At 42.9% G+C, this 70,058-nt stretch overlaps 1 protein-coding gene across 2 annotated transcripts; it reads left to right on the forward strand.

The window, feature by feature from the left end:
- Positions 1–43,804: 43,804 nt before the first annotated feature.
- On the forward strand, positions 43,805–60,046 carry LOC100701889 (up-regulator of cell proliferation-like). 2 transcript variants are annotated; one of them, XM_019355326.1, is made up of 4 exons: positions 43,805–43,921; positions 44,798–44,867; positions 51,107–51,219; positions 53,857–60,046. In XM_019355326.1, exon 4 carries the CDS (start codon positions 53,863–53,865, stop codon positions 58,534–58,536), a length of 4,674 nt encoding a protein of 1,557 aa, XP_019210871.1. In that variant the 5' UTR covers positions 43,805–43,921; positions 44,798–44,867; positions 51,107–51,219; positions 53,857–53,862; the 3' UTR covers positions 58,537–60,046. The 2 variants fall into 2 exon arrangements, with proteins under 2 accessions (XP_019210871.1, XP_019210872.1); XM_019355327.1 differs by lacking the exon at positions 44,798–44,867 and having other exon boundaries at positions 43,830–43,921.
- Positions 60,047–70,058: the final 10,012 nt, after the last annotated feature.

Genomic DNA, 70,058 nt, shown 5'->3' on the forward strand with positions numbered 1-70,058 from the left:
GACGGAGCACCCTACCCCCACACCAATCACAACAGCAAAGGTGGGACCAAACTATGACCCCCCACCCCAACTAGGTGATGGAGCTGATCAAAGGAGCCCAGAGCAATTGATCTGATGTGTTGGCAGAGGCTGTTGCAAGACTAATGTAATCTATTAGATAATTTCGATATTGGTTAGAATTAGGATTATTTTTAATCATCCAGTTCATGAGGGCTGTTTTCTTGGCAATGCATAGGGCAGTGAAAACCATATGGGCTATATTCGTTTCTATAGTGACATAATCTAAGCTGCCCAACAAGCACACTAAAGGGGAAGTTGGAATGTTACATTTCAGACACTTTGATAAGTCTTCTCATATCTCGCGCCAAAACTTGTGAACTGGTGGACAGCTCCAAAGAGCGTGGATATAATTGTCCGGTGTATTGGTTTGACAGTGTGAGCAGTTGTTGGAAGACAAGACAAAATAGATATAGGCATCTATTTTCCTGCTCTGACACACGAATGGAAATCAGCTGATCGTAGCGAGAGTGCAAGAACCGATAAGCGGGATCGATAGGCAACCGATATTGTAATACTCTATACGCCATCAGTATGGGTGTGAGGCTGCAACATACAGTAACCACCAGGCCAAAGCTGGAGGACTTGTTCTATGCTGAGCTGAGGTCTGTGAGAGAGAGAGACACAGATAAAGAAGACTTTTTTTGCTTTCTCACAATTATATGGATTGTTGAGGATAGCACTACTGACTTTCCAATCAACAGAGCATGTTATCTATTAATCAGAAGGTCAGTGCTCGATCCCTAAGCCATAGCATAACGTATGTATCAAAGTGTATGTGAGTTATTGAATGTGGTTGAATGCTTAGAAGAAACCCAAACTTACTAATGACACACATTCAACTAACACTTCAACCCTGATGTCTAAAATTCTTCACACACGTTTCCAATCTTCAAAAGATTGTTTTGTCAGAAACTGGAAAAAGTTGTTAAACATCCCACCCACCCTTTGCATTTAACCCAAAGGCAGAATATCTCTGGCATCCAGGAAATTCAGATAACAAGCCAACAATAGAGAAACCAGAGACACAAATTCTTTCCCTGAGCTTATTTTTGAGTTTGTACTTCCTTGATTATTTTTGACTCATTTCCTTGAGGGAGTCAAACTCACTTTACCAGTTTTTCTCACTCTACTGCACAACAATGGGGTGTTTACTGATTAAAGAACACCATTTTTGACAGCACAGTGGTGTATTGGTTCACAGTACCACTTCACATGTCCTGGGTTTAAATTCATTAGCCAGAGTTAGGACTTTGCATGTCTCAGCTATTCCTGCATGGGTTTGGATACTCCAGCTTCTTGTCCCAATCCAAACTGAATATGGACAATTTTACTACATTTACTACAGTAGCTGATAGGTTTCACCTCTCGTTCACTCTTTCCCTCCGTGCTCTGTTTGTGCGCAGGCTCACACAGCACTCAGCAGAGAATCCCCAGAGTATGACCCGGTGTCAGGTTTCTCTGTAGGCAGGGCAGAGCAAAATGAAACACCAAATCTCTGTTGTCAAAATCACAGCGACTCGTGAGAAAATTAACAACTAAAAAATACAACTATATTTGAACAGTCAGTAGGGATATAGACCATCGACAATGCTCAATCTTCACATCTTCTAGGGGATAACTTCTTTGGGGATCTGCCCAGCCCGGGAGCTGTTGCCGATCAGATGGTGGATGGTATGATTAACCTGATGTTTGTTCAGTGTGTGCCCAGCTTCACATTAACACGAAATATTAATGTGCTGGGCAACCTCTGCCTAATCTATTACTGTCTTTACTAGCACACAGACTAATAATAATAATAATGATAATAATACATACATACATACCTACAGTAACAATAAAAAAATCTGTTTTTAAATCTATAAATTACCCAGCGATACCAGGAACAAGACAATTCAGAACTATTTGCAAAACTTTCATAAAAAAGAAAGCACATGAGCTTATGCAAGGACAATGGAATTCATGAGCCCAATGTTATGACCTTGTCTCACATTTCTTAACTTGGAGATGATAGGATCCCTGTGCCATTTGTTCCTATCCACTCAAAGGGATTTGGTGAAATATGGTAGAAAACTACCAATACTTTTTCATTTTGCAAATATCAGATTACTAACTAATAATGCTGTGAGTTCAGATGGAATAAATGTAAGAGAGACAGATTATCTCTCTCATGCAATCATAGTTCGTTTTATATAACAACAATGTGTACAATTCCCTTCACAAATAAACTTATCACAGTTACCAAAAAGGCATTTCCCTTGAACAGCAATTAAAGACAGAACACAGCATGACCGCAATAACATTTCTGCTTGAACAATAATAGTCCCATGATCCTTTGCAATCAAGAAAACAGTCAGCAGTCCAAATAACCACTCCCCTTAGGCTGCAACAATGTAATCTGAATAGTTCTTCTTTCACTTTCTTTATTAGAAAGAAGATGACTGACATACTCTTATTTACCTATCTACATGTATCAGACGTTTTATAAAACAACGTGTACAACACCCTTTATAAATGAGCTCAGTTATCATCGTAGTTGTCAGCAATGAAAAGACATTGTACTTAGAAATGATCAAGGACAGTACAAAACATGACTATGATAACAATAACAGTCCAATGAGCCTTTATGATCTGCAAACTGTCCATAGTCCAAGTAACCACTCCCCTTAGGCGGCTACAATACATTGCATGTGGAAAGAATTCAAAGCAGTTAACATTTTGTCATATGACATTCTTATTCCAAAATAGATTTATTTAATTTCTCACATCAAAATTCTACAGACAATACCCCATAATGCTGAAGTGAAGAAAGTTGGCTTGAAAATAAAAAAAAAAAAAAAAAAAAAAAAAAATATAACTTGTATATATATATATATATAAAAAAGTATTTAAAGCCCTTGCTCAGTACTTTGTTGAAGCACCTTTGGCAGCAATTACAACCTCAAGGTTTTTGAGTATGACACGACAAGCTTGGGACAACTGTTTTTTGGAGGGTTTCTCTCAAACTTCTTTTTTTTTTTTCACCTGTCCTGTTTGGTTCTTTTGCCATCAGAATTATTGTCTAAAGGCCAAGAAAGATGCCCAACGGATTTACTTTACCAAATAGACCATCCCAGCCTTGCCGTATTGGTCCATTTGATTGACGTTTGTTTTTATTGTTTATTTTATTTTATTTTCACTTGCTACACACGGGAAAGACATGACTGGGGAAAAGAAAAGGGAGGAAGAAAGAGAGGTAGGGAAAGAAAAACAGCAGGGAAGAGGAATGGTGATAAAGGGCAAAAAACAAAAACAAACAAAACAAACAGACAAAAAATACATATATCAATCACCTGGATCACCTGTTTAGAAAGAAAAAAGAGAAAACAAGCGAAAGAAGAGAGCAATATAATAAACAACATCATTGCGATAATCTATGTGAATATAACAGTAAATACTAAATATTGAATATTATTGTGCAGCACATAAGATCGACAGCGCACAGTGTGCTTTGAGGTAGGAGCCAAAAAGGGTGTAGTTTGTGTCTGTGAGCACCCGTGTGTACACCTGTGAGCATGAGGGCGCTTGCATTCAAAAGGTTCCTTCATGTAATGATCTGCTAGAGGGTGTGGGGAGCCATAGCCCCGTCCTCCAGGGCATGAAGCAGGTATGGAGGAGATCCAGGCTCCAGACATCCAGAGACCATCAGAGCACAAGAGACCAGGGAAGACCAACGGAGAGGCGACCGTGCCACTCTCCCGGAAAGAGCTGAGGAGAGAGGATAGCCCCAGATGAGGGGTCACTCAGCAGCCGCAGAGCAGAAGCCGGGGGGGGGGGGGTTGCAGTGATGTGCCCGTGAGCTCCGCCGGCAGCCAGCTGTACCAGAGTGACCGCCCCAGGCTCCAGGCCCCGACAAGCAGCCACCAGGAGTGAGCCGGTGCGTACCTGAACGCCCATCCCCGGACACCAAGAACCACCAATGCACCGATGTCTGAGGGCGTCTGCCACTGGCAGGGGGAGTGGTGGGGGAGATAGGCCTCGATACCTTGGAAGGCCTGAGATGTCCCTAGAGAGGTGGCGTCTGATACCTGACCTGACATATAGACACAGACAAACAGGCACACACAGATAGGAACATCCATTCCCACCCTCATGCTCTCATATGCAAATACTCAGCACTCACCCAATGTGGAGACAGACATAAATAGACACTGTACACACAATCACACTCCCCAAGCGTACTGTATACCCCAGGTCTAGGTACCCTTGCCCCTAGAGGGGAAACTGCACCCAGACCCAGGTAGTGTTACCCTCTTCCCTGGGGTGGAGAGAAGCAGACCGCCCCGACTCCGCAGCAGCAGGGAGGCCCCACATTCCAGACCCCAATCGGACGGCCAACTCCTCCTCCCAGCCCTCCCGGCCCAACAGGCAACAGAGAACGGGGGTGTGTGAAGACTCCAAACCTCCCTCCGCCCGCTCATATGTAGTGTTGATGGATGTGTGTTCTAAGGTGCGTTTAAAGCCCAGGAGGGCATGGAGCTACCTGCCAGAGAGCAGCAGGTAAGCGCATAGCCCCTCTCAATAGCCCTCAATGTATATGTGTATTTAAAATTGAGAAGTGGGCAACAGCGCCATGGGTGAGGTTGTACACCCTGACGGTCTTCTGGATGCCGTGTAGCGTGCCCACCCTCAAGGTCCTATATGTATGAGTTATGCGAGTGTGAATAATGTGAATGTCTAAGTTGTGGGATAAAATTGAGGCACAGGTAGCCAGAAGGGGACAGAGGGGGGGATGCCTCCCCTGCACCCTGGTGACACACCTTCACCCCAAGGCCCTGCATGTGTGGGTGATTGTGTTGGAGCGGGAAGAGGAAGGCAGCTGGAGATGGGGAGGGAAGGAAAGGAGGGGCAAGGCCTATCCGGACCGGGGCCCAGTTCAGCAGCGTCGCCCAGCCCCACAGAGCCCGGGGCAGCCCACCCGACCCCACCACATTGACAACTGCACCCACCCCATCATCCACTCATCTCCCAGACTACACAAGACAATAGACACCCAGGTTGAGTTCTTCCTCCACTTCTCCTATATCTCTCCCCACCTGCAGAGTGAGTTCCTGGAGAGAGGAGATGCAAAGATGTAACAGTCTCCCCCACCAGTTGAAGAGCCCCTCTGGTGGCTCGATGCACCCCGCGGCACCCGGGCCAGGGGTAAGCCCCTATACACCTACCCGCCCACAACCCCGGTGACACACCAACCAGGACCCAAGCGCCCAAGGCCCAGCCAGGGCCCCAGCCCAGAGACGGAGCACCCTACCCCCACACCAATCACAACAGCAAAGGTGGGACCAAACTATGACCCCCACCCCAACTAGGTGATGGAGCTGATCAAAGGAGCCCAGAGCAATTGATCTGATGTGTTGGCAGAGGCTGTTGCAAGACTAATGTAATCTATTAGATAATTTCGATATTGGTTAGAATTAGGATTATTTTTAATCATCCAGTTCATGAGGGCTGTTTTCTTGGCAATGCATAGGGCAGTGAAAACCATATGGGCTATATTCGTTTCTATAGTGACATAATCTAAGCTGCCCAACAAGCACACTAAAGGGGAAGTTGGAATGTTACATTTCAGACACTTTGATAAGTCTTCTCATATCTCGCGCCAAAACTTGTGAACTGGTGGACAGCTCCAAAGAGCGTGGATATAATTGTCCGGTGTATTGGTTTGACAGTGTGAGCAGTTGTTGGAAGACAAGACAAAATAGATATAGGCATCTATTTTCCTGCTCTGACACACGAATGGAAATCAGCTGATCGTAGCGAGAGTGCAAGAACCGATAAGCGGGATCGATAGGCAACCGATATTGTAATACTCTATACGCCATCAGTATGGGTGTGAGGCTGCAACATACAGTAACCACCAGGCCAAAGCTGGAGGACTTGTTCTATGCTGAGCTGAGGTCTGTGAGAGAGAGAGACACAGATAAAGAAGACTTTTTTTGCTTTCTCACAATTATATGGATTGTTGAGGATAGCACTACTGACTTTCCAATCAACAGAGCATGTTATCTATTAATCAGAAGGTCAGTGCTCGATCCCTAAGCCATAGCATAACGTATGTATCAAAGTGTATGTGAGTTATTGAACGTGGTTGAATGCTTAGAAGAAACCCAAACTTACTAATGACACACATTCAACTAACACTTCAACCCTGATGTCTAAAATTCTTCACACACGTTTCCAATCTTCAAAAGATTGTTTTGTCAGAAACTGGAAAAAGTTGTTAAACATCCCACCCACCCTTTGCATTTAACCCAAAGGCAGAATATCTCTGGCATCCAGGAAATTCAGATAACAAGCCAACAATAGAGAAACCAGAGACACAAATTCTTTCCCTGAGCTTATTTTTGAGTTTGTACTTCCTTGATTATTTTTGACTCATTTCCTTGAGGGAGTCAAACTCACTTTACCAGTTTTTCTCACTCTACTGCACAACAATGGGGTGTTTACTGATTAAAGAACACCATTTTTGACAGCACAGTGGTGTATTGGTTCACAGTACCACTTCACATGTCCTGGGTTTAAATTCATTAGCCAGAGTTAGGACTTTGCATGTCTCAGCTATTCCTGCATGGGTTTGGATACTCCAGCTTCTTGTCCCAATCCAAACTGAATATGGACAATTTTACTACATTTACTACAGTAGCTGATAGGTTTCACCTCTCGTTCACTCTTTCCCTCCGTGCTCTGTTTGTGCGCAGGCTCACACAGCACTCAGCAGAGAATCCCCAGAGTATGACCCGGTGTCAGGTTTCTCTGTAGGCAGGGCAGAGCAAAATGAAGCACCAAATCTCTGTTGTCAAAATCACAGCGACTCGTGAGAAAATTAACAACTAAAAAATACAACTATATTTGAACAGTCAGTAGGGATATAGACCATCGACAATGCTCAATCTTCACATCTTCTAGGGATAACTTCTTTGGGGATCTGCCCAGCCCGGGAGCTGTTGCCGATCAGATGGTGGATGGTATGATTAACCTGATGTTTGTTCAGTGTGTGCCCAGCTTCACATTAACACGAAATATTAATGTGCTGGGCAACCTCTGCCTAATCTATTACTGTCTTTACTAGCACACAGACTAATAATAATAATAATGATAATAATACATACATACATACCTACAGTAACAATAAAAAAAATCTGTTTTTAAATCTATAAATTACCCAGCGATACCAGGAACAAGACAATTCAGAACTATTTGCAAAACTTTCATAAAAAAGAAAGCACATGAGCTTATGCAAGGACAATGGAATTCATGAGCCCAATGTTATGACCTTGTCTCACATTTCTTAACTTGGAGATGATAGGATCCCTGTGCCATTTGTTCCTATCCACTCAAAGGGATTTGGTGAAATATGGTAGAAAACTACCAATACTTTTTCATTTTGCAAATATCAGATTACTAACTAATAATGCTGTGAGTTCAGATGGAATAAATGTAAGAGAGACAGATTATCTCTCTCATGCAATCATAGTTCGTTTTATATAACAACAATGTGTACAATTCCCTTCACAAATAAACTTATCACAGTTACCAAAAAGGCATTTCCCTTGAACAGCAATTAAAGACAGAACACAGCATGACCGCAATAACATTTCTGCTTGAACAATAATAGTCCCATGATCCTTTGCAATCAAGAAAACAGTCAGCAGTCCAAATAACCACTCCCCTTAGGCTGCAACAATGTAATCTGAATAGTTCTTCTTTCACTTTCTTTATTAGAAAGAAGATGACTGACATACTCTTATTTACCTATCTACATGTATCAGACGTTTTATAAAACAACGTGTACAACACCCTTTATAAATGAGCTCAGTTATCATCGTAGTTGTCAGCAATAAAAAGACATTGTACTTAGAAATGATCAAGGACAGTACAAAACATGACTATGATAACAATAACAGTCCAATGAGCCTTTATGATCTGCAAACTGTCCATAGTCCAAGTAACCACTCCCCTTAGGCGGCTACAATACATTGCATGTGGAAAGAATTCAAAGCAGTTAACATTTTGTCATATGACATTCTTATTCCAAAATAGATTTATTTAATTTCTCACATCAAAATTCTACAGACAATACCCCATAATGCTGAAGTGAAGAAAGTTGGCTTGAAAATAAAAAAAACAAAAAAAAAACAAAAAAAAAAATATAACTTGTATATATATATATATATAAAGTATTTAAAGCCCTTGCTCAGTACTTTGTTGAAGCACCTTTGGCAGCAATTACAACCTCAAGGTTTTTGAGTATGACACGACAAGCTTGGGACAACTGTTTTTTGGAGGGTTTCTCTCAAACTTCTTTTTTTTTTTTCACCTGTCCTGTTTGGTTCTTTTGCCATCAGAATTATTGTCTAAAGGCCAAGAAAGATGCCCAACGGATTTACTTTACCAAATAGACCATCCCAGCCTTGCCGTATTGGTCCATTTGATTGACGTTTGTTTTTATTGTTTATTTTATTTTATTTTCACTTGCTACACACGGGAAAGACATGACTGGGGAAAAGAAAAGGGAGGAAGAAAGAGAGGTAGGGAAAGAAAAACAGCAGGGAAGAGGAATGGTGATAAAGGGCAAAAAACAAAAACAAACAAAACAAACAGACAAAAATACATATATCAATCACCTGGATCACCTGTTTAGAAAGAAAAAAGAGAAAACAAGCAAAAGAAGAGAGCAATATAATAAACAACATCATTGCGATAATCTATGTGAATATAACAGTAAATACTAAATATTGAATATTATTGTGCAGCACATAAGATCGACAGCGCACAGTGTGCTTTGAGGTAGGAGCCAAAAAGGGTGTAGTTTGTGTCTGTGAGCACCCGTGTGTACACCTGTGAGCATGAGGGCGCTTGCATTCAAAAGGTTCCTTCATGTAATGATCTGCTAGAGGGTGTGGGGAGCCATAGCCCCGTCCTCCAGGGCATGAAGCAGGTATGGAGGAGATCCAGGCTCCAGACATCCAGAGACCATCAGAGCACAAGAGACCAGGGAAGACCAACGGAGAGGCGACCGTGCCACTCTCCCGGAAAGAGCTGAGGAGAGCCCCAGATGAGGGGTCACTCAGCAGCCGCAGAGCAGAAGCCGGGGGGGGGGGTTGCAGTGATGTGCCCGTGAGCTCCGCCGGCAGCCAGCTGTACCAGAGTGACCGCCCCAGGCTCCAGGCCCCGACAAGCAGCCACCAGGAGTGAGCCGGTGCGTACCTGAACGCCCATCCCCGGACACCAAGAACCACCAATGCACCGATGTCTGAGGGCGTCTGCCACTGGCAGGGGGAGTGGTGGGGGAGATAGGCCTCGATACCTTGGAAGGCCTGAGATGTCCCTAGAGAGGTGGCGTCTGATACCTGACCTGACATATAGACACAGACAAACAGGCACACACAGATAGGAACATCCATTCCCACCCTCATGCTCTCATATGCAAATACTCAGCACTCACCCAATGTGGAGACAGACATAAATAGACACTGTACACACAATCACACTCCCCAAGCGTACTGTATACCCCAGGTCTAGGTACCCTTGCCCCTAGAGGGGGAAACTGCACCCAGACCCAGGTAGTGTTACCCTCTTCCCTGGGGTGGAGAGAAGCAGACCGCCCCGACTCCGCAGCAGCAGGGAGGCCCCACATTCCAGACCCCAATCGGACGGCCAACTCCTCCTCCCAGCCCTCCCGGCCCAACAGGCAACAGAGAACGGGGGTGTGTGAAGACTCCAAACCTCCCTCCGCCCGCTCATATGTAGTGTTGATGGATGTGTGTTCTAAGGTGCGTTTAAAGCCCAGGAGGGCATGGAGCTACCTGCCAGAGAGCAGCAGGTAAGCGCATAGCCCCTCTCAATAGCCCTCAATGTATACGTGTATTTAAAATTGAGAAGTGGGCAACAGCGCCATGGGTGAGGTTGTACACCCTGACGGTCTTCTGGATGCCGTGTAGCGTGCCCACCCTCAAGGTCCTATATGTATGAGTTATGAGAGTGTGAATAATGTGAATGTCTAAGTTGTGGGATAAAATTGAGGCACAGGTAGCCAGAAGGGACAGAGGGGGGGATGCCTCCCCTGCACCCTGGTGACACACCTTCACCCCAAGGCCCTGCATGTGTGGGTGATTGTGTTGGAGCGGGAAGAGGAAGGCAGCTGGAGATGGGGAGGGAAGGAAAGGAGGGGCAAGGCCTATCCGGACCGGGGCCCAGTTCAGCAGCGTCGCCCAGCCCCACAGAGCCCGGGGCAGCCCACCCGACCCCACCACATTGACAACTGCACCCACCCCATCATCCACTCATCTCCCAGACTACACAAGACAATAGACACCCAGGTTGAGTTCTTCCTCCACTTCTCCTATATCTCTCCCCACCTGCAGAGTGAGTTCCTGGAGAGAGGAGATGCAAAGATGTAACAGTCTCCCCCACCAGTTGAAGAGCCCCTCTGGTGGCTCGATGCACCCCGCGGCACCCCGGGCCAGGGGTAAGCCCCTATACACCTACCCGCCCACAACCCCGGTGACACACCAACCAGGACCCAAGCGCCCAAGGCCCAGCCAGGGCCCCAGCCCAGAGACGGAGCACCCTACCCCCACACCAATCAGAACAGCAAAGGTGGGACCAAACTATGACCCCCCACCCCAACTAGGTGATGGAGCTGATCAAAGGAGCCCAGAGCAATTGATCTGATGTGTTGGCAGAGGCTGTTGCAAGACTAATGTAATCTATTAGATAATTTGATATTGGTTAGAATTAGGATTATTTTTAATCATCCAGTTCATGAGGGCTGTTTTCTTGGCAATGCATAGGGCAGTGAAAACCATATGGGCTATATTCGTTTCTATAGTGACATAATCTAAGCTGCCCAACAAGCACACTAAAGGGGAAGTTGGAATGTTACATTTCAGACACTTTGATAAGTCTTCTCATATCTCGCGCCAAAACTTGTGAACTGGTGGACAGCTCCAAAGAGCGTGGATATAATTGTCCGGTGTATTGGTTGACAGTGTGAGCAGTTGTTGGAAGACAAGACAAAATAGATATAGGCATCTATTTTCCTGCTCTGACACACGAATGGAAATCAGCTGATCGTAGCGAGAGTGCAAGAACCGATAAGCGGGATCGATAGGCAACCGATATTGTAATACTCTATACGCCATCAGTATGGGTGTGAGGCTGCAACATACAGTAACCACCAGGCCAAAGCTGGAGGACTTGTTCTATGCTGAGCTGAGGTCTGTGAGAGAGAGAGACACAGATAAAGAAGACTATTTTTGCTTTCTCACAATTATATGGATTGTTGAGGATAGCACTACTGACTTTCCAATCAACAGAGCATGTTATCTATTAATCAGAAGGTCAGTGCTCGATCCCTAAGCCATAGCATAACGTATGTATCAAAGTGTATGTGAGTTATTGAACGTGGTTGAATGCTTAGAAGAAACCCAAACTTACTAATGACACACATTCAACTAACACTTCAACCCTGATGTCTAAAATTCTTCACACACGTTTCCAATCTTCAAAAGATTGTTTTGTCAGAAACTGGAAAAAGTTGTTAAACATCCCACCCACCCTTTGCATTTAACCCAAAGGCAGAATATCTCTGGCATCCAGGAAATTCAGATAACAAGCCAACAATAGAGAAACCAGAGACACAAATTCTTTCCCTGAGCTTATTTTTGAGTTTGTACTTCCTTGATTATTTTGACTCATTTCCTAGAGGGAGTCAAACTCACTTTACCAGTTTTTCTCACTCTACTGCACAACAATGGGGTGTTTACTGATTAAAGAACACCATTTTTGACAGCACAGTGGTGTATTGGTTCACAGTACCACTTCACATGTCCTGGGTTTAAATTCATTAGCCAGAGTTAGGACTTTGCATGTCTCAGCTATTCCTGCATGGGTTTGGATACTCCAGCTTCTTGTCCCAATCCAAACTGAATATGAACAATTTACTACATTTACTACAGTAGCTGATAGGTTTCACCTCTCGTTCACTCTTTCCCTCCGTGCTCTGTTTGTGCGCAGGCTCACACAGCACTCAGCAGAGAATCCCCAGAGTATGACCCGGTGTCAGGTTTCTCTGTAGGCAGGGCAGAGCAAAATGAAGCACCAAATCTCTGTTGTCAAAATCACAGCGACTCGTGAGAAAATTAACAACTAAAAAATACAACTATATTTGAACAGTCAGTAGGGATATAGACCATCGACAATGCTCAATCTTCACATCTTCTAGGGGATAACTTCTTTGGGGATCTGCCCAGCCCGGGAGCTGTTGCCGATCAGATGGTGGATGGTATGATTAACCTGATGTTTGTTCAGTGTGTGCCCAGCTTCACATTAACACGAAATATTAATGTGCTGGGCAACCTCTGCCTAATCTATTACTGTCTTTACTAGCACACAGACTAATAATAATAATAATGATAATAATACATACATACATACCTACAGTAACAATAAAAAAATCTGTTTTTAAATCTATAAATTACCCAGCGATACCAGGAACAAGACAATTCAGAACTATTTGCAAAACTTTCATAAAAAAGAAAGCACATGAGCTTATGCAAGGACAATGGAATTCATGAGCCCAATGTTATGACCTTGTCTCACATTTCTTAACTTGGAGATGATAGGATCCCTGTGCCATTTGTTCCTATCCACTCAAAGGGATTTGGTGAAATATGGTAGAAAACTACCAATACTTTTTCATTTTGCAAATATCAGATTACTAACTAATAATGCTGTGAGTTCAGATGGAATAAATGTAAGAGAGACAGATTATCTCTCTCATGCAATCATAGTTCGTTTTATATAACAACAATGTGTACAATTCCCTTCACAAATAAACTTATCACAGTTACCAAAAAGGCATTTCCCTTGAACAGCAATTAAAGACAGAACACAGCATGACCGCAATAACATTTCTGCTTGAACAATAATAGTCCCATGATCCTTTGCAATCAAGAAAACAGTCAGCAGTCCAAATAACCACTCCCCTTAGGCTGCAACAATGTAATCTGAATAGTTCTTCTTTCACTTTCTTTATTAGAAAGAAGATGACTGACATACTCTTATTTACCTATCTACATGTATCAGACGTTTTATAAAACAACGTGTACAACACCCTTTATAAATGAGCTCAGTTATCATCGTAGTTGTCAGCAATAAAAAGACATTGTACTTAGAAATGATCAAGGACAGTACAAAACATGACTATGATAACAATAACAGTCCAATGAGCCTTTATGATCTGCAAACTGTCCATAGTCCAAGTAACCACTCCCCTTAGGCGGCTACAATACATTGCATGTGGAAAGAATTCAAAGCAGTTAACATTTTGTCATATGACATTCTTATTCCAAAATAGATTTATTTAATTTCTCACATCAAAATTCTACAGACAATACCCCATAATGCTGAAGTGAAGAAAGTTGGCTTGAAAATAAAAAACAAAAAAAAAAACAAAAAAAAAATATACCTTGTATATATATATATATATACATATATATATATATAAAGTATTTAAAGCCCTTGCTCAGTACTTTGTTGAAGCACCTTTGGCAGCAATTACAACCTCAAGGTTTTTGAGTATGACACGACAAGCTTGGGACAACTGTTTTTTGGAGGGTTTCTCTCAAACTTCTTTTTTTTTTTTCACCTGTCCTGTTTGGTTCTTTTGCCATCAGAATTATTGTCTAAAGGCCAAGAAAGATGCCCAACGGATTTACTTTACCAAATAGACCATCCCAGCCTTGCCGTATTGGTCCATTTGATTGACGTTTGTTTTTATTGTTTATTTTATTTTATTTTCACTTGCTACACACGGGAAAGACATGACTGGGGAAAAGAAAAGGGAGGAAGAAAGAGAGGTAGGGAAAGAAAAACAGCAGGGAAGAGGAATGGTGATAAAGGGCAAAAAACAAAAACAAACAAAACAAACAGACAAAAAATACATATATCAATCACCTGGATCACCTGTTTAGAAAGAAAAAAGAGAAAACAAGCAAAAAAAGAGAGCAATATAATAAACAACATCATTGCGATAATCTATGTGAATATAACAGTAAATAGTAAATATTGAATATTATTGTGCAGCACATAAGATCGACAGCGCACAGTGTGCTTTGAGGTAGGAGCCAAAAAGGGTGTAGTTTGTGTCTGTGAGCACCCGTGTGTACACCTGTGAGCATGAGGGCGCTTGCATTCAAAAGGTTCCCTCATGTAATGATCTGCTAGAGGGTGTGGGGAGCCATAGCCCCGTCCTCCAGGGCATGAAGCAGGTATGGAGGAGATCCAGGCTCCAGACATCCAGAGACCATCAGAGCACAAGAGACCAGGGAAGACCAACGGAGAGGCGACCGTGCCACTCTCCCGGAAAGAGCTGAGGAGAGCCCCAGATGAGGGGTCACTCAGCAGCCGCAGAGCAGAAGCCGGGGGGGGGGGTTGCAGTGATGTGCCCGTGAGCTCCACCGGCAGCCAGCTGTACCAGAGTGACCGCCCCAGGCTCCAGGCCCCGACAAGCAGCCACCAGGAGTGAGCCGGTGCGTACCTGAACGCCCATCCCCGGACACCAAGAACCACCAATGCACCGATGTCTGAGGGCGTCTGCCACTGGCATGGGGAGTGGTGGTGGGAGATAGGCCTCGATACCTTGGAAGGCCTGAGATGTCCCTAGAGAGGTGGCGTCTGATACCTGACCTGACATATAGACACAGACAAACAGGCACACACAGATAGGAACATCCATTCCCACCCTCATGCTCTCATATGCAAATACTCAGCACTCACCCAATGTGGAGACAGACATAAATAGACACTGTACACACAATCACACTCCCCAAGCGTACTGTATACCCCAGGTCTAGGTACCCTTGCCCCTAGAGGGGGAAACTGCACCCAGACCCAGGTAGTGTTACCCTCTTCCCTGGGGTGGAGAGAAGCAGACCGCCCCGACTCCGCAGCAGCAGGGAGGCCCCACATTCCAGACCCCAATCGGACGGCCACTCCTCCTCCCAGCCCTCCCGGCCCAACAGGCAACAGAGAACGGGGGGTGTGAAGACTCCAAACCTCCCTCCGCCCGCTCATATGTAGTGTAGATGGATGTGTGTTCTAAGGTGCGTTTAAAGCCCAGGAGGGCATGGAGCTACCTGCCAGAGAGCAGCAGGTAAGCGCATAGCCCCTCTCAATAGCCCTCAATGTATACGTGTATTTAAAATTGAGAAGTGGGCAACAGCGCCAGGGGTGAGGTTGTACACCCTGACGGTCTTCTGGATGCCGTGTAGCGTGCCCACCCTCAAGGTCCTATATGTATGAGTTATGAGAGTGTGAGTAATGTGAATGTCTAAGTTGTGGGATAAAATTGAGGCACAGGTAGCCAGAAGGGGACAGAGGGGGGGATGCCTCCCCTGCACCCTGGTGACACACCTTCACCCCAAGGCCCTGCATGTGTGGGTGATTGTGGTGGAGCGGGAAGAGGAAGGCAGCTGGAGATGGGGAGGGAAGGAAAGGAGGGGCAAGGCCTATCCGGACCGGGGCCCAGTTCAGCAGCGTCGCCCAGCCCCACAGAGCCCGGGGCAGCCCACCCGACCCCACCACATTGACAACTGCACCCACCCCATCATCCACTCATCTCCCAGACTACACAAGACAATAGACACCCAGGTTGAGTTCTTCCTCCACTTCTCCTATATCTCTCCCCCACCTGCAGAGTGAGTTCCTGGAGAGAGGAGATGCAAAGATGTAACAGTCTCCCCCACCAGTTGAAGAGCCCCTCTGGTGGCTCGATGCACCCCGTGGCACCCCGGGCCAGGGTAAGCCCCTATACACCCACCCGCCCACAACCCCGGTGACACACCAACCAGGACCCAAGCGCCCAAGGCCCAGCCAGGGCCCCAGCCCAGAGACGGAGCACCCTACCCCCACACCAATCACAACAGCAAAGGTGGGACCAAACTATGACCCCCCACCCCAACTAGGTGTTGGAGCTGATCAAAGGAGCCCAGAGCAATTGATCTGATGTGTTGGCAGAGGCTGTTGCAAGACTAATGTAATCTATTAGATAATTTCTATATTGGTTAGAATTAGGATTATTTTTAATCATCCAGTTCATGAGGGCTGCTTTCTTGGCAATGCATAGGGCAGTGAAAACCATATGGGCTATATTCATTTCTATAGTGACATAATCTAAGCTGCCCAACAAGCACACTAAAGGGGAAGTTGGAATGTTACATTTCAGACACTTTGATAAGTCTTCTCATATCTCGCGCCAAAACTTGTGAACTGGTGGAAAGCACCAAAGAGCGTGGATATAATTGTCCGGTTTATTGGTTTGACAGTGTGAGCAGTTGTTGGAAGACAAGACAAAATAGATATAGGCATCTATTTTCCTGCTCTGACACACGAATGGAAATCAGCTGATCGTAGCGAGAGTGCAAGAACCGATAAGCGGGATCGATAGGCAACCGACATTGTAATACTCTATACGCCATCAGTATGGGTGTGAGGCTGCAACATACAGTAACCACCAGGCCAAAGCTGGAGGACTTGTTCTATGCTGAGCTGAGGTCTGTGAGAGAGAGAGACACAGATAAAGAAGACTTTTTTTGCTTTCTCACAATTATATGGATTGTTGAGGATAGCACTACTGACTTTCCAATCAACAGAGCATGTTATCTATTAATCAGAAGGTCAGTGCTCAATCCCTGCCTCCTCCGGTCCACATGCTGAAGTGTCCTTGGACAAGACACTCACACACTGCATTAGGACTAAGTTAGTCCTAATGCAGTGTGTGAGCCTTTACATGATTGTTAGAGAGAACTAAGCCATGGCATAACGTCTGTATCAAAGTGTATGTGAGTTATTGAATGTGGCTGAATGATTAGAAGAAACCCAAACTTACTAATGACACACATTCAACTAAGACTTCAACCCTGATGTCTAAAATTCTTCACCCACGTATCCAATCTTCCAATCTAATTAATATTGTGCCGAACAAAGTCCAAAAGATTCAGTAAACTACATCAGTGTCTACTGTTTACTATCATACCCAAGTGGCTAACAAACGTAAACAGAAGTTGTCACTATCCCTACTAATTAATGTTATCTTGTTGTATCTCTGTTGTGGTCAGTGCTGTCCTCTATGCTTTTGCATGCTGGGGCAGCAGGTTGAGGGTCACAGATGCCAACAGACTCAATAAACTGAGCCACAAGGCCAGTAATGTTGTGGGGATGGAACTGGACTCCATTAAGGTGGTGTCTAAGAGGCAGATGTTGTCCAAGATAAGGACAATCATGGATAATACCTCCCACCCACTCCATGACCTACTGGCTAGTCACAGGAGCATGTTCAGTGAGAGACTAAGATTACCAAAAAGCACCACTGATCAACACAGGAAATCATTCCTGCTCGTGGTATCTCCCTGTACAACTATTCCATCTAACACACTGTAAACACTGCAAAAGTTACACCCTTTTTACACACACTCTTTTCTACTCTGTAATATTCTTGTCAATTTTCTTGATATTTATTTATAAACACCTCTTTTAATCCTTGATATTTATAGTTGAGTGATCTGTATATATTAGTGCTATTTCTTAAATGTGTAAAATCTGTAACATAACGTATTGTTTGAGGCGATCGTGGGCTCAAGAGTTGGGAGTTCGCCTTGTAATCGGAAGGTTACCGGTTCGAGCCCTGGCTCGGACAGTCTCGGTCGTTGTGGCCTTGGGCAAGACACTTCACCCGTTGCCTACTGGTGGTGGTCAGAGGGCCCGTTGGCGCCAGTGTCCGGCAGCCTCGCCTCTGTCAGTGCTCCCCAGGGTGGCTGTGGCTACAACGTAGCTTGCCATCACCAGTGTGTGAATGGGTGAATGACTGGATATGTAAAGCGCTTTGGGGTCCTTAGGGACTAGAAAAGCGCTATATAAATACAGGCCATTTACCATTGTTTGGAGTTTAGTCTGTTACTGTCACTATTTTTACAATTTCTTCTTGGAGCAACTGTAACCCACATAATTCCCTTAGAGATTAATAAAGTATTCTGATTATGATTCTGATTGTTTCAGGATACATGACCTGCCATTATCCAATGACACATCTGCTTACCTGTATCTTTTGCACCTGACGGCTTTGAACTTTTCTTGTCCATCTTCCATTGGTTTTAATTTTGCAAACCAGTATGAACACCCATCCCCCAACCTGAGGATCACCACAATATAACCTAATAGACCTACACCTTATTTCACAGATTCGCTTTGTCTAGGGTTTATTTCTGGGATTTTGCACAACCCAGGATTCAAATCATGAATATATAATGGGCTTAGATTTACAACATTATAAATAAAATGTGCTCAATTTGGAAGCAGCCGGCCCCCTCCCCTTTCGTCAAGTTGTGTGTGAGACTTTAAATCATCAAACTGTAAACTATAAATTTTAAATTGTTATTGATCTCTTTATCCCTAGTCCTAAAGTGTATATTTATTTTCTTACTCTTCTTATATTTATTGTTTGGTTTCTTGCACTGCTGTAACTGGAGCCTCGTTGTCTCGTCTCTCTATATACTGTACTGTATATAGCGGAGATGACAATAAAGTTTACTTTGACTTCAGCACAGCAGCAAGCAGGGCAACAGAGGGCTCTCGCGCTCACTTTTCGCGTATAGAATTTTGAAAAAACAGCGGTGCAAATTATAAGTCTGTATCATAATGTCTGGTGTTTTCGTGTTTGTTGGTTTGTTTTATTTTGCGAGTTGGTTATTAGATGCCTCTCCAGCCAGCCAGAGAATCCCCCGCCGCCCTGCCCTCTCCTCCCTGTGCCGCAAGCAGCAGGTGCACCTCGCAACGGAGGGCGCCCTTACTCCCAGCAAATGGGCGATAGAAAACCGATCGGTGCCTATGCACTGGCATGATGTCGGGGCAGCATGAATACGAGCAACTTTTTTTTTGCCGATGCCCATGATGCTGCCCCCCACCATGATGCCGCCCTGGGCAACCGCCCATGTCGCCCATATCAAAAACCGCTACTGGGGCCGGCAGCTTTGTGGGGGTTAATCCTCTTGAGGGTCCTCTTCACTTCAGCTGTGGTCACACTGAGGGTTTCTTCATCTGGTGGTGGGGAGAGTCTGCTGGGCGGGGGCTTGTTACGGTCCTCAAAGCGGGCGTAGAACCGTAGAATCCCTAGGGCATTGTGTATCCCTGGTTTTGTAGTCAGTGATGCACTTGATACCCCTCCACATACTGCGTGGATGCTGGGAAGAAAAATGACCCTGAATCTTCCGTGGGTATGTGGCTTTGGCTCTCTTGATGCCTGCAGTCAGGTCTCTCCTAGCCCTCCTCAATTTCTGTGCATCACCAGACCTGAAGGCGGCGTCCCTGACTTTCAGCAGGGAACGGACTTCTGCATTCAGCCAGGGTTTCTGGTTTGGATAGCACATCACAGACTTGGTGGTGGTAACATCCTCCGCACACTTACTAATGTAGCTGAGGACAGCAGATGTATACTCCTCCAAATCCAGCTTCCCCTTATACACAGCAGCATCCCTGAAGACCTGGCAGTTTGTGCATTCAAAGCAGTCCTGCAGTGCAGAGTCACCATCACTGGGCCACACAGTGATGGTTTTCTGTATGGGTTGGGAGCGTCGTAGTGGGGGATGGTAGGCAGGGACCAGCATAATGTAGATGTGGTCAGAGAGGCCGAGGTGGGGGCGGGGTACTGCTCTGTATGCATCTCGCATGTTGGTGTAAACACGGTCCAGCGTGTTATTTCCCCGTGTCGGTATGGTGACATGCTGATAAAACCTTGGCAAGATGTCTGTCAGGTTTACGTGGTTAAAATCCCCAGCCACTACATAAAATGCTTCCAGGTGCTTGTTCTGAAGCGAGCTGATGTTATTGTGTAGCTCCTTCAATGCATTGTTAGCATTAGCATGCGATGCTATGTAGGCTGCCAGAGATGGGCAGTAGCGCGTAATCAGATTACTTTTTTCGAGTAACGACTAAAGTAAGGGATTACTATTGCAAAAAAGGTAATTAGATTACCTTTACTTTCCCGTAAGCACATGCGTTACTGTGTTACTAAAACCGTCATTTTTTTGCAAGAGTGTCTCATGACAATGACGTAAGCGAGTGCGACGTTCATGGCAACAGCTGTGTGCAGATCAAAAATGGATAATATAACGAGTGCGGGAGAGAGTATGACCATGCAGCGTTTAAAGCGTGGAAGTACTGACCTTACTTTGAGTTTGATTCCGTAAAAAGTGACAAAAACATTAGCGTCCGCTGTTCACTGCGTGGGAAGAAAACTTGTTTTTACAGCAAAAAAACCTCTAAACGTCCGAGCAAGCACTGAGTACGCTACCACGGAATGGGAAATTCACAGAGAAACTGCCGTATCCTTCCACTGACCACTGCGGCACACCTGCACCAGGGCAAACCTCCGCCTGCCCCACTCCTGCTATACAGGTGAAAATAGAGCAACAGGACTGCTGAGCAGAGGTGGAAAGAGTACTAAAATATTTTACTCAAGTAAAAGTACTATTACTTTGCTGAAATTTTACTCAAGTACAAGTAAAATTACCTGCCTAAAAATTTACTCAAGTAAAAGTAAAAAGTAGCTCATTTAAAATGTACTCAGAGTAAAAGTTACATAGTTACTTGTCTGTCAGCAGGAGGACAGCCACTTCTGAGTAGTGCAAAAAAAGACAGTGGGATATAAATGTCAAAGTAGTTCTTTTTTAGTGAAAAGAAAAACTTTACAAATTAAAGTGACGTGGCAGTTATACTGCAAGTCTATCCATGAAAATGGATAATGGTCACCAAACCAATCAACCAAACTGTCAGGTATCACAGTGTTTTCAATACAAAACCATATCATTCTTTCACATGAGAATGTGTTCTAAACTGTCAAATAAGAGAACAAGTACTGAACTGAACGGCAGCTGCTTTAAAAATGTTTTTTAATTTTTTAAACTTGGCCCTGCCCTACTGTACCTCTAGATTAAAGTTCCTTTGTGTCCATCCTAGAGTGTTACTCTCTGAACTTTCTGTTAATTTTGAGGAGCAGTTGATTTTCAAAGTTAGTAGAGTTCATCCTTGCTCGCTTTGCAGTGAACAGTAGTCCAGCACAGCTAAAGAGACGCTCGAAGTTAGCTGAGGCAGGCAGGCCAGTGCTAAGTTTGAGAGAAAGTTTTTTGACGTCCCTAATAAGACATCAATGCATTACATAGCTACCGCTGGTAAATTATACCAATATACCTCGTGTTTTTTTTTATTGGACAGTAACAGGCTAGTTAACGGGAGGTTGCAAGTGCTAATTAACAAGTAACAGAAGTCAGCTGTCTTTGACTAATCTAAGGTAAGTGAGCGCTCTGTTGCTCTTTTGCCTGCAGTGTGAACATATGTGGGTTAAGTAAGAAAGTAGCCGCTTCTGTCTTTAATTTAACTATTTTTTTAAATAAATTATTATTATTAACAAACAGGAAAAACGTAGGTAAACACATTTTCTTTTGGCAATTTACCAACCCAGTAAAAAAAATGTAAGTTGCGTGGACAACAACGTGCCCGATTACAGCAAGTTGCTAGTACCAACCAACGTTATCTGTGTTCTTCACAGATGTCTTAACTTAATGTGATTAATTTGAGCACAGCCTTTTTGCTACCATAACGGTACGAGTTGTATTTAACTTACCTCTACATGCTTGCGCAGGTTTGATGTGGAATTTTTAAAAGCTGCTAACTCGGTCTCTCTGGGCAAACACAGCTTACACTGCATAATAAAGCTGTTGCCTTTCTTGCACTTGAAGCCGAAATGGTCCCTTAAATACGGCCAGGGGTTCACATCCGTTTCTTCGAGTTCAGGGTCAGCAGAATTCGACGGGGCTTCTTTTTTCACTGGATCCGTAACACCGATGTCAGACTCCATCTTTAACGTGACCTTAGCGCCAATTTGTTCTACTACCCATCATTCCATGCAGTATTTCCAATGCGCAATGTTTTTTTTTTTATTTTTTATTTACTCAGTAACGGGTGTGACTGAAAACGTAGCGAACTACAATACTTTTTAAAAAATATACTTAAGTAAAAGTAAAATTACAGACTTGAAAAATGACTTTAAAAAGTACAAATACAAAAAAAAAACTACTCAATTACAGTAACGCAAGTAAATGTAATTCGTTACTTTCCACCTCTGCCGCTGAGTCTTTGATTTTATTTATTTTCTGCTGTGTTTTACGTGCATCTATTTGAAAGAGTGTAAACACAAAAAACTATTTTATTTTACATGCTGGAATATGCAGAAAATAGGTTTAAATGTTAAACAAATTTCTTCCAGTCAGAGAATGTTGCATATAATTTAATGTTTGCTTGATGCATGAAGTTAAAAGATTAAAACTAATAAAACAAGTTTTAAAAAGAGACTTTTTCATTTGATTACATTTTATATGATGGATTATGCAGAAAAAGTTGAATTGGGCTGAAAGAGCTATTGCTTTATTACCTATTTAGGGGATAAATCATGTTTTAAAAAGTAACTAACTAAGTAACGAATTACTTTTGAAAATAAGTAATCAGTAAAGTAACAGGATTACTTTTTTCGGAAAGTAATCAGTAATTAGTTACTGATTACTTTTTTCAACTAACTTGACCAACACTGTAGGCTGCTATAAAGATTGCTGACATGGTTGCATAAAAACATCCTGAATCAGGTGTTGGATCTAAATTGATTCGTGTGTGTGAGAGCAGACAGGGACCCTGTCTGCTGGAGTTTTACATTGGATCTTCAACATTAGTCTAAAACTGCAGAGGGTTCCATCACTCTGGAACATATCCTGCCTGGTTCCTGTCTTCAAAAAGATCAACCTGTTGACCCTCAGTGACTACGGACCAGTGGCCCTGTCTTCACATGTCATGAAGATGCTGGAGAGACTCATCCTGAGACACCTGCGTCTGCTTGTGGAGCCTTGGCTGGACCCCCTACAGTTTGCTTATTGACCCCGTATCGGTATGGAGGATGCGATCATCTACCTGTTGGACCAGGCTTATTCTCACCTAGACATTGTTGGGAGCATTGTGAGGATCATGTTCTTTGACTTCTCTAGTGCTTTTAACACGATCAGACCATCACTGCTGGGGAATAAGCTCACGGAAATGCAGGTGGACGCCCCACTGGTAGCTTGGATTACAGACTATTTAACAAGTCGACCACAGCATGTCCAGCTGAAGAGCTGCCGCTTGCATAACATCCTGAGCAGCGCGGGGTCATGGTAGGGGACTGTCCTATCAGCCTTCCTCTTCACCCTCTACACATCTGACTTCAGGTACAAGTCTCAGTCATGTCATTTGCGGAAATTCTCTGATGACTCTGCCATTGTGGGCTGTATCAGGGATGGACAGGAGGAGGAATACAGGAGTGTGGTGGACAGTTTTGTTGAGTGGTGTGAGCTAAACCATCTACAACTTAACATCACAAAGACAAAGGAACTGATCATGGACTTTAGGAAGCATGCTCCTCCTCCGTCCCCATCAGAGGGGCTGAAGTGGAGGTAGTTGAGGACTACCAGTACCTGGGGGTAAACACTGACTGTAAACTGGACTGGTCCAAGAACACCAATGCTGTCTTCAAAAAAGGGCAGAGTCGGCTTTTCCTACTGAGGCGGCTCAGGTCCTTCAATGTTTGTAGGAAAATGCTGACCATGTTCTATCACTCTGTGATAGAGAGTGTTGTGTTCTTTGCAGCTGTGTGCTGGGGCAGTGGGGTGAAGACAGCTGATGCTAACAGGCTGAACAAGCTGATTAAAATGGCTGGTTCTGTCCTGGGTGTCAGACTGGAGAACCTGGTGGAGTTGTCTGAGAGGAGAATGCTAAAAAAGCTTTTCTGTACCATTGACAACCCCCCTCAACCCATGCACGCCTCCATGATGGACCATCAGAGCAGACGCAGCAAAAGACTCATTGCCCGTAAATGCAGAACTGTCCGCCACAGGAAATCCTTCCTACCGATGGCAATAAGACTGTACAACTCTTCCTCGCTCTGTAGGTGTTTTTCTAGGATTAATGTCAATGTTATTCTGTTCTCATTCACACCGTGCAATATTACTCAGCAGTATGTTACTGAATGTTTGTTTCATCCTCCCATCATACACTGCTACTCTCTTTTTAGTCATTGCACAGTACTATGTCACTTTTTTAGAATCACCTGCACTGATAGTCATTTATTTTACCGAATATAGCTATATTGTTACTTTGTTAGAGTTATTTGATATTACATTTGCACTATCGTACTGTATATTACTGTATACTACAGTTCTTATTGTATATATTGTATATCTTTATTCCTCTGTTCCTTTTGTTTCTCTTGCTGCATTGAGCATGTGTATGACAAAAGAATTTCCCTCGGGATAAATAAAGTTCTTCTTATTTTATCTTATCTTATCTACTTCCCGAGCCACAGGGAGAGCGGGTCACCTAGTAATTAGATGATCAGTTGTTAAGTCAAACTTTAAAATTGAAACTTGAACTTGAATTTCAGCTCGGCCTTTAACTCAATAATCCTTCAGCATCCGATCATTAATCTGGGGCCACTTGGACCAGCTCCCCTGGCCCACATCCCCCTGCAAAACTGGAACCTGGACTTTTTGACAGACAGGCCTCACGCCCATGCAGACCCTGATCTATATCAAGGACACTGCTGTGGAGACAAACTCAACAATGTTGACATCACTCACTCCTGTTGTTGTTCTGTTCCTGTTGTCCTGTTCTCCCTCCTGCCTTCAGGCAAGAGGTGCAAGGGTTCTATTTGGCTGCGCTGGTTGTGGAACACATCTTTTCCGCCAGGGTGGCATCTGGATATCTGTGCCTACAACTGGAAAAGTTCAGCCAACAGGTAGCTGAGACTTTTGAATTTTAGCCGAAGGCAGACTGTCTTTGCCATTCCAGGAAATGCTGATAGGAACATAGCAATTAAGATAATACAGAAACAAATTATCACATTTTTTGCCACATTCTTATTTTTCAGTTTGTGCATCCTTGATTACTTTCCTTTCATGTCCTTCATCCTCTCATTGTATCTTTGTGCCTCCGACTAGAGAAGTGTGCAGAGGAGGCAGGAAAGACATGAAAAGAGAAGAGCTCAGACAACACGCATTTAACAAAATGAGACATTCCTGCTTCAGCACCTCCATTTAACAGCAATGTCAGTTAAAATTCTGTTTGGTACAGCTTTAGTTGTTGATTGTTTTGGTACAGCAGAGTACTAAAGTATTTTATGATCTTGAATATCAGATGATGATGACAGAGTTCATGACAGCTTTTGTATTTTGGCCTCCATCCATTGAGCCTGTCTGTTCAGTTTCCATGCTGTTTCTATTCAATTCAATTCAATTTTATTTATATAGCGCCAAATCACAACAACAGTCGCCTCAAGGCGCTTTATATTGTAAGGTAGACCCTACAATAATACATACAGAGAAAACCCAACAATCAAATGACCCCCTATTAGCAAGCACTTTGGCGACAGTGGGAAGGAAAAACTCCCTTTTAACAGGAAGAAACCCTATTGACTGAACCAAAGTCTCAGTTGCCTGAACCCACTTATTGAATCAGTCACTCTTTTGGCAAAACCATAAGCACTTTTCACCTGTTTAGACAATTCCTGTCAACACATTGTCATTGTGATGCATCTGTGTTGCATAATGGTGAGCACACTTGTGGCTAATGATGTGAGGGCACATATAAGCCAGAGCACTGGTTTGTGAGGCTCTACAATGGATAGAAATCTAAAAAAAGGAGTCCGTGTGAGAGGAGGTCGAATAGATCAAGGTGGTCAAGGTGGTCAGCAAGGACAAAGAACAGTAATACCAGATGAAATTAGAGCTACTGTGATTGACCATGTTCATGTCCATGGCATGACAATGAAGGAGGCCGGACTAAGGGTACAACCAAACATCAGTAGATTCACTGTGTCCACCATAATCTGAAGATTCAGAGATGAGGACAGGTAGTTACCTTTTTTGACATCATAGTATGTAAATGTTGACAACAATTAAATATGTACAATGACTGTACTATATACTGTACCACAGTAAACATGTTCCAGTACATCACTGTGCCAGTGTACTGTAGTATTGTAATGGAGGGTTAGTCTGACTGTTTGTAGGCCCATTCCATATGTATTTTTGGAAGTGCATGTTCTCTTTTTGTACAATTGAAAGACTGCCACATGGGGGTGGTAGGACATCTATGTTCTCCCCACACCCAGAGACCCTAATTGTCGACATGGTCTGTGAGAACAACACCATTAAACTGCATGAAATTCAGCTGAGGATCATTGAGGACCATGTGCATTTTGAGGGTATCGACAGTGTCAGCCTCTCTACTGTTGACCATGTCCTCAAGCGCAACAGACTGCGCATGAAACAGCTGTACAGAGTGCCCTTTGAACGCATCGCTGATAGAGTCAAAGAGCAAAGATTCCAGTATGTACAGGTTGGTATATATCCAGACACATAAATGCTGGTTACTATAAGCAGTGACTTACTGTAGTTGGCCTACATCACTTACAAAAATACATATATATATATTTCTACAGAGAGTTTTTGAACTGGATGCAAAGGAAAAACTCCATGAATACATCTACATGGATGAAGCTGGGTTTAATCTCAGCAAAAGGAGAAGGAGAGGCCGTAGTGTGATTGGCCAATGGGCCATTGTTGGTGTCCCTGGGCAAGCGTGGTGGCAATGTTACATTGTGTGCTGCCATCAGTAATCATGGTGTTATCCACCATCAGGCAATCCTAGGGCCCTACAACACTCACCACCTCCTCATTTTCCACAATCATATGCGAGATGCTCTGTTAAGGCAGCAGGATGAGCAGCCCATCTATGTTGTTGTTTGGGACAATGTGAGTTTTCACAGAGGCCTCCAGGTTAGGGAGTGGTTCAATATGAACCAAGGTTTTATCAATCTTTGCCTTCCACAGTACTCCCCTTTCCTGAACCCCACAGAAGAATTCTTCTCCTCATGGCGGTGGAAGGTATATGAACACCAACCTTACACCAGAGCAAATCTCCTGCAAGCCATGGAACTGGCCAGTGGTGATATGGGTATGGAGGCATGTCAAGCCTGGATACGGCATGCCAGGGGTTTCTTTTCTTTGTACTTCATTTGTATATTTTTGTGCTTTATTTCTACGTACAAGTGCTACATGTAAATGCACAGGATTCCTGCTTTTTGGCAAATTCTTTTTTCTATGTATAAGTGTTAGAAATGCCCAGGTATTTTGTTTTGCAACATGCATGTAGCCTAAATAAACATTTATTTCTACCGCTTCATGTCCTGAGCATTGTGTTTTCCTTTTTTCTATGTAGTGTTTAGTGACTACACTGTAGAGCTATTAATTTAGATTGACTTGAGGCATAGTTCAGTTTTAAGCACAGACTGAACTGTTTTGGGGTGAAAGTTTGGTTTTGTAAGAAGAGTCAGAGGTTTTGTGAATATAGCTTGAAAATTGGGTTTTGTGTTCACAGTTTAGGGAAATGGAGAGCAGCGTTCCAGGAATGTGTCTTAGCTCTCGAGAAAAACTGTAAAATTGAAGCATTAATTAATGGCAGGACTTCTTTGAGCAGCTTTGTAGGAATGGGGTCTAAAAGACAGGTTGATGGTTTGGAGGAAGTAATTACTGAAATTAACTCAGAAAGATCAATTGGAGAAAAAGACTAAATGAATGCCAATGGTACTGAAAGTAGCTGTAGATAATGTTACATCTGTGAGATGATTATGGGTAATTTTTTCTCTAATGGTTAAAATTTTATTTCTGAAGTTCATGAATTCATTACTAGCTAACGTTAAAGGAATGGTTGGCTCAACAGTGCTCTGACTTTTTGTCAGCCTGGCTACAGTGCTGAAGAGAAACCTAGGGTTGTTCTTATTGTCTTCAATCAGTGATGAATAGTAAGATGTTCTAGCTTTATGGAGGGCTTTCTTATAAAGCAGCAAACTATTTCTCAAGGCTAAATGATGGTCTTCTAAATTTGTGACACCATTTCCTCTCCAGCTTACGAGTTATCTGCTTTAGGGTTTAGGGTTAAAAACAGGTGATTGTGTTTTAAACTGTTTGCCTGTCTACCAGAGGTCTGTTTGTAGAGTTGCCATGGTGATGATTAGAGCTTGCATTTTGGGGGTATACTGTCCCTTTAAGAGCCACCTTAAGCCAGAGCATGCATGTACTCAGGTTTGCATCACGCTCTGCATGCTGCGAGCGGGAGCACTAGAGAGTTAGAGGCTGCAAATGTTTGTATGGCTATCCACACGGGAGATTTCAGAATGTGCGACGTGTGTATGTCTAATGGTCACGTGCTGTGAGCACAACTGAAGAGGGGCTTGGCAGGGGAGATCGCTTGCTGTGTGATTCCTGCGTGTGTACTTGTCCTAGCACAGCAGCGCTGTAGAGAAACAAAAGTCACTACTGTTGTCTATACTGATTGAGTTTACTATGTACTAGTTGTCTCAGACCATGAAAGACAGTTTAGGCTGAGCTACTGGAATAGTTAAACTTTAAAACTTTTCACTTAGAACTATAAAATTAAAACCGCTTCTCTGAGTACAGTCAGAGAATAAAAAACCCACAAAAAGAATATTTTCTGTGTTCTGTCTCATTCCCCATGACCAGGCCATATAGTTTGGTGTCAGAAGTGGGATTCTCAGTTTAGTTTTGAGTTTCAATATAGAGAGACACAGTGAGTGGGACTTTATAGACAACAATAGTGGCTAAGAAGATTCCAGTCCTGTCCCGGAAGGTGACAATTGCAGTGTGGAGGTCCTGTGGTGGTTCTGCTGATTGATGAGGAGGGCGCCTGACACAGATTTTGGACTGCTGAATTTCATCTTGAAGTGACTGTGTGACCCTGCTGCAGTAAGGACGCAGAGACATTGCAGCATGTCACAAGAGGACGTGGGGGTAGGTCCTTCAGGAGCTGGAGCTATCCCAGCTGAAGACAGTCAAACTGCATCTTTGATTGACGGTGCAGGTAACCCGTTGGTGCAGCTGCAAACACACAGTCTCGATCTGAGTAGAAAACATGATGCTGTTATGCCTAGTATTGCTAACATGGGTAATGTACCAACCAGATCTGTTGTGTACATTCCAAGAGAAAAGGTGATTGTACCTTTTAGTGGGTGTTACGGGTCCGAAATTGAGGACGAGAGTAAAACAATGATGGTCCAAAAGAGGTCGATCAAACAATTGATTTTAATGAATACACGCAGCGTGGGGAGACGTACACTGGAAACCATCAGTTGTAAATCCCCACCCAAAAATACACTTCAGATTGCTTTTATAACATCAGGGTATTATGACGCCCCCTCATGCATTTACAAGCACATAATTTGCATCTTAAGAACATTGTTTGCCCCTTGTACAGACAATGATCTATTCTAAGAAATAAATGCAGACACAGAAGTTCCCCTTTCTGGCATCCTCTTTCAAATATGGTGATGATCTCAGGCCTTTGAGGTCCCCATGGACTTGTCCTCCTCTTTGCGTCACCTGTTGCTAGGCAAACTCAAATGCAACAAGAAGCTGAATACATTCAAGCCTTCACTCAAGCCTGCTTCTTGATTATATGTATTATTACAAATGCTTGTTATGTGGTTTAATGCAATGTTCATTAATACAATGATAATGCCAATAATAAGTATAAGTAGCAGTAAAATATTCCTTATTCCACATGGGCAACCAGCAAACGAGGCTTACACTGTTGATGAATTCATACAGGAGCTGGAAAGGGCAATAAGAACTAGGGGTCTGCGTGGAGAGGATCAAACTGACTATATCCTCTCACAGTAAAATGGTTTTGCCCTAGAGGAAGTTAAGTTGCGTATGGCAGGTCAGGTGAGGCAACCTAGTGATCTCTTTTCATATTTGAGGGAGGCATTTAGAGAGAAGCGCACCACACAACAGCTCTTGCATACTTTCTATGCACACCGCCAACTAGATGGGGAAGACCTCACAGCACAGACTGCTCGTGAAGACAGTGGGGGGGTTAAAGCCAAGCCCAAGCCTAAGTACACTAGAGAGGGTCACGCCATTTGTCTCCAATGTGAAAGGGTGGGACATATGGCCAAACACTGTAATGCACAGTGTTTTGTACATAACAGTGTTTGGCATGTTCTAAAAAAGAACACGCTACCTATCTGGATATCTACTTCAGGTCAGTGCCCTGAAGTAGATATCCAGATAGGTAGCGTGTATCTTAGATGTCTGTTAGACACCGGAAGCAATATAAGCACTTTGACAGAAAGCTTCTTCAGAAGTCATCTCCACGGAGAAGATGAAGATATGCACTGTTCTGCCAAGTGGCTTAACCCTTTAAGACCAACCATAGAACCAAGTCCGCCAGAGCTTACTTTATATTTTTACATGCTGTAGTGCCATTTTTGGGAGCATTTCAAGTTGCTATACATCAATACAACTGTTATAGCCCAAATTTTAATAATATGTATGCATTAAGTCCACAGTAACTACATAAATTGCAAAAAAGTGCAATAAACTACAAAAAAAATGAGAATCGTTTTTGGGCTTTTTTTGCATATATTTCTACTTAGAGAAATTTAAGAGGTTTATCCCTCAAAACTTTAAATTCAAAAAAGTTGCAGAAAATAGTTTACAACAACAGGAAATTTATTTTGAGTGACTTCATAGTTTTATTTTTTGAGATACACCAATTTTTATATACTGCAAATTTGCAAAGAAAACAGCATGTGCATCAAAATAAACTATTTAAAGCAGTGCAATTTGAGTTCTAAGCATCCCAGAAACTATTCAGAAAAGCATAAAGTCAAACATGACTTTTAAAAACACCAGTATAGGCTTATAAGGCCTACCAGTAAAAAACTACATTTTCTGCAAAAATGACGTCACTTCCGGTTTCGGGCAGGTAATGGCAGACATGCGATAGTTCGCGCTGATGTCTATTTCAATGTAGGAAGTGTTATGAACAGCTGATCGGATCGGCAAAGCGTGTTTCTGGAATATTACGTTTTTGTTCCTGCAAGCGCTTTTCATGCAATTTTTGCAAAGCTATATGTGGAAGGAAACCATGACCTAGGACAAGCTGATGGCATAACATGTAAGTACAACTCCAGTTTCATAAGGAAAAAAAATTTATTGCGCTAGCTTACGTGGTTCCGGTTCTACAGGGATTTAAAAATAGTTACGCAAAATGGAGCCCGCTCTGACCGGCTTTAAAGGATTAAAATCACAGCAGCCAATCAGTTGCTGCTGCCCTATTTAGGTTATGTAAAGTTAGATGTACAGGTTTTGGGGGTCACTATACCAGAATGTGGTTTTCTAATAATCAAAGCTGATAAAGCACACAAACACAACCCCATAGGGTTAGATTCATCACCTCATGGCATTATAGGAATGAACATTGCAAAACGTTGTAGACCATTAGTGCTCTCAGAATAGGGCACCACTCTACGGGGAGACCTGGAGTCCAACTGGAGGGAGGTCTGCCACCGCGTACAAGCTGCTGAGCTGGTGGAAAAAATGTCTACTGCCCGTGTTGCAAGCAAACACAAAGTGCAGGTGTCTGCCTTATCCCTGACCACTGTCTATGCAAGGGGCCATGGTGAGCAATTTGGTAGCGCATTGGTGAAACCAGGGAATGTTCAGCTCCCAGGTGGCTTACTGGTGATCCCAACTTTGGTGTCAACTAGCAGCTTAGTATTCTCAGTCCAAGTGATGAATATCTCACAAGAGGATGCCTGGCTTCCATCTAAGGCTAGGCTGGGCATTATTAGTCCTGGCGTGGACATGGTGACCCACGTGAGGTGAAATTTGAGCACATATCTGCCAACAATGATGAGGTAACTCTTAACCAAAAGGACTGTCAGGGGGTGAACAGCTGCATACAGGATGATTACACATAGGTGATACAACAGGCCGAGGTCAGAACACTTTTGGAAAGGTATGCAGATGTCTTTGCCCTTCATGATGAGGATTTGGGGTACAGTGATTGAGTGAAACATGAAAATCCTGTCATGAATCCTGAACATGAAAGTCCCTGTTTCCCAGCCATACAGGCGCATACCACTAAATCAGTACAAAGAGGTCAGGGAGCACATTTCTGAGCTGCTGAGTAAAGGGGTGATTAGGAGAGTTCAAGTTCCTATGCCTCAACAGTTGTTTTGGTATGCAAGTCAGATGGAAGTCTTAGACTGTGTGGAGACTATCGCAGGCTAAATGCAAAGACTGGGCATGATGCATTACCACTCCCTCACATTGAGGAGAGCCTGGATGCCTTGAGTGGTGCAGAGTTCTTCTTAACCATAGATCTTGCAAGTGGCTACCATCAGATGGCGGTACATGAGGAAGACAGAGACAAAACAGCATTTACCACACCGTTTGATCTTTATGAATACTTAAGGATGCCTTTCAGCCTATGTAATGCCCCCACAATGTTTCAACGTCTTATGCAGGCCACAATGAGTGATTTGGTCTTTCAGATTGTGTTGATCTACTTGGATGATCTGCTCATGTTTTCAACGACATTCCAGGATCACCTTGTGAGACGACTGACCTTTAGCCCCGTATCCCTCAGTCTTTTCAAAACAAAGTTGAAAAATGCCATTTCCTCCAGCCCAAGGTCAAGTTTCTTGGTCATGAAATGTTGGCCCAGGGGATAAGCGCTGATCCTGACAAGATAAGCGCTGTGGCAAAATGGCCCATCCCTAGTACTGTGAAAGAGTTGAGGTCCTTTTTAGGATTTTGCAGTTATTGTAGGAGATTTATTCAGGGCTATTCCCCAAACTTCAGGGCCACTTCATGATGTTGTGAATTTCTGTGTTAAGGAGACAAGTCATGTCAGGGCTAAACAGCTTTTTGCTTAAGCCTGGACACCACAGTGCTTACAAGATTTTGAATTACTTAAGGAAAAGTTGACTAGTGCCCCCATTCTAGGCTATGCTGACTTCAGTCTCCCCTTCACAGAAACTGATGATAGCAGTCTTGGATTATGCATGGTTCTTTCCCAAATGCGGGGGAGCAGGGGATAAAGTCATCGCTTACACTACTAGGAGGCTCAGAGGTGCTGAGAAAAATGATCAAAACTTCAGCAGCATGAAGCTTGAACTCCTAGCATTAAAGTGGGCAGTCACAGAAAAGTTAACTGCTGGGTTCCAAGTTCACAATAATAACAGATAACAATCCACGGTGTCACCTGCCCAATGCTAATTTAGGAGCCATTCAGCAGAGATGGGTAGCCCAGCTGTCTGTGTTTGATTTTGAAGTCAAATTCCGCCCTGACTGCTGCAACACTGCCGCTGATGCTCTTTCTCGGCGACCAACATTTGACATGGCAGAACCTGACAATGAGGATGCAGAATATGATGGCTATGCAGCCATATGTAACATACTAAGGGCAGGTCATGGCTGGAGTTGAGGCATGTAGGATCAGACTGCTGCATGCCTCCAAAGCAGGTGAGGATGCAGTCAGTGAGGCTATGCAGGGCAACACCCCAACAATGCATGGTTATCCTAATGCAGAACACGATTGTTTTCAAGTGTCAGACCCAACAGTTGGTGTCTTGAGAGAGCTTCAGTGAAAACAGAAGAAACCTACCTACGGAGAGAGAGCGGGTCTGTCCGTTCCCTACTGGAACAGCGGCCTTGGATCAGAGAAAAGGATGGACTGCTATACCGTGTGATTGAGGATGCTCACCTTGGGCAGTGCCATCAGCTGTCACCAGCAACTACCTTCCTGCCTTAAAGAAAAAGTGCTCAGGGGTGCGCATGATCACATGGGGCACAAGGGAATCGAACGCACACTGGGATTGTTGAAACAAAGGTGTTTCTGGGGGGAAGCATGTTTAAAGATGTTGAGCAGTGGGTGATGAAATGCGAGAGGTGGGTTTTAACAAAGATGCCTCAACTCAGAGTTCAGGCACCCCAGGCTCCCTTTTTAGCTACCCGCCCACTTGGTACCAGTTGGTTGTGAAAACATTCTTGTAATAACCGATGTGTTTGTAACACTGTGGTCACTATTGGTAAGCCCTTTTATGATTACTGAGTTAGGCATTTTAATTGATTCTTTAATTATAATTTCCATTTTGCCGGACTTCAGTTTTGATTGTTTCTTATTGTTGTGATACTTAATAAGATGAGTCTCTTGCAGTTTCACAATGTCTCCTGGCTGGCCCGCCAACACTGTGGTTACTAAAAAAAACCCTTAGATCAAGATTTACTTTACCAAAATTTGATGCAAAGGAGCTTAAATGATTTGGACCAGAAGGTTCGGCTACATACAGTTCAAAATAAACACAATTTCCAGAAGTCAAGGGGAATGTGTGTGTGTGTGTGTGTGTGTAAGGGGGCAGCAAGTTCAAAGTGGTGTGGGATTTTTTGTTGCAGCTGGCCTACCAGACTCTGCCATGCAGCACAGGAACAAAATCAGCGGGTCTGTCAATGGGATTGGCTCACCATCAATATAAGGTCCATTTTAATGCATCGAAAAAACAACCTGACCTGTCAACGACAGTGCCATAGGACACACTGAGTTTCCAAATAATCACAGTTCACAATCTGTTAGCACATAAAATTACTGTTTGTAAAATTAACCATGTTTACAATTTAAAATAAAACAGTAAAATATGTACAAACATTAGCATCAGTTTCAAATGCGTCTTCAGTCTTCTCTCAACTGTTCAACATTTACAATTTCAATCACATTGTGAAAAAAAACACAGAACTGTATGGCATTGCCCCAAGTTTTTTTTTTTCCGCAAATAAAGTAACCCATATGGAAAAGACATATATAAATCTTATAAAGTTTGAATCTGTCTTGTTTGAAACTTGTATGACAAGCATACAAGAGTGAAAACAGATATAAGATCCCTTGAACAATTATATAAACTAAAACAATATATGAAAGTAATGAGAAAGTGGCCACTTTCATGAGTAAATCATATAAGCCTTATATGATTCACTAGATGAAATAGGCCACATCTTGCAGGTCTTTTTTAAGTTTTTACTATTTCTTTTCCATATAGGAAAGCTTTGTATAAAACATTGTAAACCATCTCCTCAGTAACAATTTACTCATAGTGAACCTGTAAAAAGTGCAAATAAGCAATGAACAGGTAATTTGCTCACCGATCTCACAAGAGGACAGCACAGGAGCGCGAAATGAGGCAGGAGCAGGAAATGATGCAGGAGCATAAAATGGCGCCGTCTCTAAGCCCTGACTTTCTTTTCTGTGAATCTCCACCTCTTTTTTTCCCCTCCTAGTGTGTTCAGAGCTCATGGGGCATCCGGGAGAAAAAAAAGAAGAAAAAGCCTGTGCTCTCTCAGACAGAGATGGCAGGCGATTACGGCATCATTAATTTGAGCAATTTTTCTTGGTCATTTTCCTGATCATTAATATGCAAATTGTTATTGACCATTGATCAACAACCACTGATCAAAGACATGAGTACCATTTACAGAGAGTTGGGGAAAGGCTGATTCAGAACTGGTCTTTCCCTTTTCATGTAAATGGCCTCCTCAACTCCCCATTCAAACCAGCGTTGTTCCATGTCCAGGATGTGTACATCCTCATCATTGAAAGAGTGTCCACTGGCCTGTAGGTGTAAATACACTGCAGAGTCTATTGAGAGATAGATCTTCTGTGGATGGCACAACACAGATCAATGGTCGCTCCTTTCACTGCGTGAGTCAAGCAATTCCGGATTCCAAAATTCCGTCAAGAGATCCTGAGTACTCAAAGCCACAGACTGGGGTCAAGATGACCAGGGAGGGTCATCTCGACCCCAGTCTAATCACTGTCAGTCCCGAGTTTAGTGCTATTTATCAATGTGATGTATGCAGCGTGTACAGGTTGCACAGTGTTTATGTCTATGTCCATTTTGCTTTGGCTAGTACACGTATGTGTGGGCTATTGCTGGGGACTCTTCTACTTTATTTGCTTGTCATAGATGTTGCAACCGTGTTGTGGATATTCACGTGAACTAAGTCCTAGTAGAACATCAGATAGCTCTGACTAGTATGCTTAGTCTGTCTCTCGCATGCTGAGTGTTTCAACTGTGTAGCCATGTTACTCCTGTAAGTAGTATAATTGTGGTATCTTGATGTTTGTGTGTATTTTGATGTTTATCTGTATCAATGACATGTATCTTACACTGTTTGTTATTGATGTATAATACACGTTAAACCAACAACAATAAAACAACAAAAGTACCACCACCATCAATAATGGATATGTGTCTGTGACATTTATTTCTCAGTGGAGGTTTCATGAATGAGCTTTTCTTTTCTTTTTTCCTTTTACACTAACTTACAACTATACCTGGATGTTGCGTTTCATGCAGTATATACACGAAGCGCAGAGGTTATATCGCCCTAGTGTTCAAATAGATATCTATCAATGGCTGACAGCGACTTAGACAAGTGGAAGCACGGCATTGCTGAGAGATCGGGTTTGTCAGTACATGCCATACCCGACGCACCCCAGCAGCGAACAGTTCATGTTCAGATCGGCCAGGTACGTGAATGTCCGAAATGCTAAAACTATTACAGAGTATCAAAGACACGATTCTGTACCCTATATCAAGACGTGAAAACATATGGATCATACGGTAAGTGCAAACTTTCCCTGTAGGGTAGTGGTGGGCGGATCAATCCAAATATTGATTGTATCGATACCAAGTCGGCATCGGATCTATACTAGCCTGGTGAGGTCGATTCTTTACTTTAAGTTCAGCTCTTGTTTCCAATGCTGTGCTTTCACCAAAGACGAAACAGCCATGTCGCTGGACTCGCTACTCCTGTGTCAGTGCAGAGCAGGCACACTTTGCTCCCCCCTCTTGTGTTTAGATGTTGCACTGTCACGTGATGTGACTTAGACGCTTTGGGGGTTGTTTACACATAATGTATATATTGTTAAAATCTCCCAATTCTTTTAATCTTTGGGCTGAAGGAAGGACAATACTCGGTGTATAAATGCTCAATCAACAATACTTTATTTCCATATAATTCAACACTTAAGAGCATAAGAACCATCATGATGGGGAGACCTGCCTGCAGAGGGTCACAGCAAGTCTCAAAATGATGACGAGTTTCTCAGCCTTTTATAGCCTCTAGCAGCCCCCACCTAGTCGTAAACGCCTAAACATTCACATTCTTTTCTCTCACACGGCGCCTAAGTTATGACCTCGGCTCCCTGTCTTTCTGCTCTCTGTAAAGGTGGGGGTATGGAATGTAGTCTGTTTCTCCCATTTATCAGTACAAGGCCCTCTGCACCCAACATTCTCTTCATGATTCAGCAGTATGAAATGTCAAGAAACAGTGTAACACATTCAACAGTGTCGAATAATGCAGGTCAATCCAATAGATCTAATGATTTTCACACTCTTTTAAGTCAGAAGTGTAATACAAACTAAAACTACATACTGATCACACACTCTATATTAAGGGGTATAATATGATCTACAGCAGTATCATAATTCAACTACTTTGATTACATATATAAGGTAACATATGATAACAGAATAATCTCACAATATTCATCAGTTGTTTTTGTTGTTGAGAATTTTAATTGTAATTTTTGTTTTATAGTTTCTCAATAGTACTTGTTTCTTTTAATTTGTTTACTGGTTTGCGTGCACTTTTTATTTAAGATTTTTCTAAAAAAAGAAAAAAAAAACATAACTGTAAACCACCACGGCAGACCCGATGGCATTTTCAGGCTTCGCAGCATCATTTATTCTTACAATAATCACACGGTTGCTGTAACAGTACATTCAACGGCTGCAGCTCTCCCACAGCCAGCCATACACATCATCACCAACAACAACAACAACACAAGCAGAGCACAGATTTTAAGCCTGCAGCGGCATGGCAGACCACGCCCCGCCACATACCCCCATTGCCCGACTGCAGTCGGGGAGCCATCTGGCCGAACCTACCTACCTACTCCCCACTCCTTGAGCAGGCGAGGGAATCGGCCCGGACCATCGGCGCCCCAGGAGCCGGCCCAGCGACGGGGAAGTGTCCACTCTGGTGGTCTCCCGCGCATTCAGCTGCGTGGGTGACGAGGTAGTTCCAGGCACGCCCACGCCTCCAGCAGCAGCCCCAGAGCTGGTCCAGTGGCCACCCATGTGGCAATCAGCGGCCGGCAATGACGACCACGCAGCGTGCCGGCCTCTGTTGGAAGAGAGGCCGGACCGGACCGCAGGACCCCCGCGCACCTCGACCTCCGTCTACAGCTTTGCAAGTCTCACTGGCACGACAGCCTCTGGCTCACTCCGAGCCGATCCTTCCCATGCGCTGTCCACCCTTACAATAATCACATGGTTTCTGTAACAGTACATTCAAGGGCTGAAGCTCTACCGCTGCCAGCTGTACACGTCCGCACCAATAACAACTATAACACAAGCAGAGCACATGCACCTGCAGCTTCATCAGACCACGACCAGCCACAATAATAAAGCATTTCTGAGGTAATAAAGCAGCACAAAAAACACTTAAGGTCATGAAAATTAATTGAGATTTAGCAAATCAATGATGCATCCACCTTATTTGTTGAAAAGTATCGGTATCTGCGATATGGGCCGTATTTACTTGGTATCGGACCAATACCAAAATATGCAGTATCGCACACCACTAGTGTAGGGAACAGTACTACGACTAGAGACAGCCACAGTTTACACAAATTTGATCTATTCCAATATGTTATATTCACTGTGTATTTCAGTGAGAGCGAAGCCTTCGCACGTCAACCTAACATCTTGGGCATGCAAGGCACTGGGTGATAAAGCTCAGGATCTGTGGAACTTTCAGAAGTGCCCCATTGCACCATTTCAGGATTTCTCTATGTATCTATATCTTGTGAACCATATGAAACAGTTGGTCACTAACACGGCAATTGCAATTAGCTGATCAGTAGAAGAATAGGAGCTGGAAAAAAACCACACACACACAGACCACATTGCCAAAATAGAGAGAATGACAATGTGGTTCTTCTGTTGATACATTAAGATTTCTCTTGGAAGAACTTGATGATTCTGCAATGTGAAACAGGCTCTCTGAAAATGTAATAAAGCTTGCATTTAGTAAAAAATCATTAGACTTGCTCGTTGACTCTATAAACACCCCTTCATTCTGTGAAGAAGCTTGAATTGAATTAGTTTCTCTGTTATCAATGAATGAACTTTCAAATGCAATAGACAAATTAAAAATAGAAAAAAAAAATAGCAAAAGTTGCAAAAGCCAGCCTTACCTATCTAGGTATAAAAATCAGTCCAAGAACAGGTGAACTGATACACGTAAAATACGGTCCAATTGAATCTGTTGTGGAATCAATCAATAAATGCTCTATAAGGGCTGTGTTTTTACCATCAGCGTGACAGTGCCATGCCGCCTTTGCAGTCTTAAGGCCCAGGGAAACGAACCCGCCAACGCTCTGTAGTAGCCTGCAACCACTGGCGATAAGGAAAGGCTACTCTTCATAGAGGAGTCACGCTCGGGGAGATGTTTTCTGGTTGACTCCAGCTTCCAGGAGAACCTCGGGTACTCTAGTGTCGTCTTTGCATACCTCCTAAATGGTTTATTATTTAATCTTAAAAAAAAAATAAAAAATGGGGATTTCCCGCGGAAAGAAGTTTAAGGTGTAATTGCACATATTATAAGCGTTAAGCTAAATCCATGTCCTAAACTATGGATTTTATGGATTTTCCCCACTGAAAGCCAGCTGAGCAAAGTTCACCTAAAATCACAATCTGCTGCTTGTTACAGGGAAAATACAGCACAGCCAAGTCATGGACATCCATTACTAGACCACATTTGAAAACCTGGTTGTCTATGTCATCCAAATCCCTAACTTTGGAGAAACTTACTTTTAAAATTAAGGGTAAACACGCTTCCTCTAAAAAGTGGGGAAATTTTTTGTCTTTTTGTAAAATGTAAAGAGACGTCTAAAGATGAACAAATATAACTGTATCCATCTGATTTGTATGGGAGATGTACTTTTGTTATTTTTAAAGAAAGCCTAAGGAATCTATATATACAAGACTGTTCAATAAAAGGGTAAGAAATGGAGATACGGATGTCAAACTACCTAAAATGGAAGAGAACACAGCTCATTACAACAGCCATATTATTGGATGCCTTTCTAACTGACGTGGAATCTTTGGACTAAACTTAAGTCTGCAGCCCTGTTGTAATGAACTTAAAACCTATTGTCTCACTGCGCTGTACCTGTTCATTCAGCACTATCTGTTCCTTTTTAAAATTTTTATATATGGGTTATACACATGGGTATATATCAGTATGTGTGTATATACGCCTACTATACATGGTGAGCAAGTTTCCCAGCCAGCACCTGTCCAGTCAGCTATTCACATAACTTTTTTTTGTAGCGGTCATGTAGCTAATAGTGATGTGTCGGTCGCGAATGAAATGGCTCTTAGAGCTTTGACGTGAACGACGCGAGCCGGCTCCTTATCGCGAGCCGTGGGGTTTTTTTCTTTCTCTCATCCTCACTCTCGCACTTTTTTTCCGCTTCACTCCGCACGCAACCTTGTGCTTTGCGCTGGGAAGAGCGGGGAGGGGCGGTAGTTACACTCGCAGTACCACAGGAACAGAGCAGGAGGGAGAGACAGAGAAAGAGAGCCAGGGACAACAACGTCACATTAGAAAGGTATAATCATCCACAACTATTTTCAGTTGCAGATGATAAAAGATTCAGAAAGTTTATTCATGCAGGCCCACACGACAGAGAATATGCATGTTCTTTTTGCAGTGTTTTGTGTTGTTTCACTTTAAATTTGTAAAAGGAAAAAGCTGAAAATTTAAATAGTTAAAAGTTGAAACGTGAATAGTTGGTTTTTGTATTATATGATTTATTTATTACATTTTATGTGGAGTGAATAAATATAAGTATATTTACGGTGGCCCCTACAGACAAAGCACATACACAGTTTTAGAAGTGAAACCCGCGACAGAAAGCGGGCGAGCGAAAGAAAGAGAGAGCGCGAGTTTTCATATGTCAGACATTAGTGACGTTTAGCGTGTTTGGAGGCTATAGTTAGCAGTGTTGGGATTTCTGGCTCTTTCAGCTTGGCTCACTAAAAAGAGCCGGCTCTTTCGGCTCCCAACCGACTCTTCAGGTTGTTTTGTTGCTTTAATTAATTTATTATATTAACAACAATATAAAATTATGCACAAAAAGAATTACTAATGTAAAAAAAACAACAACGTGGTTTTATTTATATATGTTTATATATAAATGTATACGGTGGCCCCTAGAGACAAAGCACGTACAAACTCCAAAGCATGTACAAACTCCAAAACACATTTCTAGCGTTAACTGAACTTCCAAAACAGAGCTACCTAGATCACTTAAATTACACAATTGAAAGCATATGTGTATTGTTTGTGTATTTATACACAAGCACTCATATATATTCAAATAATTCAAAAAAAATGTTCATTTACCTGTTACTACCACACACCAAGTCCGGTCGTCGGTACTTCCTGGCTTGTGTAGCCACTAGGTAACAAAAGCTCAACACTGCCCCTAGCATCCTGGAGCACTTCTGTTGTGTTTTGTACGTGTTTTGGAGTCTGTACGTGTTTTGGAGTTTGTATGTGCTTCGGGGTTTGTACGTGCTATGGAGTTTTTACGTGTTTGAGTTTTTACGTGCATCGGGGTTTGTACGTGCTTCTTGAGTTTGTACGTGCTATGGAGTTTGTACGTGCTTCGGATTTTGTACGTGTCTTGGAGTTTGTACGTGTTTCGGAGTTTGTACTTGTTTTGGAGTTTGTACCTACTTTGCCTCTAGCAGCCAGCGTAAATATATTTATTCACTCCACATAAAATGTAATAAATAAACTATAAAATACAAAAACCAACTATTTGCATTTCAACTTTTAACTATTTAAATTTTCAGCTTTCTCCTTTTAAACAAATTTAAAGTGAAACAACACAAAACACTGCAAACCACAACACAATAAAATATAAATTAAAATATGCAAAACAAAAAGAGGATGCACCTTCTCTATCATATAGGCCTGGGTGTTTTCCTGCTTGGAAATGCGTACATAGGATTCACTACATGAATAAACTTTCTGAATCCTTTATCATCCGTAACTGAAAATAGTTGTGGATGATTACTATACTTTCTAATGTGACGATGTTGTCTATTGTTGTTGTCCCTGCTGGCTCTCTTTCTCTCTCTTTCCTTCCTGCTCTGTTCCTGTGCTCCTGCGAGTGTAACTACCGCCCCTCCCCCCTTTGGTCAGCGCAAGCACAAGGCTCACATGCGGAGTGAAGCGGAAAAGTGCGAGAGAGAGAGAGGGTGAGCGAAAGAAAAAAAAAGCAGGAGCCGGCTCGCGTTGTTCACTTAATGTGCCGGCTCTAAGAGCCATTTCGTTCGCGACCGACACATCACTTTCCAGTGTAAACGCTGTTCCCACATGGAAAACAGGACTGATACACCTCCTGTTGTCAGACCTGCAGGGTTTAGGCCTGTGGTATTCTCTTCTGTCTTATACTGAACACAAACAATTTTTTTGGACTGGCACAAATAATTTGTGTGCCTTCTGCAGAACACCTGATTGTTCTTTAAATAGATTTAAATGGTTATATAAAAAACACCCGAGGCCTTGGCTGCATTTTTAGGTAAATAATATCATATAACTTTGTTGTCTGTTAAACATGTTTGTGGGTTTTACAGTAAAAAGTATAACTTTTATTTACTCGGATTTGAATTTTTGGTCTGAATTTAGATCAATTGTGCTAATATAGTATGCCAAAATGAAAAAATAGCACTAATTTCAGATATTTCAGGTTGTGCTGAAAATAATGATACCAAACAAGGCAAGATAAACAGTTTTTAAAGATAAAATACAGAGGTAAAATCAAAAGTAGTCAAAAACGGCCAATTATACCCTGGACCCCAGAGGGTTAACAAGAACTTTTCAAAAGTGACAGTGAGTGCAAAATCGATTCATTGCATTAAATTCTGAAAGTAAAAGGACACAGTATTTTGCAGCAAAGTGAGGATGTGTAGACCCAGTTGAACATGTACTTGGTTCAGGATTTGATACCCTGCGTAATTCAACTACAGGATCCTGCAATCAGGTTTTTGTTACCGATAAATTTGTATACATGCTGGTAGCGAGTTCAAAAGTCTGATGGCTTGTGGGCTAAAGAAAAAGCTATTTCGTAGTCTGGAGGATCGGGCCCCGATGCTACAATAGCATCTTTTTTTTTTTTCCCCTTTTCATCCCCCCCCCCGCAATGGCTCTGCGTCCCCCTAGGGGGCGGGCCCCACACTTTGGGAAGCTCTGCTCCAAACAACGGTTCAGAATACCCTGCCTTCTTGGAGTCCCTGGCGGGGTGCTTGACAGCGTGCCACTTGGGGAATCTTTCAACCTACTGGGAGACTTCAGGACTCATGTGGGCAATGACAGTGAGACCTGGAGTGGCGTGATTGGGAGGAACGGCCTCCCAGGTCTGAAACAGAGCAGTGTCCTGTTACTGGGCTTCTGTGCATACCACAGTTTCAAATTTCCATTTATAGGGCAATTGTGTGCTCAAACATTTGGTTTGTGGCTTTAAAAGGGATGATTATTGTGTCTTCTACATCACAGCAACAAAGCTGGCAATCATATGACCATGATACCAAAAGTGAAAGTATTCACCCAAGAGTAGAAAAGGAGTGATCAGAACTGCAGCACAGCATTGACATTCAGATTGCTAAACATATAACATCTTAATAACAGTGATAGGGGGACTTCTTTACAGATATCTTTTCCCCCTCAGACTAATATCCTCTTCAAGGGTAGGTGCTTTTTCTTGTTATTGAACAAGTGATTTTATTATTATTATTATTATTATTATCATCATCATCATTACGGGAAGAACAAAAGTCAGTAGCTCAGACAGGCTGCTATTTTGATTTTAATTATTAACTCAGCTTTTCAGGATTTTCAAACTTTGTGAACCATGCTCACATGTTATTTTTAAAATGTTTATATTCTTCTTTAATTATGATTCTGACGATCAGAATCAATTTCAATATTTTCATAAGTGAAAAAATTATGGAATTACCAGGAAATTATGCAATCGTTCTCACAGATTAGGCTATCACTAACACAGCAACAGAGTCCAAGTCTTTTGCTGTTGTTGTCGCTATTATGTTTCTTCATGTGCATTTTTTTAGGCTGTTCTCAACCATTTTGCAAAATACATGAAGGCAGTAACCACTCTTTTTTGTCTCTCAATATGTGTACCTACACATGAAAAGTGGCTTTCACACAGTGCAAAGGCAGCTCATAAAGTGGTTATAAAATTCCAATTGCTTTAACCTTATAACATGAGGTTAAAGTGCATCAGAGATGGGTGAATGAGAGAAAATGTGTAAAACACTTAGAGTGCATAGAGTAGAACTGGCAGTAGAAAACTGGTCTATTTACTATCCAGAGTAACTCTCATTACTCATAGGGTAAACAACGAAACTGGGACAAAAATTAGGACTATATCTAGTTGCATATACACACATAAGAGCATTACATGAATTATACAGTTAGGTATACTAGCAAACACTGGCCCATATACGGCATAATGTATTTTTCAAGCAATTCCTAAATTAATGTATACTGTCAGCTCCAAGTAGTTTAACCAGTCTTCACTGATGCATCCCCACTGATCCCCACAGGCTATCATGAAAATCTCAGGAGATCTGCAGTTTCACCGATACTCAAATCTGTCAGACTGGTAACAAGAAGGTAACAATGCACAATGTTTAAATTAGTTTTAAGTTTATGCTGACAAAGAAAACCATAAACAATTAAAGTCATAGATTACACAAAATTACAAACGAAATTAATCAGTTGGTCTTGCTCTGTTTCCTCTGAAGGGTCATCTATAGTTCTAAACTTGTTGTCTGTAGGAGGGTTATTTACAATATCTTTATATTTACATATAAACATATTTACAATAAACAACCGAATTTGATGGACTAAAGCCAAAATAGAACATATTTTACGTTTGTTTTTTAAATTACATTTATTTTTTAAAAAGTATAATTAATCTTGATCCAGAATAACTCTCATAACTCATGTGGTGAACAGTTGTGAATACAATTTTTTTTTTGTGATGATACATGGATGATGTATGTCAGGTCCAACCAGTTTGACCAGTCTGCACTGATGCTTTTCCACTGCCTGGATGTTGTTTTTTCTTTTTTCATGCAGCATTCTCAGTAAACTATTGAGACTAGCATAAAAATATCAGGAGATCTGCACCGATACGAAAAACAAACAGACTGGTAACAAGAATGTAACAGTGCACATTGTTCTTTTGTACTTTTGATTTCTTTTATATTATTAATTATATGTTATGCTCTTGTGTTGGTATTATCAGTTAGGATTTAGTTGAGTTTATTCTAGTTTAGGTTCCTTCATCTATGTCCCCTGTTGCGAGTCTGTTCTTGTCTTCTGTGTCACTGTGTCAAGTATTTCTTCTTTGCTTGTTTTCATGTTGTCTAGCTTGTGTTGTCATGCCTATGTCTTTCCACGTTTCCTGTCTTATTTTGAAAAGTCAGGTATCTCCATGCTCAATGTGTTTTGTTTTACTTCCCCTGTGGTGTCATTATGGTCATTTGTGTCAGCAGTTTCCTCATGTGTTTCCAATTGCCCTGATAACCTCCTGTGTGTATTTAGTCTGTGTGTGTTCTTTCAGTTGTTGTCGGGTCGTCTATTCATCTCCATGTCAGGTCACAGAGTTTTCCTTCTCCTGTTCAGGCCATGCTCTTGTGTGTCAGTCACATTTTTCATGTTTTAGTTTGAGCTTTTCTCAGTTTAGGTTTTAGCTTAGTTTCACCCTAGCTTCATCTTGCCTTGTTTTCTATTTTCATATCAGCCACAATAAAGGCTCATTTTTGTTTAAATTTCAGTTCAGTTCTCCTGTCTCCGCTTTTGGGTCCTACGCTGGCGTACCCCGCCATGACATATGCAGTGCAGTAAAAACAAGAGCAAAATCCAGGCTTTGTTTATGTGGTCAGAGGTCCAATGTAAGCAATGTGATATTCAGAACCCCCATAAATCATTTCCTGTATGCCTATATCATGTTTATAAAAACAGTAGCATTAAGAAATTTAAATAGCTTCATGTCACATTATTAATTTAATGTATTATTTGACCAAGTCAATCTACTGACCTTCATGCAACTTTTTGAACTATCATGTTCACAGACATAATGACATGCTTGCAAACACTACCAAAAACACAACCTACTTAAAGGTCATTAAAGTGATCTATGTCCATTTTCCTCGCCCGTCTAAGCGACACACACAGCGTTCAACATACACACACAACTATGGGCATACTAAGGTTTGTCACATGGAATTTACATGGAGCTGGCTCCAGAGAAAAGAGTTCTATGATATTTAACAAGCTTAAAAAACTACAGGCACACTTTGTTTTATTACAAGACCTGTCACAGCTACAGGGAGTGCAGAATTATTAGGCAAATGAGTATTTTGTCCACATCATCCTCTTCATGCATGTTGTCTTACTCCAAGCTGTATATGCTCGAAAGTGTTAAGGTTCAAAAATTGGAGAAAAGAGTACGGAGGTTCTCAACATCAAATGATGACACTGGTCCAGAAGGTATGATCAAAGCGAAAATTTATTGATTACACGCGTGGAGTCCGAAGCTGGGCAAAGTCAGCAATCGAACTGAACTTACAACAATTAGACAAAGGCTTTATAGGGTTTGCAGTCTTCCTGTTACCAGGCAGACTTAAACAAAGCATACGTCACTCCAAAACCACAATGACTCTTAACATAGTCTAAAACAGAACATCTTCTTCGGGTCAACGCCAGGTGCTTCCTGTCCGCCCGCCTTTGCTGTCGCTCCATGAGCGCCTCCTTATCTCCCCGAATCATCAGGTGCACTTCCTGTAACAGACTACCACGTACGCCTCGACTTTGCAGCCATAGCAAAACGTATTTCAACTCTTGCCTACTAACTGAGTCTATCTGTGTGTGTGTGCACGTGCGAGGGCGCGTGCGTGCTGTGTACTGCGTACGTGTCATGACCTCTCACTATTTGTGTCTGTATGTGTATGTCTCGCCCTTAAATGCTCTCTTTGCTTTCAGTTTCACTTCTGCAAAAGCCTGCAACTTCAAAGACATATAACTTCCTGTCTTCCTTTAGCACAGAGTGTATTTTCCTGTCTCTGCCCTCTACACAGAAACACTGAGATCATAGAAGCATTAAAAACATTTACAATTATAGATTCAACTCAACCGTTTAAAGTGGTTCTTCTTGGACCTGTAATAAAGACTATAACCATATATTTGAACATCTGAATGCATCTAAATGCAACATCACTATTAATACTGAAATGTTAATGATGATTATAAAAATAGCAGCAAATAATAGCAGGAAAATATTTCTATCCTTCACAAAAGCCTACTACCAATTAAGCATATTAGGTGATGTGCATCTCTGTAATGAGAAGGGGTGTGGTCTAATGACATCAACACCCTATATCAGCTGTGCATAATTATTAGGCAACTTCCTTTCCTTTGGCAAAATGGGTCAAAAGAAGGACTTGACAGGCTCAGAAAAGTCAAAAATAGTGAGATATCTTGCAGAGGGATGCAGCAGTCTTAAAATTGCAAAGCTTCTGAAGCGTGATCATCGAACAATCAAGCGTTTCATTCAAAATAGTCAACAGGGTCGCAAGAAGCGTGTGGAAAAACCAAGGCGCAAAATAACTGCCCATGAACTGAGAAAAGTCAAGCGTGCAGCTGCCAAGATGCCACTTGCCACCAGTTTGGCCATATTTCAGAGCTGCAACATCACTGGAGTGCCCAAAAGCACAAGGTGTGCAATACTCAGAGACATGGCCAAGGTAAGAAAGGCTGAAAGACGAACACCACTGAACAAGACACACAAGCTGAAACGTCAAGACTGGGCCAAGAAATATCTCAAGACTGATTTTTCTAAGGTTCTATGGACTGATGAAATGAGAGTGAGTCTTGATGGGCCAGATGGATGGGCCCGTGGCTGGATTGGTAAAGGGCAGAGAGCTCCAGTCCGACTCAGACGCCAGCAAGGTGGAGGTGGAGTACTGGTTTGGGCTGGTATCATCAAAGATGAGCTTGTGGGGCCTTTTCGGGTTGAGGATGGAGTCAAGCTCAACTCCCAGTCCTACTGCCAGTTTCTGGAAGACACCTTCTTCAAGCAGTGGTACAGGAAGAAGTCTGCATCCTTCAAGAAAAACATGATTTTCATGCAGGACGATGCTCCATCACACGCATCCAAGTACTACACAGCGTGGCTGGCAAGAAAGGGTATAAAAGAAGAAAAACTAATGACATGGCCTCCTTGTTCACCTGATCTGAACCCCATTGAGAACCTGTGGTCCATCATCAAATGTGAGATTTACAAGGAGGGAAAACAGTACACCTCTCTGAACAGTGTCTGGGAGGCTGTGGTTGCTGCTGCACGCAATGTTGATGGTGAACAGATCAAAACACTGACAGAATCCATGGATGGCAGGCTTTTGAGTGTCCTTGCAAAGAAAGGTGGCTATATTGGTCGCTGATTTGTTTTTGTTTTGTTTTTGAATGTCAGAAATGTATACTTGTGAATGTGGAGATGTTATATTGGTTTCACTGGTAAAAATAAATAATTGAAATGGGTATATATTTGTTTTTTGGTAAGTTGCCTAATAATTATGCACAGTAATAGTCACCTGCACACACAGATATCCCCCTAAAATAGCTAAAACTAAAAACAAACTAAAAACTACTTCCAAAAACATTCAGCTTTGATATTAATGAGTTTTTTGGGTTCATTGAGAACATGGTTGTTGTTCAATAATAAAATTATTCCTCAAAAATACAACTTGCCTAATAATTCTGCACTCCCTGTATAAATGAATTTAAAATACCTGAGTTTCCTAATGTGTTCTCAGCCTGCTGTAACTCTAGACAAAGGGAAGTAGCAATTTTAATGTATAAAAAATATTAATTTCACAGTACTCAACACAGTTGTAGATCCAGAGGGTAGATATCTAATCATTAAATTAGCTACACATAGCCCTCATTCTTCCACGTTTTTTTTTAGTGCACTCTCTGAACACCTAGACTGCCCACTTGTTCTTGGGGGCGACCTCAACCTTGGACTAAATGAAGAATAATGAAGGCCTAATAGCCTGGCTGTCATGGGTGGGTCCAGGGCGGGCTTGGGGCTTGGGGTTCTCAGGGTGCTCCACCTCCGGGCTAGGGCTCTGGCTGGTAGTGATGGGATTTCTGGCTCTTTTTAGAGAACCGGCTCTTTCGGCTTGGCTCACTAAAAAGAGCCGGCTCTTTCAGCTCCCAACCGGCTCCTCGGGTTGTTTTGTTGCTTTAATTAATTTATCATTAACAACAGTATAAAATTATGCACAAAAGGAATTACTAATGTAAAAAAAAAAAAGTATGGTTTTATTTATATATGTTTATATATAAATATATACGGTGGCTGCTAGAGACAAAGCACTTACAAACTCCAAAAAGCATGTACATGTCAGGGTTACAGGAAAAAGAGGACCCAAAATGCGGAGCTCGGGTTAACAGGGAGAACAGTGCATTTATTTATGTCCAAAAAGCTGTCACAAACAGTTAAAAGTGCTATCCAAAAGGTGTTCCAGTTAAATCCCCAAGTGCTCCTTCGTGTGTGCAATCCCGTGAGTGAGTAGTGTTCCCTGATCCTCCTCTCCGAGCCAAACTCCCAGGTGAGGAGAAAGCAAACACAGAGTTGGCAGAGCCCTCAAACCGACTAACAACTTCCCTTAAGTACGGATGCTACCGGCTTGGAATAATAATCCAACGTCGAGTGTTGCCACGCATCTTCCTTATATACTACAGCTCTAAGATGGAGGCTGATTAGAATCAGCTGGCAGAGCGATCAAGTGCAGGTGAGGCCACAGCCAAGGGGCGGAGCTTCCAGGTGGAAGGCCGTCCGAGCCACGCCCTCCCCGGAAGCGCAAACTTCTGTAAACAAACCCCGCAGCTGGGAGAGAGGAGAAACCGGGAGAAAATACACACAGAAATACAGATTGCCCGGGGAGAACTGTCTGACCGTGACAGTACAAATTCCAAAACACATTTCTAGCGTTAACTGAACTTCCCAAACAGAGCTACCTAGATCACTTAAATTACACAATTGAAAACATATGTGTATTGTTTGTGTATTTACCTGTTACTACCACACACCAAATCCGGTTGTTGGTACTTCCTGGCTTGTGTAGCCACTAGGTAACAAAAGCTCAACACTGCCCCTAGCATCCTGGAGCACTTCTGTTGTGTTTTGTATGTGCTTCGGAGTTTTTACGTGTCTTGGAGTTTGTACGTGCTTCGGGGTTTGTACATGCTTCGTGCTTCAAGGTTTCATGTGATTAACAAAGAAACGGAAATAATACGTTTAATGTGACACATGAAACAACCATAAAGGAAGAATGTAACACCTGCATAAATTTTCCATTAAAAATGATCAATGAGTTCACTGTCCTTTACAACTTTTCAGCTTATCAATTGTTTCATCAAATGACCACCTTAATGTTATATTAAATGAATTTTACAAAACGCTTTTTAAAAATAAGAATAATTTAAAGTAAACTAATGGGTTTTGGTAGTACTATTTCCCATCAAGAAACACTTTTCAGAACTTTCAGAGAGAATTTTGAGCAATTTTGAGCTTATACATCATCAATATTGAAATACCAGAAAAATGAGTGCTTGTGACATAATTATGGTTTTTATCTATATATTTTTTAATTTATCTAAAGGAAACAGTGATGTAAATGTCTTTTTTTAGCCCTTCATCAACACCATTATCTGCCAGCAAGAATGTCTGTTTACAAAATAATGCATTTGGTACAGTTCAGCTTTATGCAAGTTTTACTAGAAAAACAGAATTTAAGCCAAATCATTGGTTGTCTTCAATGTTGCTATTTCTATGCCCCTAGCTCCTTGATTTAATGTGAGGACATCATTTTAAATGTCTGCATCAACACTGAGACGTGAGACCAAAGAAAACTCCTCCTGAGAAACAAAAGTAACAGCAAATCTGCACACACAAGTAAGTAAAACAGAAACAATACATCATAAATATTTCCCTACCTGTAGTATAGCTGTATGTATTCTCAAAGTAAAACAAGTAATTAATAAATGAACAAAAAAGTAGATTAATATTATATCTACATGTAAAGTCTTGAAGGAAAACGTTTCAGGCAGTGTTTGATATGTGCATTTTGAATTGACTGGACCACAACAGTATACCAACCAAGACAGCAAGTAAGTTATAAATACATGTGTAAGTAATGTGAACAACATTTCAGGATAGCACAGATTCTGCATTCACATTCATCAACACATTTTTTTGTATCCCATAGTAGGTGTTGTTGAAAGGGATATGTTATTTTTTAATTTTTATAATTGGGACACTCAAATATGATGGCATAAACTAAAGAAAATAGTTTAAAAAAATAAATCTATTTTAGTCAGAGGTGGGAATTAACTAAGTAAAAATACTTTTCTACTGTACTTAAGTAGAATTTTCAGGTATCTTTACTTAAGTATTTTTCTGACAACTTTTTACATTTACTCATTACATAAAAAAAAATATCTGTACTTTCTACACCTTACATTTTCAAAACAGACTCGTTGCTTTTACATTAATGAATTAAAGGGGAGTTTCTTATTTTGTCACTGTGAGCCTTCAAACATCGAACTGATTTTAGCCTTAACAGTGACACATGGAAGGTAATCCTGTTTGTGTATTAAGCAATGAAAGAAGTGTAAAATGTGGCTCAGTCAGGTGTTAAAGTTGGTCGGTGTAGTTTTTGGTTTTGTTTGTTTTTGCCACAAAACCAGAACAACTCCAGGTTTCCATAAGTTACAGGATCAGTTCTTCAGCATCTAGTTAGCCATACAGATGAACTACATAAATGGGGGTAATATTTTGAAGTGAGAACTTCACTCTGAGATGGAGAAAAATAAGAAAGACGGGACAGGGTTAGAGACGTTATATTTAAAGGTAAGGACTGCTCAGGGCTATTTGATAAACTGGAAATGGAAAGCTTACATGTAAGTCCTTATGTTTTTAAATCAGATAGTGGGTCCATACATTTGATATTGTGTTTTTTCATATTGTGAAACATGCTGCAAAACAAACTAAGGTAGAGTAAAAGTGTTATGTAAAGACTGCATGGAAAATACTACAGCTTAGTGCAGGATAAACAGATTAAATCCATCACACGTCAGCAAACTAAAGTAAAGAAGAGTGTGTGACTGGTGCACTGTCAGGAGTTTTCCTGTAATGCAACTCAGATTGGAATAAATGACACTCAGACAGGTTTTACAAATTAACGTGCACGGGAGAGAACTGGACAGGCGCCGTTCCTTCGCTTGACCTCAGTTGCTCTCATCGCTCTCCCGTAACACTGCTCTTTTATTGTGGTTACATGAATATGCATAGGTTCATTAACATATGACGTATACCTTGTGTGTGTGTGTGTGTGTGTGTGTGTGGAGTCGAGATATGATCCCGTGAAGACTCCCCAAAGCTGGTGCCAGGAGTCTAGCGGTCCATCTAAACAAAAGGCTCTTAGACTCAAACAGATATATGTGTGTTTGTTATACCATATATCAGCAAGAGAAGATACGGCCTCTCCTAGGAGACGTGTGATCTATGCCAGAACACTCTGAGGAGGAGTGAACGCACTCCCCTCTTCATGCTACACAGTTGTTACAGACCTCCTAGGATGAGACATTCTTTCAATCTACAAATGATTATATACTTCTAAGCATATATGAGTAAACATTTCTAAGCATAAATGGCAATAAACAATAAGACAAGGTGTGACCTCTCCCATGCTCCCAGGATGTGGGTGTGAAAGTCAGAGAGCTCTGGAATGCACACAAAGCTTGCACAACGTAACTTCTCTAGTAAAAAAGAGCAAACACATCTAGAAAACCTTAAATGAAATGTACTTCTAAACATAAACATAATAAAAATCTTTCAACATGCACAGTGGCTGTGGTGCTCATGGTCAGAGTTAGGTTACATAAAGAGTATTGTTTTTAACACTAGCATCTGTACGTCTACTCAAGTACAGAATGAGTGTACTTTTCCCACCTCTGATTACAGTAAACCGTTGTTTTGTTAAATCCTCATCTGACTTCAGAAAATCAGCTAGACTAATGGATGACATATGTCAGGTCTTCAAGAGACTACAGGCATTTTGCACATGCACATTTCTAATTTGCTTTCTAAACAAAATATGAAATCTTACATTCAAACAGTGAGGCTGGAAAATGTAACATTACAGATAATTTCTTGTTGAACAAAAATACTTTGTTTAATAAATTGCTAAAAATGCTAGCGATGTCACAGGGGGCGGAATATTTTTAGGTTTTTTTAGGTCACCAAGAGGTGAAAAATGTCCAGAGACTGCATTCCTCACTGTTCCTTTTCGCTCAGCGAAAGTTCCATTGATATTACATGTCTTTTACATGAGATATCTGGCAAAATAAACAGTCATAAAAATAATAAAAGATCAGTGGCTTTTCAAAAAAGTCTCACCAAAGCAAATTTTTTCATGAAGAGTCCAAAACACCAGAAGAGGATACTGTGCTTAGTTGAAGAAGAGGAATCACTTTTGATCTTGTAATACCTACAAGTTTTTATAAATAACACACTTCTTTTTATCCACAGAAAGACATGGCAAGCTTTTTGGAGGATATGGGCTTGGAGAAGCACTACTACCGGGAGAAATTATCATTGAGCTCAATACTTAAGATAGATGAGAAGGCCATTACTGATGAACCAGCCAAGTGTAAATCAGATCTTCCATGGTACTTTCTAAAGAAACTGATGATGGTTAATGTGACAGCTAGAAATGTGACATGTAAATTAGTGTGTGAGTCAAACTGTCACGATGAATCAGGCAGTATGGAGTTCGATTTTGAAAATCTGCTTGATAGTGAAACTTCTGCTGACGCGGTAAACCCTCTTGACATCATCACTGCTCTCTTTCTGTCTTCTGATGGTTTTGTGCAGCAGGAAATGGCACTCAAAATGTCCATGTGTCAGTTCTCTGTTCCTCTGCTGCTTCCAAATAGTGACGCAAACCAATGCATACTCATGCTGTGGGCCATGAGAGACATTGTTAAAAAGTACAGACCTCACTCTCTTTTGGAATCCAAGGGCTTCATTGAAGACAGAATCGTTCTCTCTGAACTTCCCATGATCTCTTTTGTCAGACTGGGTGAGTGCTCCTTGTCCAAGTCAGAGATTCTTAATAAGCTTCTGAGCAATTCTCAGCAGTACCATGACACCTTTGTTCACCACAACATGAAGTGTGGTGACAGTCCAAGAAGAATATCCAACGGACTGACTGAAATTACTTGGTATCTTCCTGGTGGAAACACAAACATTGATATTTTCAGTCAGCCAGTGGCTGTAGCTAACCTTCGTGGGGACATTGCTTTACTTGAAACACAATACTCCTTTTTGTGTCAGACATCTGCAGCAGTCTTTGTGTTTTTTGACAACTTGGAATCTGAGTGTAGTCTGCTTGCCAATAAAAAAAATAAGGCACAAATTTTCTTGGTGGGCAACCATCAAAGCAAGAGTTTCAATGTAGATTCTTTAAAAAAGGCAGCAACCAAGTTAGGTTTGAACAAGAGCAACGTCATTATTAAAACAAAGCAAAAAAATGATGCAGACTTTGTCCAGTTATTGCGGGAAATAGTTAGGGGTGTAGTTGAGAACTCTACGATGAAAATGGCAATAGAGCAGATGGCAGACATTGCCCATGAACTTGGAATCCTGGTTGATGAAGACTCTCCAGAATGTCAGGCTGCAAAGACAAATGCAGAAGCCATCACTGAGGAAATTAAAGACATCCTTAAATACAAAGAAGAGCAGCTTCCACGGCAAGGCCAAATATGGAAAGATCTGACATGCCTAGAAAAGGAAGAATTTCGACTTCGAAAAGTTGGGGCAAAAGACCTGGAAAAATACAAAGATGACCTGAAATTACAGAAAGAAGAACTACGGAAAGTGCAGAATTCCTGTGACATCTCAGAAGCTATGATGTGTTTCATACGTGCAATAACAAGCCCTGGAACAGAGAGGTTTTATTTTCTGAAATGGATGCGAATGAACCTTGATAATGTGTCGCGTGTAAAATTGGGTGGTCTCAGGGAGAAATATAAAGAAAAATCGAAGAATTCTGAGAACAAAGAGGAGATCAAGGAAATTGACAGACAGCTTTCCAACAGCTCTCTGGGGACTGAACACTTCTTCCGTGAAATGGGTCAGATCTATGAAGCCTCACTGTCCCTTCCACAAACAGATCGAGCTCGTAAACAGTTGCAGCATCTGCCCAAACTGTGTGCAGAGTTGTTACTTGATGGATTTCCTCTTGAGCTTGTAGATGGAGATGCATCCAACATCCCTCTCAGATGGGTGAGTGATGTTCTCTCTCAGCTCAGTGACTTGGTGTCTCCAAACACAAAGATCCTGGTAGTCACAGTTCTTGGAGTTCAGAGCACAGGAAAGTCCACTCTCCTTAACACCATGTTCGGAGTGCAGTTTGCAGTCAGCAGTGGTCGATGTACTCGAGGTGCCTTTATGTTGCTCATCAAAATCCAAAAAGACATGAAAAAAGTCCTAAACTGTGACTTCATGGTGATCATTGACACTGAGGGCTTAAAGTCACCAGAACTTGCACAACTGGACAACAGCTATGAGCACGACAATGAGCTTGCAACACTTGTTGTGGGGCTGAGTGATATCACCATTATCAATATTGCAATGGAGAATTCAACCGAAATGAAGGACATCCTACAAATAGTTGTGCATGCTTTTCTCAGAATGAAGGAGGTGGGAAAAAAGCCTAAATGTCAGCTGGTCCACCAAAATGTGTCCGATGTTTCAGCCCATGAGAAGAACCTACGAGACAGGAAACTGCTCCTGGAACAGTTAAATGAGATGACCCAGGCAGCAGCCAGAATGGAAAAGAAAGAGGAGAACAAGAGCTTCACTGATGTGATGGAGTACAGTCCAGACACTGGGAACTGGTACATTCCTGGACTCTGGAATGGAAACCCACCAATGGCACCAGTCAATGCAGGCTACAGTGAGGCTGTATATGAGCTCAAGAAAAACATCATCCAACAACTGAAAAACTGTGAATCATCTGCTAATAATATTATGGATTTTAATGTGTGGATGACAAGTCTGTGGAATGCAGTAAAGCGAGAAAATTTCATCTTCAGCTTCAGAAACAGCCTTGTAGCTGATGCGTACATGAGACTCTGCACAGAATTCAACAAATGGGAGTGGGAATTCAAAAAAGAAATGTACACCTGGGTAACAAATGCAGAAACAAGAATCTCCAATTTTGGTACAGCTGCTGCAAAATCTGAATCCTCTGACATGACAGAATTTCTCACATCTTTGAAAACTGAAGCCTCCACAGTGCTGTCCAAATGGGAGACAAAGCTTCTCAAAAATCTGACACAGTATTTCAAGCAAACAGAGGGTCATGTCCATCTAGTTGAAGGATACAGAGAGGAATTCTCAAACAGTGCAAAGAGCCTTCGGAAAGAAATCGAGAGGTCTGTTTTTAATCAGCTCACAGCAGCAGCAGAAATCAGACAGGGGATGACTGAACTTGAAAAAATCAAGGAAAATCATACAAAAGAAATTGAAAAGGCAGTTTGTGCACTAATTGATGAATGCAGGAAAAAGAATTTCCAGATGACAGACAAAGAGCTGGACAAAGAGTTTGATAAGATGTGGAAAAAGACTGTGCAAAAACTTTCTTTTGTAGAACAAAAAACCAAAACTGTCATCACCAGCGTAGCCTACTATCTACGAGAAAATCTGAAAAATCGGGGTAGTCATGCATGCGAACTACTAGATGAAAAAAGATTAAAGGACTGTGGTCTGGTGCCTTTCAAATATACAGTTGGAGCCCTCCAACAAATAAAACATACAGTGAGCAAGTGGTTCACCAACCAGGATCACATAAAGGCTGGACAAAACCTTGCTGACAGCATCATCAATGCTTGCACTCAGTTTGTGAGTGAAAAAGTGAAGAGAAAAAGCAATTACTCAGAGACTTACATCCAGGAAATCCTATACATGATTGATACAAAACTGCAGAACAATCAAGAGATTAAAACAGACATTGAGTTTGAAGTTTCTCTAAAGCAACACATCTGTGGATTTACAGCCAAAAAGTTTCAGAAAATGCACGAAGATTTCATGCAAGAAAATGATCCTTATAGATGTCTAATGAATCGCAGGGAAAAGCTTTGTGCTGATTTCAAAGATGTTTTCCATCAACGAGACCAGTGTCAAAAGAAAGCAGAAGAATTTACCAACCGCTGCTTAAAGCCTGCAGTTGAAGACTTTGTCAAACGCTCCCTGGGTCCTGACATCATTGGTGAAATGCTGACGTGTGAGAATTTCAGCACACGAATCTCCTTCCAGTATTCAGTTTTATTGGATTTGCTTTCAAAGGGTGACTTTAACAACTATCTGAGCTATATTTGCTCATATGAGAAGTATGTAAAGACATGGATACTCAACCAAATCCTGAAGCACTTCTCAACTCCGTCAGCAGCATTTCAGTTTGAAGACCGACATCTACAGTCAAGTATAAGGAGCATAGATGATGCCATCAACAAGGCCAAAACAGGAAATAGTGATAACTTGGACAGATTTGTTAAAGAGATTTGTAAAGAACTTGGTGATAAACTGATCATTTCCCAGGATGCGCTTGGTGCTTTCATGATCCTGAATAATGCCAACAAGGAACAGTTTGCTGAGTGGCTCACAGTGTCTGTGAATGAGATGGGAAAAGCTCTTAGAGAGAAATTTAAAGAATCACCATTTGAAACAAAATTACAGTATCTCCATGTGCAGCCCCAGAATGAGCTTTTTAACAGGTTAATTGGTTGTGGCAAACAATGTCCATTCTGCACTGCTCCTTGTGAAGCAGGAGGAGGAGCCCATACTGAGCACTTTGCCTCACTGCATCGATCAAGGGGTCTAGGCAGGCGCATATGGGAAACTACAAATAAACTTGTCACTGATGTATGCACCTCTGCTGTGAACAGTGACGTGCATTTTCGCTGCAGTGCTACAAACAATGAATGGCACCCTTATAAGCGTTACAAGGAAATTTACCCAGACTGGAGAATTCCTCCAGATGTGAGCCTTGAAGCATCAGATTACTGGAAATATGTAATGACAAAATACAACAGGAAGTTTGCCGAAGAATATAATGGGGAGCCTGCTGATATTCCTCTATCCTGGAAATTTATAACAAAAAAGCAGGCAGAAATGAGCCTCAAAGAATCATTTGGGATAAAATGAATGACAAAAAAAAATTCCTTGTCACTTTCTCCTACTGCGTGAAGGAAACGTTCCAGATATTATGATTTTGCCTTGGTTTATGATGTAGAAGAAAACATTATATAAAACACAGTTTGAGATATTGTTAGGGTACATAGCACGTATTGCAACTCTTTATGATTTTTTGAGATTGCAGTAAACAGATTTATTAACAAAAAAATCTACTTAGTGTTTGGTTTAGTTTTTTCATTTCTTTTTTTTTCATTTTAAATCTTAAATATGCTGCAAATGCAACTATCTTTCTTTTCATTTAATAAATGCAATCTAGGAGTTTCTGTTCATTGCTTTTATTGATTTTGGGCAAATATTTACATTTACAGTTTGAATAGATAACCAGCTGAAAATAAACAAAACATTAATCATTTAAAAATATTTCTTTATTTCCATAAGCTATCTGATGTCAAATATATACATATTCATTTTTCAGAAACGTATTTGTTCTATATAAAAAGGCTATTTGTAATTGCATTTTGCAATTTATTTACATAGAATTTGTAATGTTTTTGTTTCATCATTAAGACAACATTTAGACTAATGATGTCAAAAACAGAGTCACTTATTGTGTAACACATTAATTTTCTTTACTTCTGCTAATGCAATTAATTATCCCCCTGTTTTTTTTTTTTGTTGTTGTTGTTGTTGATTTACTTTAACAGGAGCTATTTGTTCAAAAATTTGTTTAGAATCACATTGCCAATCAAGTCTTTAGTTTATCAATTGAAGAAAAAGGCATACGAAAAAGATGACCGCCACAAATTTGCACTTGTGAAAGTGTCTGTTACCATCTTTGTCTTTTTGGCTTTGCATAGCACATGATTCAGGATTTCAAAATGATCACAGTTATTTATTTTAAGTTTTGCTGTGCATGGCTTTAATTTTCACCTGTTGACATACAAACAAATGATATCCAACCCCAGCCCACGCAGGACTGGCAATCTGGCATGCTGGGCATCTATCTTCTTCGTGTGCTCACGTACCTTGTGGAACAGAATTTGGTTAAAGAAGTGCTGAAAGGAAAATGTGTCAAATTAACCAAAATGCTAGCTGTCACAGGAGACTGCTGTTGCTAGTACTAGCTGTGGAGAAGTGCGGAAAAAATTGTCACATGCTGCAGTGCTGCTAAGATGTCCAAACCCAGCAACAACTGTACCAACCTGATTAAAGCCTGTCCCAGTCAAGCCTTGGCCTCAACTGTATGAAGCATGAAACTTATTGTTAGGGTGCATACCACATACTGCAACTCCTGCTCATTTTTTCTTGAGACTACATTTAACAAGTTCATAAACAAGTAATCTGCTTTTTTTCCTTTTTTTTTTTGTTTTTTGGAGTGACCGATTTAAGGCTCGATTTAATGTTCACTGTTTTACAAGTTCTTTCCATGTATAAAAAGCACAAAAAGTAAGGAAATTTGTATTTGATGGATTATCTCTTTGTTGTAAAAATGGTTCCTGACAATAAATTGTATACCGTTGCAAAGCCTGTTTATTTCCCCTTATATGGTGTCATATTTGTAAGGAACATATATGGTAGACCAGCAGAGCTGAGTATGTGGGTTGTGCCAATGAAAAACTTGACAAATCTTCTCTGCCTATACCTTATTGGATATGCCTGGTTACCACCATTCCATCTTTTGAAATGACCACTATGACACCCAAATAACTTTTAAAGTCAGGTGAATTTGTTTCAATTCTGAGTTTGAAAAAGAAGATTTTTTTTTATTTATTAAATAATTTTTAAAATAAAATAATGATTTAAATAATAATTATTAAATTATTATTTGTTATTATTAATATCTCTCCCATGTATGAGATGCTGATGTGTGCAGAACAGACCGAGTCTTACCCACATATTTTTGAGTCATTCTGAAAAACGGTCATATTGTGTGTGTCACAGTCCTGGGTCAGCTAACCCTGAACGTAAGTCAAGCCAAGTGGGCACTATTCTTCACACACTTTAATCTTGTCATCACCTGCAGGCCACCATCACACAGTTTAAAGCCAGATGCTCTTCCACGCCAGTTTTCCACCACAGAGGACACAAATCAGTCCCTGTGGAGCTCACAAATGACATGGGTAGAAAACGCCCATAATTCAATAACCTCTTCGGCTACTCATTTGTCCCCTTTTGAGGCGTCGCTCGCATACCAAGCACCACTTCTGCCTGATATTGAGGGAGAACACGCTTGCCCATCTGTTCAGCACCACCTTTGTCATTGCTGTTGCCTGTGGAGATCCACTCGGGCAGCTCTCCTCAGAACCAAGCAGCAGAATAAGAGCCTACCTTACCGCCACAGAATCCCAGCAATGACATATCAGCCAGGTCAGAAGGTGTGGTTTTCCACCAAGAATATTCTGTTACAAACAGTCTAAGAAACTCACCCCATGCTTCATTGTCCCATGCTATCATTAATGCTGTGTCTGACCGAGAAGGCCGGAAGAGCGAGGCTTGTGAAATGGGACGGTCTAGCCTCCGTCGCGCTGCTCAGGTTGCCAACCATGATACTAACCACTGGAAAAGTTTCATACAGCATTGTTTGACAGAAATGAAGGAGAAAATCTTCTTGTTTATCTGTTTGTTTTTGCATGAGCTTTGTTTGATTTGATAAGTATCTGAGGCTGAGACCACGGGACTGTAAAAACATGATTGTTGGGCTTCATTTATGTACTGAACAGTAATTTTAATTGCATCTTTATTTCTAACCAGCTTCTCTACTTCTGTCTTACTTTGACCAAAGATGGACGGAAAATCACATCAGGAATGTTACATAGTTTTACCTTTCCTTAGCTGTATTGTCATGCTGGAATTAGCCAAGTGTATTTCAGTAACAAACTATGAGAAAAACAGGTAATTTGTATCTTTAGCAAATCTTGCATCAATGTTGAAAAGCCTTGAATTGAAGTATGGACTTGGTGTGAGTTTGAGACGCCTCTTTTCATCCAGTGTATTCTGACCAGTAGGAAACTGCATAGGAAATGCCATGGCTTCCAAATGAGGAGTTCTGAAAAAACTAACAGGATTGTTTCTTTCTGCAGGAGCCACACAATATGTGTTATCACTGAAACAGAGAATCTCTTCTGAAATGTCTACAGGCTGCAGACAACTTTCTAGAGCAAAACCTCCATTGTTCAAATCACTTTCTGGTTCCTCTGGATTTTGTTCCTCTGGTTGTTCATCACAGGATAGCATGTTAACATCTTTTCCACTTTAAGACTCTGTTTCACACAATAGATCATCCTTTTCATACTTGTCAATTTCCATTAAATCTGCTTCATCATAATCATCAATTCCCATGCTGCCTTTATCACTGTTGTCCTCATCAGGTAACGTTGGATCACAAAGCAATGCATCATCTCTGATAATAATATCTGTACTGCGGATGAATATGATTCAGTTTATGCAAGGCTTGTTTTCTGTGATGTCAGCTAACATGAGAACTACATTTTTGGATTTTTATTAATGAAAATGAAAGTACCTCAAGACTCAAACAAATGGATGTCTTTGCACTGTGAGAGGAAGCTTAAGTGCCAAAAGAGATCCAACATAAATACCAACATAAATATGGAGACAAACCCGAGTGCAAAGTCCACAGTCTCCAGTTAGCCACTGGATTTGAAGCAATGACCTTCTTGGTATGTTTTGATAGTGTGCACCCCTTCACCACCGTACCAGCATTACATTTAAAAGTGTGGGATCAATTATGAATACTGAGTTTGTGCTATGATAAAGTGTTATTTATATTAAAATATTATCATGCAGCATGAAGAACATTACATATAAGATAATATTGAAAAGAAGATAAAATATAATATCTTTTCTCTCTCCCAGTCTGATTTTAGCAAATTGTGCCATATTGTAACTGCTTCCTTAAAAGTTTGCAATGTTTGCTATGAAGACATAAAAGCTAAGAAATTCTCTGCCACTCTTTTTATTGAACTAGCAAAAGCCTTCAAAATTACTGACCATGGTATTTTATGTTTATTGGAAAAAGGCCTTTCAGACTAAGCAGTTGGCTGGTGCTCTAATTACCTTTCTGACCATCAGCAGTGTGTGCAGTTTAATAGTCTCTTTTCTTTCTTTCTTTTTTTTAATGTTACTAATAGAGTGCTGCATGGTTTTGTCTTGAGGCCTGCATTATTTACAATTTGTGTCAGTGGTGTGGGACACAATTGAAGTACATCTGCCCATTTTTACACAGATCACACAATTATTTTTTTGTTGTTCTCGTAGCACTGACATGGTTTTTGAACAACTACAATTAGTTTTTGATCATTTCCAGTCACAGCTGTTTAAGCTCAGGCTGGTTTTATATAAAAAAAAGGTCCTGTTTTCAAATAGAAGGAGGGTGCTGGTACTACCTCCCTGTCTTTTATCTTCTCAGGGCATTTCTATTAAAACTTGGGCCTCATATAAATACTTAGGTATTGTGATTGACCACAGTCTTTAATTTAAGTCTGTCATGGTCCACATGTGATGCTGGGTGTGTTCCTGCATAGGAACTCTCACCATCTTACCCGGACAGCTCACCTGGAGCTAATCCGTGGCAATCATCACCGTCTTTTCTCCACCGGTTCGTCAACTAACCTATGTTGGTAACAGGCTTACCTTGCTTTCCATATCCTCTAGCTCCATTATCTCACTACAATCTCCTGGGACACATGCGGCACCTTTGCCTCTTGACCGGAGAGGAGTCGCGTGGCGTAGCTTTGGCGGCGGCGGTGGTGGTAAGAGTAGTACGAGCAGCAGCAGCAGCAGCAGCAGTAGCAGCATCGGCATCAGCATCATCAGCCTCAGTAGTAGTACCTCGGGCCGCGACTCGGCCTCCTCCTCCTCCTCCTCCTCCTCGTCCTCGCGCTAACGCCCTGGCTTCGAGCATGGGGCGTGCAAGCGCTTTGCCCAGTCGCTCGAGGAAGAGCCTTCGTTTGTTGAGCTTGCCCGCCATCCAGTCGGGGTGAATTTCCCTCCAGAGCACGAACGCGTTGTAGGCCGCGACGTCTACCATGTTGTGGAAAAGGGCCACGGGCCACGGGCCACCTGCAGGTCTTTCTCCTGCAGCTGTACGTGCTCACAACCTTGTCCAGGTTGTCGACGCCTCCCTTGGTGCGATTGTAATGCAGCACCAAGGGAGGTTTCCCGCTGCTGCTTCTGCTTCTGCTTCTGCTGCTGCTTCTGCTTCTGCTGTTGCTGTTGCTGTTGCTGTTGCTGATGCAGCGGCTAGGCCGGGGCTCGGGGCCGGAGCGTTGGTGGTAACGAGGAGCTGTGGTGAGGAGCAGCATGTTCTTGTTCTTCTTGGCCAGGTAGGAGAGGATGATCGTGTCGGGCCCTCTTCCTCGTCCTCGTCCTCCTCCTCCTCGTCTGACCGAGCCGCCGAGTACTACGGATTCGACGGAGCCCACAGCCCTGCCCTTGACGCAGCGCAGCTCTCTGGGGATCTCGGGTCTGTTCGATCGCAGAGTGCCCAGCACGGTGTGGCCTCTTTCGCGATAGAGCCTGTCGGTGAGCTCGCGCGAGGTGAAAAAGTTGTCGCACGTGACGTTGCGTCCCGGCGTCAATCCCTCAGTGAGGTCCACGACCACTCGAGTGGCCAGGTCCTTTTCGGGAGAGCCGCGCTTGTCGGGCTTGCCGGGCTTGCCGGTGTACACTTGCATCTTCCACGCGTAGCTGGAACGCGCGTCGCACGCCACCCATATCTTGATCCCGTACCTGGCCGGTTTGCTGGGCATGTACTGTCTGAACGGACACCTTCCTGATGGCGAGAGAGAGAGAGAGAGAGAGACAGAGAGAGAGAGAGAGAGATAGAGAGAGATGTGGGAAAGCGGGGGAGATTGGGGTAGAAACGGAAGAAGACACCTGAGTTTGACAGAGAACACACGTGGAAGTGTGGAAGATAAAGTCATGTAAAAGCACAAACGTAGAACCCAACAAAAATACAACAAAGCTAGTGTTGTGTAGCCGTTCCTCTTCCTCCTCCTCTCATCCCACAGTCACGCACGCACACACACACACACGCACCACGTACCTCTGAACGGCACCAGTCTCTCGTCAACGGTGACCTCCGGTCCCGGGCGGTACATGGCGGGCAACCTCGCGCACCACTCGTCCCCACACCGCTGGCGAAAGTGATCCACCTGTATCAACCTTAGTGCTCTTTGGCTCCCACGGTCTAGTGCGTGACATTGTCTTCCTCGTCTTCTTCTTTCTCGTTGGCACCTTGTTGTTGTTGTTGTTGTTGTCGTTGTACAGTGCGCGCCCGGACACCACCTCTGTAACCAAACCCCAATGCGCTTAGTACCCGCCATCCACGCTCTTATCATCTCGCCGCGCGACACACTGTGCTTTCGCAGGGGTGTTTCTCGACCCCCCCCCTCTCTCTCTCTCTATCCTCTGTCTCCCATCTCCTTGGGGGGGGGGTCGCGACCCCCGCATATTCCCTCCTCCCATCCCCTCCCGAGGGGGATTCGTGACCCCCGCCTCTTACCTCTCCCATCCCCTCGGGGGGGGGGGGATCTCGCGACCCCAACTGCCTCCCTCCCTCCGCGGGGGACCCGCATCCCCCAACCCCGCCGCTCTACCCCTGGCGGGTGCATCAGGGTTAAACAAGCAGCTGTTTTTTATGTGCATTAAAGTTATATAAAAATGTAACAGTGCAAATTCCTTGCTGACAGTTTAACCAAAAGGCATTTCCAGTGGAAACTGGCCGACATATCCTCAGCATAACCATGTATAATATCCACAAAACTTAAAAAGAGGTTATACAAACACAATACGGTAATATTATGTTGACGCACAGTACGTATCACTCCGCGAGGCGCCTGCCTAATATAGCCGTAACGCTCCGACAATCCATCAAGTGGTGCGGGTTCGTAGCTTAGCAAAGTCGTACTAAAACATTTGACAGATTTTCGAGTGCCGTGTACGACATAAAATCGTTTCGAGGTCAGTAAACACAACCAGAATTCATACATAAGGCACACGGGATTATAAGGGGCACTGTCGATTTTCAGAAAAATCAAAGGATTGATTTTAAGTGTGCCGTATTTTCCAAACAACACGGTAATAACGACGGCCCACTAGCATGCTCTACCAAAAATAGTGCTTTGTTGTGGATGGGAGACAGAGGATAGAGAGAGAGAGAGAGAGGTGGGGGGGGGGGGGGGGGGGGTCGAGAAACACCCCGGCGAAAGCACAGCGTGTTGTGCAGCGAGATGATAAGAGCTTGGATGGCGGGTACTAAGCGCGTTGGGGTTTGGTTACAGAGGCGGTGTCCGGGCGCACACTGTACAACGACAACAACAACAACAGCAACAAGGTGCCAACGAGAAAGAAGAAGACGAAGAAGACAATGTCACGCACTAGACCGTGGGAGCCAAAGAGCACTAAGGTCGGTACAGGTGGATCGCTTTCGCCGGCGGTGTCATCGTCGTCCTCCTCCTCCCTCTCACCTTCACCATCACCGGCGCCATAACCATCGCCAGCGCGTTTGGCGTACGCGGCGGGGTCGGCTCCTGTGGCTCCGTTGTTGCGACCGGCCACGTTTCGCTATCGAGGGCAAGGGGTCGAGGAAGACCAAGAGCAGCAGCAGCAGCAGCAACAACAACAACAACAGGAGAACTCGGAGGAGGAGGAGGAGGAGGAGCAGGATGAAGAGACCGAGGAAGAAGGGCAAGAGGCCGAGGGGGATAACGACTCGACGGCCCGAACGAAGGATCAGGAGGACGAAAGCGACGAGGCGGCGGACCATGGGTATGTGGCCGCAGAGGATCACGGCTACGACATGCCGTTGCAACTTTGCCAGGACGGCGGCTCGCAAGGCGAGTCGAAAGGCTGAGAGGAAGAGGAAGAAGCAGGCGCTGAACCGGGGCGGGGAACTTCGGAGCTTTGGCAAGAGGACGACGCCGGCTGTGCTGCAGGTGGCGTTCATGATCTTGGGCGCGATCGCAGCCACGGCGCTGTCGGTGAAACTCGCGACGCAGATGTAGCCGATGATTACGACGACTATGAAGAAGAAGAAGAAGAAGACGACGAAGACAAAGACTACGAAGAAGAAGAAGAGGATGAAGAAGAGGATGAAGAAGAAGAAGAAGAAGAAAAATACGACAACGACGACCTCGACCCGCAAGGACGAGGCCCCACCGAAGAGGCCGTGGCGGCGGCGCGAGACGAGGCCTCCTCGTTCATGGCCTACTTTCCGCCAGAGATACAGAGGACTCGGTGATCGCCATGACCAACCTGGAAGCAGACAGGCGCAGGCCCGCCATCGACGGATGGAAGCCCATGGGCCGCGTCGAGTTCCGGGCCTACGTGGGGCTGCTCGTGCTCGCCGGCGTGTACAGGTCCCGGGAGAGGCCTGCGAGAGCCTGTGGGACGCCGAGAGCGGCAGGTCCGTGTTCAGAGCCGCGATGCCGCTCAGGACCTTTCGAGCCTACTCGAGCGCGCTGCGCTTCGACGACAGAGAGACCAGACAAGCCGGGCGAGGCGAGGGCGAGGCGAGGGCGAGGCGAGGGCGAGGCGAGGGCGGCCACGGGGGCGGCGGCGGCCACGATAAACTGGCCCCCATCAGAGCCGTGTGGGACGAGTGGTGCTCGAGGTTGCCCACCATGTACCGCCCGGGACCGGAGGTCACCGTCAACGAGAGACTGGTGCCCTTCAGTGGTATGTGGTGCGTGTGTGTGTGTGTGTGTGCGTGCGTGACTGTGGGATGAGAGGAGGAGGAAGAGGAACGGCTGCACAACACTAGCTTTGTTGTATTTTTGTTGGGTTCTGCATTTGTGCTTTTACATGACTTTATCTTCCACACTTCCACGTGTGTTCTCTGTCAAACTCAGGTGTCTTCTTCCGTTTCTACCCCAATCTCCCCCGCTTTCCCACATCTCTCTCTCTCTCTCTCTCTCTGTCTCTCTCTCACTCTCTCGCCATCAGGAAGGTGTCCGTTCAGACAGTACATGCCCAGCAAACCAGCCAGGTACGAGATCAAGATATGGGTGGCGTGCGACGCGCGTTCCAGTTACGCGTGGAAGATGCAAGTCTACACCGGCAAGCCCGACAAGCGCGGCCCTCCCGAAAAGCACCTGGCCACTCGAGTGGTCGTGGACCTCACCGAGGGATTGCCGCCGGGACGCAACGTCACGTGCGACAACTTTTTCACCTCGTGCGAGCTCGCCGACAGGCTCTTTCGCGAAAGAGGCCACACCGTGCTGGGAACTCTGCGATCGAACAGGCCCGAGATTCCCAGAGAGCTGCGCTGCGTCAAGGGCAGGGCCGTGGGCTCCGTGGAATCCGTAGTACTCGGCGGCTCCGCGGCACCGAGAAGAGGAGGAGGAGGAGGAGGAGGAAGAGGGCCCGACACGATCATCCTCTCCTACGTGGCCAAGAAGAACAAGAACGTGCTGCTCCTCACCACCGCTCCTCGTTACCACCGCCGCTCCGGCCCCGAGCCCCGGCCTAGCCGCCGCATCAGCAACGGCAACAATGGCAACAACAGCAGCAGCGGCAGCAGCAACAGCGGCGGTGGAAAACCTTGTCCAGGTTGTCGACGCCTCCCTTGGTGCGATTGTAATGCAGCACCAAGGGAGGCGTTGACAACCTGGACAAGGTCGTGAGCACGTACAGCTGCAGGAGAAAGACCTGCAGGTGGCCCGTGGCCCTTTTCCACAACATGTTCGACGTGGCGGCCTACAACGCGTTCGTGCTCTGGAGGGAAATTCACCCCGAGTGGATGGCGGGCAAGCTCAACAAACGAAGGCTCTTCCTCGAGCGACTGGGCAAAGCGCTCGCTCGCCCCATGATCGAAGCCAGGGCGTTAGCGCGAGGACGAGGAGGAGGAGGAGGAGGAGGAGGAGTCCGAGTCACGGCCCGAGGTACTACTGCTGCTACTACTACTACTACTACTACTACTACTGAGGCCGACGATGCCGACGCTACGCCACGCGACTCCTCTCCGGTCAAGAGGCGAAGGTGCCGCGTGTGTCCCAGGAGCAAAGACGTCAAGACCAAGATCCTGTGCCGCGAGTGCTGAGCGCACGTGTGCATCAACTGCGCCGTCACGTACTGTCCCAACTGCGCCGCTTCCCGCACCGCCGCTTCCCAGACGCCGCCGACGTCGTAATAACACAAGCGCCCCTCGGGGGTCCTAGCGACCCCCCACCCTATCATCATAACACATATGCCCCGAGGGGGTCCTAGCGATCCCCCCGCACCCTAAACATCATAACGCATATGCCCCGAGGGGGGTCCTAGCGACCCCCCACACTATCATCATCACCACCATCATAATAACACACACGCCCCTCGGGCGTCTCCACGACCCACGCCCCGAGAACAGGCGGGCGCACAAGGGTTGAACAATTAAATCACCCTCGGATGCGTTATTGTGTGGGAAAGACTTTTCCAACAGATTGTTTTCATTAGCACAAAATAGACACAATCCCTAAAAGAAAACGGTCTTGTTTTACACACACACACACATCGCAGTTCACGAAGGAGTCAACAAACCGCTCTAATCATTATCAGTATTTCTTAACCTCCTAAGACCCGAACTCTTCCACGGCATGCATTTTTAACTTCTCTTTGATATTTGGGCATATTGGGGCCCGATGAATGTAAAAACAAAGAATTACCAGGTTTTGTTTTTTTTTTACCTTATTTTTGTTTTTAATTAAAATAAGAGCCGCATATAGGATATTTGTTTAAAATTTTGATAGAACAGTAGCAGTATAATGTCCTCGTAAGTGGATATCAGGCCCATGTAGAGCAAAATTGAGTATTTTGGTCTAAATAACCCAAAATGTGATGTCCACATATGTGGACACCAGTTCCTAGGAGGTTAATGCTTATAATCTACAGTGCGCCCACCTCATATGTGTAAAGTAAGCCTTAGTGGAAGAAAAGCATCGCTGCCCGTATTTGGAAATCGGCCCTAATTAATTTTATTAAAACACCTATATGAGGTATTTTGGTTTTGTGCAGCCACTCCTTCTCAGACCAAAGTAAAGAGTTTTTCTTCATTTTTTGAGCTACTTTTCCAACAGGTTTTCTCAGTAGCACAAAACTATCTACAGACAGAAACTCTAAAAGAAAACGGTCTTGTTTTACGCGCATCGAGGAGGAGTCAACAACCCCTCTAATCGTTATTAGTATTTCTTAATGCCTCCAGCCAAGCAAAAAATTTCATAATGGCCTCAACTCCTTGTACGTGCAAAATAACCCCCAGTAAAAAATAAATAAATAAATAAATAAAATAAAAAAAATTCAAAACTCGGTCCTATTTAGCGTCCCGGATTTTTTTTATTGAAGAAATTTCACTCCCCTGCGGGAAAAGAGGTTTTCTTCATTTTTTTGGAGCTACTTTTACAACGGGTTTTCTCAATAGACAGAAAACCCTAAAAGAAAACGGCTTTTTTTTTACACACACCATGAAGGAGTCAGACAACTAATATCAGTATTTCTCATAACCTAGCAATGAATTTCATACAGGCCACATCTCCCCG

Source organism: Oreochromis niloticus, unplaced genomic scaffold (genome assembly GCF_001858045.2).
Source record: "Oreochromis niloticus isolate F11D_XX unplaced genomic scaffold, O_niloticus_UMD_NMBU tig00007942_pilon, whole genome shotgun sequence".
NCBI lineage: Eukaryota > Metazoa > Chordata > Actinopteri > Cichliformes > Cichlidae > Oreochromis > Oreochromis niloticus.

Coding starts and splice junctions, on each gene's coding strand:
- LOC100701889 (XM_019355326.1), top strand. CDS start 53,863: ATGGCAAGCTTTTTGGAGGATATGGGCTTGGAGAAGCACTACTACCGG.